Source organism: Vipera berus, assembly GCF_964194415.1.
Source record: "Vipera berus genome assembly, chromosome: 9".
Lineage (NCBI taxonomy): Eukaryota > Metazoa > Chordata > Lepidosauria > Squamata > Viperidae > Vipera > Vipera berus.
The window spans coordinates 23398607-23470337 of record NC_138212.1 but is presented as its reverse complement, the minus strand read 5'-3'; the positions used below and the strand labels follow the sequence as shown (position 1 = coordinate 23470337).

The 71731-nt window shown below is 44.0% G+C and overlaps 2 protein-coding genes across 9 annotated transcripts in view; one reads left to right on the top strand and one right to left on the bottom strand.

Annotated features, from left to right (window-relative positions):
• Positions 1–21053: 21053 nt before the first annotated feature.
• THRAP3 (thyroid hormone receptor associated protein 3) lies at positions 21054–58835 on the top strand. Of its 5 annotated transcripts, none has more exons than XM_081334743.1 (12): positions 21054–21235; positions 27286–27366; positions 36844–37003; positions 39860–40744; positions 44905–45654; positions 47494–47666; positions 49257–49362; positions 52239–52323; positions 54733–54914; positions 56529–56724; positions 57221–57373; positions 57569–58835. In XM_081334743.1, the coding sequence occupies exons 3-12, from the start codon at positions 36867–36869 to the stop codon at positions 57788–57790; spliced, it is 2889 nt and encodes a 962-aa protein (XP_081190869.1). In that variant the 5' UTR covers positions 21054–21235; positions 27286–27366; positions 36844–36866; the 3' UTR covers positions 57791–58835. The 5 variants fall into 5 exon arrangements, with proteins under 5 accessions (XP_081190869.1, XP_081190865.1, XP_081190867.1 ...); XM_081334739.1 differs by having other exon boundaries at positions 21064–21235; positions 57218–57373; XM_081334741.1 differs by having other exon boundaries at positions 21170–21235; positions 36802–37003; positions 57218–57373.
• Positions 58836–67249: 8414 nt separating this feature from the next.
• EVA1B (eva-1 homolog B) overlaps positions 67250–71731 on the bottom strand; it is a 13596-nt gene continuing 9114 nt past the window's right edge. For all 4 annotated transcript variants that reach the window (XM_081334745.1, XM_081334744.1, XM_081334747.1 and 1 more), the window contains one exon: positions 67250–68536. In XM_081334745.1, the coding sequence (XP_081190871.1) occupies positions 68103–68536 (434 nt within the window). In that variant the 3' untranslated portion in view covers positions 67250–68102. The remainder of the gene's footprint in view (positions 68537–71731) is intronic.

The window sequence follows — 71731 nt, the reverse complement described above, 5'->3', positions numbered from 1 at the left end:
AAAATAGCAATTTACTCAAGGCCAAGGAGATAACAAAGAAAGAAACATACTTCAAAATCTAACTAGTCTGTGGAAATACAAGCTTGCCTGAGTAGTTTCAGAAGAAAAGCCACAATTCAGTCTAAGACTTGGAGCACTACATCAAGTTTGTCAGCCAGTCCAATGGTCAGAGTTTCAAAGTTTACAAGTAAAAATCACAACACAGAACAGGAGATCAGAGGGTTGTTTCCAACATCGGCAATGGCACACAAACCTCCAATAATTCAGCATTTGTTCCTGACAAATGTCCCTCCCCACAGTTATTCCCTTGGAATGGTTCACAGCCACTGAGGAGCCCATGGACCTATGAGTCAGTATTCACCAGGCGTGGCAACAGGATCCATTTGTGGTGGCTTGTCGCAAGTTGGCTAGCAACAGGAGAAATGGGCCACTTCGGGGTCTTCAAGACATTGCACCTGATCTCTTGGATGTTCTGGTGGCAGGGGCTCCAGTATGATGTGTGTCATGCGTGCAATGTCAGCAAGCTAAATATGCCACCAGTGCACCCTCTGGTCTGTTACAGCCATTGCTCACACTGGAGAGACTGTGGGGGCAGTCTCGTTGGATATCATTAGGGATTTGCCCCACTGAAGGGTGCCACCATGATACTAGTGGTCGTGGACATGCACACAAAGATGGCCCATGTGCAGATCTCCCTACCACAGATGGCCCATCTGTTTATTGCCCATATGTTCTGGCTGAATGGTCTACCAGACTAGGTAGTGTCCGACCAGGGTGTGCAGTTCACGGTGTGCTTCTGGCAGACACTATTAACAGAACTGAAGGTCCAGGTGTGACTCTCTTTGGCCCATTACCTGGAAACTGATGGGGGCACGGAGAGAATGAACACCATCCTGGAACTTCCAATGTTTCAGCAACCAGCATCAGGACAATTGGGCAGAGGTGCTGGCGTTGGTGGAGTTCACCTATAATAACTCTAGTACTCCTCAACCAGAGTGTCCCCATTATTCACAAATAGAATAGAATAGAGCTGGAAGGGAAGTGGGAGGTTCCTGGGCCTACTCAGGCATCAGAACAAAGTCTCAATCAGTAGCTATTTTAAAGGGAATAAATCCAGTGCTACTGTGTACTGTATTGTATGCCACTTTGGTGAAAGTTAGTCTGTTGGTAATTAACATAGCATCTGAGGTATTGTTCTACCATTGCGTTCTCACATTCTGCTGATCCATTCGTACTTGGATGGAAAGCAGATGAAAGCCCCTGGGTGGACCCAATCAGTTTTACAAACTCCCTCCAGAATTTTGTAATGAATTGAACAACACCCCCCCCATGTCCAATATAATTCTTTTCAGGGCTCCATGGAGTCGATAGATGTGCTTCAAAAATAGCTTGGCTAGTTTTGGGGCAGACAGAATCCCCGAACAAGCAATGAAATGAGCTTGCTTTGAAAAAAAGGTCAATGACAGTCCAGATTACTGTGTTTCCCCCGCTGTTGGGCAATTCCACAATAAAATCCATGGCTATCTCTTCCCAGGGTTGGGAAGGATCTGCTACTTGCTGCAACAGACCAGGAGGTTTACCAGGGCTGGTTTTTTATTTATTTATTTGCAGTCACAGACCAAAGTACAAGTACAACAAAAGAAAAACATGGGGAAAGTAAAATCATAGACAATTGGACACCAGAAGCCTTGGTTGAAGGGAATTACAACGTTCTCCTCTAATAGTTACAGCTCTTAAAAGAAATTTAGAAACCTGAGAAGTGATGTATGAGGAGCCATCCCCTAAACCAAATTACGGTTTACCAGGGCATTTTTTCATAGCTGCACAGGTAGCCACGTTTTTTTACATAACTTTCAATGTGCTTTTTCTTTTTTAAAATGTTTTATTGATTTTTTAAAATTACAATCTTTAGTGCTTAGTAAACAACATGTTGTCTGGTTTCATATATTTAACATTAATTTCTTCAACATAAATCTGTTCAGTACTGCACAATCCAGTATTTTTTCCCTGATCCTCCTTTCTTCCCCATATTTTTTCCATTTTCCTCTCATTACACAGTTATAATTCTTAGTACTATTGATGTATACATAGTTACATATAAACATCTTCATCATATTTTACTTTGTTGTTGTTAGTTGCGAAGTCGTCTCCGACCCATCGCGACCCCATGGAGTACGTTCCTCCAGGCCTTCCTGCTCTCTACCATCTTCTGGAGTCCATTTAGGCTCACGCCTACTGCTTCAGTGACTCCATCCAGCCACCTCATTCTCTGTCGTCATATTTTATTAATATTATACAAATAACAATAATCAATTAATAAATCATAAAAATCCTATTTTTCATGCACTTGTTAAAGTTTGATTTTCCATCAATATTTGAAGTATCCTTGTCAGTTATAATTTTCTCAATATTAATTACACTTATATAGCTAAAGGTTTTATTCATACTAGTCCCCTTATTTTCATAAAAATGCTATTTTAATTCTAAATCATATTTTTCATTATAAAAATCTAGTCATATCTAAGGGTCATCCATTCTTTTAATCACATTCAACCAGGTATTTAAACAGATAATGCCCCCTCTAATAGGTCAAATCTTCTGTTTTTTAAATCTAACTCTTTCTTTCTTTGCCAAGCAGCTTTCCAAACCAAGCCAATTAAATCGACCAGGAATTTTCTATTTTTGTGAAAGCTGCTTGGCATAAGGGAAACAATTTAGGTATGGTATTATGTATTGGGCTTGTGGTACCACAACAGCCCCTCCACAGGCTGCTTGATAAAAAAGCCCCTTGGAAATGGACTAACTTACACAAAAAAAGTTTCCAGGATCTGAAAGCCCTTCTATCTGAAAAGTCCACTGTAACTCACTACATTTTTTATTTATTTTTTTTATTTTTAATTCCATTTATATCCCGCCCTTCTCCGAAGACTCAGGGCGGCTTACAAGTTTAGCAGTAGCCTTCATTCTATGTATATGCCTGCTTATTAGGGCTTTCACACACACCCCAAGCGGCATTATTACAAAGTCAGCTTAATTGCCCCCAACAATCTGGGTCCTCATTTTACCTACCTCGGAAGGATGGAAGGCTGAGTCAACCTTGAGCCTGGTGGGATGCGAACCTGTACTAATTGCAGGCAGCTGGTGTTACTTAAGGAGGCATTAGCCCACTGCTCCACCAAGGTATTTTGTAGACAAAAATACCATTTCACCTATAATAAATGGTGTGGGTTCACATAGTGTCTAAACCTGTACGTCTTGCATGTGATGCATCTCCCTATGGGGTGGGGGCAGTCTTAAGCCATATGGAGAAAAATGGGAAACAGCTTCCTATTGCGTTTTATTCTAGACTTTATCTTCTGCTGAGCGCAATTATGCACAGATTGATAAAGAAGCCTTGGCCATAGTGGCTGGAGTTAAGAAATTTCATGATTATTTATATGGCAGGGATTTCACTGTCTACACTGATCACAAACCTCTTTTGGCGTTGTTTACAACAGACAAACAAACTCCCCACATACTATCTCCAAGAATGCTGAGATGGTCTATATTTTTGTCTGCATACAATTTTAAGTTAATTCATAAACGAGGGAAGGAAATAGGCCATGCAGATGGCCTCAGCAGACTACCATTACCACTAAGGGATCCTGATCCAGCTCCTGCTGCTAAAATATTGTCCATTCAGAACTTACCTGAGTTTCCCCTCCACGCAGGGGATATTGCTGCTGAAACTGCCACAGATAAAATTCTGAGCAGAGTGTTGTCATGGGTATACACGGGTTGGTTGGAAAAAAGTCCAGGCTCTGAATTTCAAAGTTATTTTGTCAGGAGACATGAGTTGTCTGCACACAAGGGCTGCATTTTATGGGGCAACAGAGTCATTATCCCCACTTCATTGAGGGACAGAGTCTTACACTCTTTACATGAAGGCCATCCAGGCATTGTAAGAATGAAAGCCTTAGCTACAAGCTACCTTTGGTGGCCTGGCCTGGATAAGGCTGTAGAGGAGCAAGTTCATGGTTGCTATACATGCCAGTAATCTAGGCCTGAAATGCCTCAGGCCCCAGTTCACAGGTGGGAAGAAACGCATACCCCCTCTGGTCCAGGGTTCACATAGACTACGCTGGGCCTTTTCAAGGACAGCTTTTCCTGATAGCCACTCAAAATGGCTGGAAGTAGTTCCAGTTCCTAATATGACTACTGCTAGGACCATCCAGGTGCTGAGAAAACTCTTTGCAACACATGGGTTGCCTGACGTTTTAGTTTCTGATAATGGGGCTCAATTCACTGCTGCTGAGTTTCAGGCTTTTCTTAGAGCTAACCTCATCAGACATGCTACGTCTGCACCATTTCATCCTTCTTTAAATGGACAAGCCGAATGCATGGTGAGGACAACAAAGGAGGCACTCAAGCGTATTATCACAGGTGACTGGCATCATAGATTGGCAGATTTTTTGCTCTGACAGCATTCTACGCCCTGCACTGCTACAGGTAAAGATCCTGCTGAGCTACGTTGGGGAAGGCGTTTAATTACTAAACTGGACAGGTTGCATCCAGATAGAGTGGCATCAGAAGCCTCTAGACCAGACTTCCGGGTGGCAAGGCTCCGTCGATGGTGGCCGTTTCGGCCGTCAGCCCCTCTGTTTTCCGTTAGAGCCGCTAAAAACAGTGACGATCACCTGTTTGGCGGCTCGGAAACCCGATCCTTGGGAGAAGAGGGGGGGTGAGCGCTTAGGTAGGGGTAGAGCTCCCCTAGACCCCCGAAGACTGAGTTTGCTCCAGAGTCCGGGACGCCTCTGCCCCAAGGCTGCAACCATCCCTGCTATCGATAATTAATTGTGGATTACTTGGATGCAGGCAGAGCTGTGCAGGAGAATGCTGTAATAGCAAGCATTTAAACTTTAACTCTGAATACTTTGGGAGAAAAAGTTGCAAGCGGTGTGGAAAGTGAAAGTGCGTAATAGAAATTAACTGGGTGTTAAGATGGCTTCTAAATCAACTAAAGTTCCTAGAAGTGCTGGTGCTTCGCCAGTTCAGCATTCTTCATTACAGGCTTTGATGCCTCCTCCTGTGGCACCCGCACCCGCACCAGTTTTAACAATAAAAGATTTGCAAGATGCTTTACAAGATGCTTTAAAAACACAATCCCAACAAATAGCTGAACTTATTGAGGAGAAGAATACTGAAATAAGAGCAGACATTTTGGCTGCATTTCAAGGGCTCGCAGTTTGTATTGAGCGTTTGGATGATCGCATGGAAGAGCTCAGTCAAAACAATATGAGATTAGATGCTAAAATGTTGGATGCTGAAAATGTGATGGAAAAGACGATGATGTAGTTATGATACAATATAGGGACATGGAATTTGCTATGAGGATCAGAGGTTTGAAAGAAGATCCTAAGGAAGAATTGAAAGAATTACTGGCACAGGCCCTTGAACCGGTTTTGGAGCGTCCAGCAGAAGATATTATGGGGGATATAGACAAAATATTTCGTGTTAACTCTTGGATTGCAAGACAAAGTTTCAAGTTTCAAGTTTTATTTAATTTGTATACTGCCCTTCTCCTTGGTAGGGACTCAGGGCGGTTCACAGGGCATATATAAAAAAGACAATACAAAAATTAAAAAAGATTAAACCCATGCCCAGTTAAAAACAGTAATACAAATCTAAAACGACAAATTAAAACCCATAATCCCCCGTCAGGCCAGACCAGCCATTTCAAATAGGTGGGTCTTCAGGCCACGACGGAAAGTTCGGAGGTCTGATGCCGTCCGGAGCTCCACCGGCAGTTGGTTCCATAATACCGGAGCGCCCACAGAGAAGGCCCTCCCCCTGGGGGCCACCAGTCGGCATTCCTTGACTGGCGGCACCCTGAGGAGGCCCTCTCTGTGGGAACGCACAGGGCGGAGGGGAGTTGATGCCGGCAGCAGGTGGTCCCTGAGGTATCCCGGACCCATGCCATGTAGGGACTTAAAGATCGTAACCAAAACCTTGAACCTCACCCGAAGGCTGCTGCTTTATCATCAATTAGTGATTGGTTTAATTTAACACAAGGGAGATTATTAAATCTTGAGGGTCATGATTTGTTATTTGGTTGGCATGCATATTTATTGTATGATAAGAAGGTGGATAATGTTTTTAAGATACATATATTAAGGTATGCTCTGTAGCGAGTATGGAAAAAATATCGACATAAGTTAAATTATAAAATACCAATTTGGGCAATACCTAAACATGCAATAGAAAATATAAATGTTGGATTTAAACATGATGTGATTACATACAAAGAAATTTTAAGGATAGAAAGGAATGTATGGCAATTAAAGCCATATAATATTTTAAAAGAAGAAAAGATTGTACAAACTTGGTTTCAGTATGGGCAGTTACAAGCAAGATGGAAAGAAGATCAGAAAGTTGGTATTTCGATAACTGATGGAAATTTGGTAAAACAAATTAGAGATCAAGGTCAAGCACATATAAGAAGGATATATCTTGCATTGATAGAAATTGATTCAGAGACAGAACTTGTTAAAGATTGTATGATAAAGTGGGCCCAGAACTTTCAGGAGGTTATAACAATGGATACTTGGGAAAAGATTTGGGTGAGAAATGCAAAATTTACACAAGCCCAAAATTTAAGAGAGAATTTTTATAAAATGTTTTATAGATGGCATTTAGATCCCAAAAAATTAGCAAGTATGTATCCGAACTACCAGCCTAAATGTTGGAGGTGTGGTAGTGAAGATGCAACGTATTTTCATATATGGTGGACCTGTAAAAAGGTTAAAGCTTTTTGGATCAAAATTTGGTGGAATATGCAGAAGATATTTAAGAGAAGGATAAAGTTTTCTCTGCAATTGTTCTTACTGGGTATTATTACTGATACTACTGTTGTGGACATTAAATTGATGTTGAATTTAATTACGGCAGCAAGACTTTTAGTAGGGCAATATTGGAAGAAGGAAGGAAGGTAATCTAAAAATAGTTAACAAGCATTATATATGGACATTTGGAACATTAAGCTTGGACTTGGAATGTGAGAAAAATAGGAGATGGTTAAAGAGCCCTTTAAAAACCATGTTTGGTTGGAATCACCTCATGATTTTTCTCGCTTCTTCCAGGACAAGCCATATGTCTAAATGAATGTTGTTTTTACTAGTATCTGTGTATATATGTCTGTGTTGTTCTGTGTTATTACAAGACTTGGAAAAGGGTCAAAACCCCCTCTGATAACACCAAACAAAAGGCCTTATTTAAAAATGTATGGTTTGCCTGGAGAAAGTATGAAATGAAATTTTGGTATGTGAAATTGTTTATGCAAGCAGTCAGAATGGAAGTGAATGAGTTAATTTGCTGATATACAAATGTGTGTGTGTTAGCCCTCAAACACTACCCACCCCATCCCAGGCTGTGAAAGGAATAGTAAATTGCAGATTTTATTGTTGTAAAAGTAAATGCAAAATGCATTGAAAGACAGAAAAAAAATTCAGTGGTGAGATTTTTGTAAAATTTCTTTTATTTTTTTTCTCCTGTCTCTTTCTCCCCCCCCTCCCTGTTACTTTAAGAGTGAGAGAAAGAAAGACAGAAGGGGGGGTTGTTTTAACTGTTTTTTCCCCTCTGTTTAAATTTCTGGTCTGAGGAAGGGGGGTGGATGTGAAATTTAATGCCCACTCTTGCAGTTTCAACTTGCAATTTTTTGAATGAGGATACAGTAATTGTTGGACAATTTTTTGGGAAATCTTTGAGTTTTAGTTAGACCTATATATATATATATCATCACCCAAAAGAAATTACTATGAATTGTTTTGCTTACATTTGTAGCTGTTTTGGTCTACTTGATGGAAGTTTGTTTCCATCTGAATGGAATCTGGTTAAATTGGGATTTGACTAACTGTATATTAAAAGCAATACTAGAGTTTGATATAAAACTGTTTCAGTACTCAGAATATCTCATTAAGCTTGTTTATTTTTTTGTGGAGTTGGGTTTTTTTGTTTTGTTTTTTTGTTTTTATGCCTGTGTGCAGGAAACACTGATAGAAAATAATACCTAAGAGAATTGAAGGAATTGTAATTCAACCCTTGTTTAAAACGAATGGGTTGATAAAATGAGCTATGTTGTTTTGAATAAAGATTTGTATGCAAACAGACTCAAGGAGAGTTTGGTGAGCGCTCCCTTGCTGGCTCTTTACTAACCAATTCTTTTGTAAATACAGACAAAGGAATGGCTAGGAGAGAGGGATTTTACCCAGAAGTGGGGGGAAAGAGGCAGCCAGTGGCATTTTTGTTTACAGTTGACATTTGAGAAGTCTTGGTGTTAAGTGTGGGCCATCTTAAAATCAGAAAGCCAAAAGGAGGTTGTTGTGTACTGGGTTCTTGCTGGAAAGCAGGAGACAAGGCGAGAGAGTTCAGGCAGGAACTGAACTGAGAAACAAGGCTGCAATGCAGCTATTTATACTCTGGTCAATAGGTAGCGGCCAATAGGTTTAAAAGAACCTATTGCCGCCCTAGAGCCAACCAATGGTGGTCCTGGAGACGGTCTGTCTGAGGAGCCAGCAACCGTTACCCAACTCCTTGCTTAAGCATTCAAAACCCATGTGGTACAGTTTAAACAAACTAGGCCCAATACATTACACCCCTCCCCCCTAGAATGTACACACATTATAATAAACAATAGTAGAAAATAAAATACAGCAGTTTACAATATTTGCAATAGTATAAAACAATAGTAGGAAATAAGTACAGCACTGTGCAAATGTTTTCAATAGTACAGATACTTTTCCTGAACAGGAGACAAGTACAGAAGTCAGATAGCACTTGCAGTAGTACAATTACTTAAGGACAAAATCCTGCAAATAAGCTGCAGGCTTACGTGACCTTGTAGATCACCTGGGGGATCCAGGCAACTCCCAGCTTGCCCACCAGGCTGGGTAGACCAGGACCCATGAGTCCGTGAGAGTCATGCTGACTCGAGTCCCTCTGACTGGCCATTCCCAGTTGACCCAAGACAAAGTCCATCGTTGGAGCAGAATTAGCACAGTGACTGTCTTGGTCGGGTTGACTTGACCCGTCAGGGGACCCATGTTGCACTCCCAAGCTTTGCCCATCTACGACCACCTCCCCGTTGTTCTGACTGCTACAGTCCTCAGGGCATGTGAATTGCCCCGCTTGGCTGCCAGTTTCTGGCTCTGGGAATGGATCCATCATGAGGTCCTCACTTTGTGGCTGTTCTGGGAACCGCTTCTGCAACTGATCAATATGGTGGCGAACGACTTGCCCGCCATTCAGTGCCACCTCATATGAGAGGGGCCCCGAGACTTTAGCAATTTTACCTTGCACCCACAAGTTCCCATGCCCATAGTTCCGGGCCCACACCCCATCACCCACTTGCAACCCCCTCGGAGGCTTTGGGTGAGAGGCGTCTGCTGCCACCGGTCTGGGTGCAGCCTGTCCAGTTTACTGATGAGCCTTTTTCCCCAGCGAAGTTCTGCTGGGCTCTTGCCTGTTGCTGTGCAAGGCGTTGTGTGCTGGCAAAGCAAAAAATCAGCCAGCCTGTGGTGCCAATCCCCAGTCACTATGTGCTTGAGTGACTCCTTTGTAGTGCGCACCATCCGTTCGGCCTGCCCGTTACTCGAAGAGTGAAAGGGAGCCGATGTAGCATGCCTAATGAAGTTAGTCCTCAAGAAGACTTGAAACTCTGCCGCTGTGAACTAGGCCCCGTTATCAGACACTATGACGTCCAGCAGCCTGTGTGTTGCAAAAAGCTTTCTAAGCACCTGGATGGTCCTAGCAATAGTTATACTTGCGATTGGAATAACTTCCAGCCATTTAGAGTGGCTGTTGACCACTATCAAAAATAGCTGTCCCTGAAAGGGCCCAGTGAAGTTGATGTGAATCCTCAACCAAGGAGTGTGTGTCTCCTCCCATCTGTGAACAGGAGTGTGTGGCATTTCTGGCCTGGACTGTTGACACGTGTAACACCTGTGTACTTGAGCCTCAACAGCCTTATCTAACCCAGGCCACCATTAAGATAATGCAAGATATACGTGAAAGAGGTGGTCTCAAAATGCCCAACTTTAAATTATACTATGAAGCTGCTGCTTTGTCAGCGATAAGTGATTGGATTAATTTAACACAAGGAAGATTATTAAATCTTGAAGGTCATGATTTGTTATTTGGCTGGCATGCATATCTATTGTATGATAAGAAGGTGGATAATGTGTTTAAGGTGCATATTTTAAGACATGCTCTGTTGCGAGTTTGGAAAAAGTATAGACACAAGTTAAATTATAAGATACCTCTATGGGCAATACTGAAACACGCAATAGAAAATATAAATGTTGGGTTTAAACATGATGTGACTACATATAAGGAAATTTTAAGTTTGGAAAGGAATGTATGGCATTTGAAGCCGTATAACCTTTTACGAGGAGAAAAGATTGTTCAAACCTGGTTTCAGTATGGGCAATTACAGGCCAGGTGGAAAGAAGATCAGAAAATTGGTTTTTCAATGACTGATGAAAATTTGGTAAAGCAAATTAGAAATCAGGGTCAAGCACATATCAAACGGATATATCTTGCATTGATAGAAATTGATTCAGAGACAGAACTTGTTAAAGATTGCATGATAAAGTGGGCTCAGAATATTCAAGAAGTTATTACAATGGATACTTGGGAAAAGATTTGGGTGAGAAATGCAAAATTTACGCAAGCCCAAAATTTAAGAGAGAATTTTTATAAAATGTTTTATAGATGGCATTTAGATCCCAAAAAATTAGCAAGTATGTATCCGAACTACCAGCCTAAATGTTGGAGGTGTGGTAGTGAAGATGCAACGTATTTTCATATATGGTGGACCTGTAAAAAGGTTAAAGCTTTTTGGATCAAAATTTTGTGGAATATGCAGAAAATATTTAAGAGAAGGATAAAGTTTTCTCTGCAATTGTTCTTACTGGGTATTATTACTGATACTACTGTTGTGGACATTAAATTGATGTTGAATTTAATTACGGCAGCAAGACTTTTAGTAGGGCAATATTGGAAGAAGGAAGAACTGCCGACTATAGAAGAATGGACTTTAAAAGTTTCCAACCTGGTGGAAATGGCAAAGATTTCGGCGTATTTGAAGGACCATTCGCAACAGACATATATTGTGGAGTGGAAAAAATGGATTGATTACATCCAGAATAAATATGGGACTAAAAAGTTTCATTTAGCATTTGAATAAGTATTGATGTGATATTTATATTGCTTGTAGTCATTTTACAAGAGTTAAAGTGCGATAGACTTAATTACTCATTGTTGTTAGCATATGGTAGATTATGATTGTTTTTATTTTTATACCTTGTATTTAGCTCTGGGAAGTCGGGGAGGGAGGAAGGGGAGGGGGGGAGGGTTGGGTTGGGTTGGGAAGGGGGTGGGTGGGTTGGGAGGGGTTGTTTTGTTAAAGATAAAATGTATTGAAAAACTTTTCAATTAAAGACACTTTTAACAATTGGGCCAAACTAAGACCCTCAGATATAATCCTAATGGACTTCCAAAATGCTCACGTTAAAGTTAAGGGAGAAGCCACTTTGTTGGTAAAGTTTAAAGGGTTTTGGGGGCACCTGGATTTAATACTAGCAGGGGGCCAGAGAACAAGTCTCATTGGACTCAATTGGTTTGATGCCTTAGGTATTCAGATTACTGGCATAAACCGGGCACAAACTGCAGACCTCGCATCAGTATGCAAGGAATATGCGGATGTTTTTGATTCAACACTTGGAACATACACAGGCCTGCCTATCTCATTTAAGCTAGATCCCAACATAGTTCCAATCAGGGTTAAGCCTCGTAGGGTCCCCTTTGCCTTAAAACATAAAATCGATTCCAAAATCGATAAGCTTGTAGAACAGGGCGTGTTACAGCCTGTTGATGGTGGGGAGTGGGAAACTCCTATAGTCACTCCACTTAAAGTCAACGGGGAAATTCGCATTTGTGCTGACTATAAATGCACTCTAAATAAAGCCCTCAAGCAACATGCTTACCCGGTTCCAGTGGTCAACCATATTTTAGCCTCCTTGCAAGGGTGTACTATTTTTCCTAAACTTGATTTAGCACAGGCCTATCTGCAGTTGCTGGTTGATGAGGCAACCAGCGATCAAGACTCACAGGGGGGCTTTCAAACTAAAACGCTTACAATTTGAAGTCAGTATTGCACCGGGTATTTTTCATGGAATCATGGAGTACTCAAGGGTATTCAGGGCGTCTGCCCTTATTTTGATGATGTTCTTATTGTAGGGGAATCCCCAGAATTGTTGGCCAGTAGGCTCAGGGCTCTCATGCAGAGGCTTTGCGAAGCAGGCCTCAAATTAAAAAAGAACAAGTGTAGTATTGGGGTTTCTTCAACAGAATTCCTGGGTTTCCAAATTGATGCTAACGGCATTCACCCCGCTGATTCTAAAGTGAAGGCCATTAAAATGGCTCCTAGGCCCAAATCCAAAGGAGAGCTACAAGCATTCTTGGGTCTCCTAAACTACCACACATTTCTACCTCATAAGGCTGCAATAGCAGAGCCCCTCCACAGGCTTCTAGATAAGAAAGCTCCATGGAAATGGACTAACTTACATGAAAAAAGTTTCCAGGTCTTAAAAGCACTATTGTCAGAAAAGTCCACTGTAATTCACTACAGACTCTTTGTCTAAACCTGTATGTTTTGCATGTGATGCATCTCCCTATGGGGTGGGGGCAGTTTTAAGTCACATAGAAAAAAATGGAAAAAGAGGTTTCTATAGCATTTTACTCAAGGACTTTGTCCTCTGCTGAGTGCAACTATGCTCAGATTGACAAAGAGGCCCTGCATACAATTTTAAATTAATTGTATTAATTTAAATTAAATTAATTCACAAACCGGGCAAGGAAATGGGCCATGCGGATGGCCTCAGCAGAGTACCACTGCCACTGATGGATCCAGATCTGGCTCCAGCTGGTAGAATATTGTCCATTTTATTTGTTTGTTTGTTTGTTTATTAGATTTATATGCCGCCCTTCTCCCGAAGGACTCAGGGCGGTATACAGGGCAATTAAAATACAGCATACAAAAGTTAAAATAGATTAAATTAAATTAGCCCCAAACAAATAAATTAAATAAATTAAATAAATAAAAAATAAATTACAATTTTAGACCCTAATCCCTCAGTCCAGGCTGGCAAGCTCAAATAACCAGGTTTTCAGGTCACAGCGAAAAGAGCGAAGGTCAAGAGCCATCCGGAGCTCCACAGGCAGCTGATTCCAGAGGGCAGGCGCGCCCACAGAGAATGCTCTCCCCCTGGGGGCCGCCAGCCGGCACTCCCTGACCGACGGCACCCTGAGGAGACCCTCTCTGTGGGAGCGCATGGGGTGATGGGAAATAGACGCCGGCAGCAGGTGCTCCCGTAAATAATCCAGACCCATGCCATTTAGGGCTTTATAGGTCATCACCAGCACCTTGAATCTCACCCGGAAGACAACTGGAAGCCAATGCAGCTCGCGGAGAAGAGGCGTTACATGGGAGTATCGGGAGACCCCCATCACAACTCACGCGGCCGCATTCTGCACCAGCTGAAGCTTCCGAGTGGTCCTCAAGGGCAGCCTCATGTAGAGAGCACTGCAGTAGTCTATTCGAGAGGTCACAAGCACATGAGTGACTGTACGTAAGACATCCCGGTCCAGATAGGGCCACAACTGGCGCATCAGTCGAACCTGGGCAAAAGCCCCCCTGGCCACAGCTCCTATATGATCTTCCAAACTTAGCTGTGAGTCAAGGAGGACGCCCAAGTTGTGAGCCCTATCTACAGGGGGTAACACCTCAACCCCCCATAGTTAAAGATGGAATAGGCTGGATTGCCCAAGATGCCAGTACGTACAACCACTCAGTCTTGTCGGGATTAAGTCGAAGCCTGTTCCTCCCCATCCAGACCCAAACTGCCTCCAGGTAGCAGGACATCACGTCGAGGGCATCACTAGGTTGGTTTGGGGTGAATATAAAAAGCTGGGTATCATCAGCATACTGATGATACCCCACCCCAAAACCACGGATGATCTCACCCACCGGCTTCATATAGATATTGAACAGGAGGGGCGAGAGGACCGACCCCTGAGGAACTCCACAAATGAGAGACCTCGAGGCCGACCTCTGCCCCCTGCCAATACCAACTGCAAATGTCCCAGGAGGTAGGAGGAGAACCACTGTAAAACAGTGCCACCCACTCCCAACCCCCTGAGGCACCGCAGTAAGATACCATGGTCGATGGTATCAAAAGCCGCTGAAAGGTCTAATAGGACTAGGACAGAGGAAAAATCCCTGTCCCGAGCCCGCCAGAGATCATTCACCAGTGCGACCAATGCCGTCTCCGTGCTGTACCCGGGCCTAAAACCTGATTGGTACGGGTCCAGATAATCAGCTTCCTCCAGGAACAAAGGGAGCTGATGCGCCACCACGCTCTCAACAACCTTCGCAAGGAAGTGAAGGTTGGAGACCGGATGATAGTTGTTCAAAATAGCCGGGTCCAGGGCAGGCTTCTTGAGGAGGGGCCTCATCACCGCCTCCTTCAAGGCGGCAGAGAAGCTACCCTCTCTCAGCGAAGCAGTTATTACTGCCTGGAGCCAGCCTTGTGTCTAGCCATACACCAGCCAGGAGGGGCACGGGTCCCATAAACACATGGTGGAACTCAGCCTCGCCATGATCCTGTCCACCTCTTCCAGAGTCACAGGGTTGAATTCTTCCCAGATAACATTCCCAAGACCACTCGTCTCCCTCCCGTCAGACTCTGCCCAGTCGGAGTCCAGATCGGCCCGAATCTGAGCGATTTTGTCTGCCAGATGCTGGCTAAACTCCTCGGCATGACCCTGCAAGGGCTCCTCCCTCACCTCCTGATTAAGGAGGGAGCAAGTCACCCTAAACAGGGTGGCCGGGCGATTATCTGCGGACGCGATGAGGGCAGCGAAGTAATTAAACTTCGCTGCCTCCATCGCCGTGAGATAAGACCTCGTAGAGGTTCTTAGCCGCAATCGGTCAGATTCAGACCGGCTGGACCTCCAACAGCTCTCTAGGCCCCGTCTCCGACACTTCATCTCCCGGAGCTCCGTGGAAAACCATGGAGCCCACCGGGATCTGCGTCGGGTCAGGGGCTGCATGGGCACAACGCAGTCGAGTGCCTCCGTGGCTGCCCTCTCCCAGGCATCCACCAAGGCATCGGCCGGGCTGTGAGCGAAGGTGGCATGCACAGATCCAAGCGCCACCTGGAACCGTTCAGGTTCCATTAGGTGCCTGGGGCAGAACCACCTGGTCGGTTCCGCAGCCCAGCGATGAGGGGTGGCAAAGCAGAAGACCAGCTGCAGGAGATGATGATCGGTCCATGACAGGGGTATAATAGCTGGGAAACCCCCTCCCAGATCATCTAGCCACTGACCAGATAAAAAGACAAGGTCGAGTGTGTGACCCCCCCCATGAGTCGGGCCCTGAATTACTTGGGTCAGGTCCATGGCTGTCATGGAGGCCATGAACTCCCGAGCCAACTCTGACGAGCCTCCCAGGGACGGCAGGTTGAAGTCCCCCAGAACCATAAGTCTGGGGAACTCAACCGCCAATCCCGAGAGGATGTCGAGGAGCTCGGGCAGGGCTGCTGCTATGCGGCTGGGCAAAAGGTACGCCAGCAACAAACCCAACTGGGTCCCAGGGCCGCATCTCAGGAGGAGTGACTCACACCCAAATATCTGGACAACAGTGGCCTCCTGCAGACATAAGGTCTCCTTCACAACTACCGCCACACCCCTGCCCCTACCCTGAGCCCGAGGCTGATGAAGCACATGGAAACCTGGTGGCCAAAGTTCGGTCAGAGGGACACCTCCCTCTGGGCCCAACCAGGTCTCCGTAATGCAAGCCAGATCCGCACACTCCTCCTCAACCAAATCTCGAATGAGAGGAGCCTTGGTAACTACGGACCTGGCATTAAAGTACACCAGTCTGAGCTCAGGGGCCTGCTTGCCCCTGCTCCCAGAAACATGGGTCAAATCCGGAGGGTCGGAGCGCACCACCGCTTGAAGATAGCAGGGGCGCGCTCCCCAATGTTGATACGGCCCTCCGTACAGCCCCCTGCTGCCATTCCCAATCATCGTCAGGATCCGCAACCCCACCCCCCGCTCCGGAGACCTGGAGGCACCCAACCCAAGCCCCACCCCACCGTGACCTGTCCCGAGCCTGGACTGAACATCGGTTGGTGGAAGCCCCCCAAATTCCAACCCAGACCGTGATCCAACCCCCCTCCCTAACCCCTTAAAATATTTTGATAAAAAACAAACCAAGGGCTTCTTCCTAGATTTAAACCAGAGGCCACTGTCCATGCCCAACCATCCTTCAGGGTCCCAACAGTTGGGCCCGTCATCAAGAGGAGAAGTGAAAAGAAAAGCAGGTCACACCCAGGAAGGGCGCACAAATCTGTGCAAGTATAGTATAGGCGAGCCATGGATAATCCATGTGGTTCCAGCAAAAGGTAGACAGGTGGTAAATAAAGATGGAATAAATCAGAAGCAACATTGAGGTCCAACACCACCAGTCCAGCTCCACTCTCACTCGAGCTGAATACCTCCAAAACAGGTCGGCAACTGTCTTCTCACCACGGCCACAGGGCTGAACTGGGAAGTGGGATGGAGTCCAAACCCAGGGGAAAAAAGCATACCCTCGCAGATCTCTCACCTCCGAAGAGGGTAGCAGATGATAAATCCAAACCGCCCTCTCAGAGCGACTCATCACCCCGGGTCCTTCTGAGTCATTGGGGTCACAAGAGACAGGATGCACTAAGCAGCAAAAATATGTCCAACGAGCACAAAGGCCATTTGATGACACGGTTGGAGAGATGTCCCGGCTGCAAATAAAGTCCTTCTCCATATAGACGAAAGGGGCCAAGCGACAAGCGGGTATGACCCCAGGCAATGCCATGCTGACAGACCTGTGCCGGCACACCCCACCACGAAGGGGAGGGCCATGACAGCCACAACTCCAGGGCGCGGTTGGCGGGCCAATGCTAACCAAAAACAGGCCAGCACAACGCCCCCAGCCACGAACCTGGCAGGCAGCCAAATCGACTCAAGTCCCTCAAAGGCAGCAAATCTTGACCGGCGTAGGGGTCCCCCACCTGGGTATCCTCCTCGCCGGCCTCTGATAGCTGCCTTAGGACAGGCGGGGGAGATAGGTTGAGGTCCCCCGCCAATCTTCCACCAGGCGCCTGGCTGGCCTCTCAGGACGTGGGCGATGCGAAGATGGCACATGCCGCCCGACAGCCAGCAGCAAAGTCCATCGCGCACACGCGCTCCCGGCCACCGGGAGCAAGCCGCGCATTCCGACTCACCCCCTTTGCCGCAGTTCTTCAAGCCGCTCCAAGCCGCTCCAAGCTGCGGCTCTAACAGCCCCCAAAATAAGCTGATCGGGGTGTTTCAAGCCATGGCTCTTCAGGCCTCAGCCGTGGCCTCTCAACAGGCCGCCGCAGTTCCCAGGCCCCAGGCCTCATTACGCCGATGCAGAGGGCAGCGGCACCGCGAAAAAAACGGCTGTGAAGCCATCTATCTGTCTCAGCCCTAGCACAGAGGCCAAAAAACAAATGCCTCCGTGGGGCTCCGCAGACTGCAGCTAGAGCTGAAACTCCTCATGGAGCTCAGCTGAGCACGTCCGCCATCATGGACATGCGCAAAAAAAAATGTCCATTCAGGGAACATTGCTGCTGAAACTGCCACAGATAAAATACTTAGTAGAGTGTTCTCATGGGTATACACAGGCTGGTTAGATAAAAGTCCAGGCTCAGAATTTCAAAGCTATTTTATCAGGAGGCATGAGGCATATCAGGAGGCATAAAGGGTGCATTTTATGGGGAAACAGAGTCATAATTCCCACTTCCCTAAGAGACAGGGTCTTACACTCCTTACATGAGGCCATCCAGGCATTGTCAGAATGAAAGCTTTAGCTAGAAGCTACCTCTGGTGGCCTGGCCTTGATAAGGACATTGAGGCTCAAGTCCATGGTTGTTATATATGCCAGCAATCTAGGCCTGAAATGCCACAGGCATGAGGCATATCAGGAGGCATAAAGGGTGCATTTCATGGGGAAACAGAGTCATAATTCCCACTTCCCTAAGAGACAGGGTCTTACACTCCTTACATGAGGCCATCCAGGCATTGTCAGAATGAAAGCTTTAGCTAGAAGCTACCTCTGGTGGCCTGGCCTTGATAAGGACATTGAGGCTCAAGTCCATGGTTGTTATACATGCCAGCAATCTAGGCCTGAAATGCCACAGGCTCCAGTTCACAGGTGGGAGGAAATGCACACTCCCTGGTCCCGGGTTCACATAGACTACGCTGAGCCTTTTCAGGGACAGCTCTTCCTTATAGTAGTGGATAGCCACTCCAAATGGCTGGAAGTAATTCCAGTTCCTAACATGACTACTGCTAGGACCATCCAGGTGCTAGGAAAACTCTTTGCCACACATGGGTTGCCAGATGTCTTAGTTTCAGACAATGGGGCCCAATTCACTGCTGCTGAATTTCAGGCCTTCCTTAGAGCTAATCTCATCAGACATGCAGCATCTGCGCCTTTTCATCCATCTTCTAATGGTCAAGGTGAATGCATGTTGAGGACAATAAAGGAGGCACTCAAGCGCATTGTCACAGGTGACTGGCATCACAGATTGGCAGATTTTTTACTCTGCCAGCATTCTACACCCTGCATTGCCACAGGCAAAAGTCCTGCAGAACTATATTGGAGGAGGCGATTGATCACTAAACTGGACAGGTTGCATCCAGATAGAGTGGTAGCAGAAGCCTCTCGACCAAAACCCCTGAGGGGGCTGCACATGGGCGATTGGGTTTGGGCCAGGAACTATGGTCAAGGGAATCTGTGGGTTCCTGGTCAAATTACCAAGGCATCCGGACCCCTATCTTATGAAGTGGGGTTGGAGGGAGGGTGAGTTATCAGACTCAGGAAACGGTTTCCAGAATGGCCACTAAGCAAGGACTGCAACATAAGTTCCTCCCAAGGTCCTCAAACTTGTGGCCAAGCCAGCCCTCACATGGACTACCAGGACTTTTCCTTCGTAACTGAGGAGGAACTAGAGGGAGAACTGGGGAGCTCTGGAGTGCAACATGGACCCCCTGAAGGAGCAAGCCAACCGAACTTCAGCAACCGCTGTGTCTACTCTGCCAAACAGTCTGACTCTGGGGTGGGCCAACCTGGAGGGGCCAGACAGAGTGCATCGAATCCCCTTGACTCAGGAGCACAAAAGGACACAAGTCTACCCAGCCCACTGGGTAAGGTGGTAGACCACAAAGTGATTGGAACTCCGAGACGTTCCTCTAGGGCACACAAGCCTCCTTCATATCTTGCAGATTACGTTGTAAAATAAAGAGCTATATATTGTTGTAAATCCTGTTGCCACTACACTACAGAAACTAGTGCTATGATGTAACTGTTTTAAAGTACCATTTTGGTAGCCTATTCATTCAGACGTTGTTTAATAACATTGTAATCCACATTGTCTTTTTTAGTATTATTATCACTTTTACTTTAGTGTGTTTGGATATTGAGTCGTGACAATTGTTGAGACTAAAGGTAAAGGTAAAGGTTCCCCCGCACATGTGTGCTAGTCGTTTCCGACTCTAGGGGCCGGTGCTCATCTCCGTTTCAAAGCCGAAGAGCCAGCGCTTGTCCGAGGACATCTCCGTGGTCATGTGGCCGGCATGACTAGACGCCAAAGGCGCACGGAACGCTGTTACCTTCCCACCGTAGTGGTCCCTATTTTTCTACTTGCATTTTTACGTGCTTTCGAACTGCTAGGTGGGCAGAAGCTGGGACGAGTAACAGGCGCTCACTCTGCTACGCGGCACTCGGGATTCGACCCGCCAAACTGCCGACCTTCCGATCGACAAGCTCAGCGTCCTAACCCACTGAGCCACCGCGTCTAAGACTAATTGGTGTTATTATGATCTGATCTAAGATGGGAAGGGTGTTATGTACTGGGCTTTTTGAGGGAATACCACCTGGGTTGCTGGAGCAGCTAGGCTCTCCAGCAACCCAGACTACAAGTCTCCTGTGCTGCAATTGGCTATTTCCAGGCAGCAATGGTTGATTCAAACTTATTGGCTGCCGCCTAGGGGCTAGACTATATATTGTGGCTAGTTGCAGCCATTTCCCCCAATACAGTTCCAGCACGAAGTAAGCAATGAGTTACCCTGTACTCTGTTCTGTGTCTTCATTCCTGCGCCAAAGAACCCACTATTTAACAAGAACCATAACAATGGAGATAAGATTGTAAGGGATGGATAGAAATTGAAGTTTCTTAGTGGTGGCGTGTATTGTGAAAAAGTATAAAATGCCTACTTTGAAACTTGCTCAGGGCGCTCTTTGAACCCAATCCAATTTGGGAAGGGTGTAAGAGGCCGTGTTTGCAAACGCTTTTCTTTTTTTATATTCAATTTTTTTTTCAATAAATCTTTGTTAGCCAGACTTGTCTTCCAGTTGTGATTTATCAAATTTTGGGTTTTTAAATCTCACACTCTACATAGAATGTTTTGTATTTTATGTAACCATCCTAACACGGGTTCCTGGATTCTCACACCCGTTTCACGCACTATGTGAACGCAAATGACCACATGGGAGCACAGTACAATTTCCACCAGGTCACTATGCCCGTCTCAATAGGATTTATTTCTTTAGTCACTTCCCATAAAAGGCAAATTAATAGCAATCGCCCAATCGACAGAAGCGGCCTAGTCCAGGGACCATCAGCAACAGCCTAAGCCCGAAGAAAAAAGCCATGTTGGCGCGGGTGCATTCTCTCCCGAGGACCTATATGTACGACTCGCCTCCTGGGAGTTGTAGTTCTCAATCTCTCTTCGCCAATGCAGGTAGACAAACAGAAAGACTCGATATTCCATCACGCCAAAGGAGGGACGGGACGGGAAAAAGCGCAAGGGGCGGAGCTTGTCGAGTATAGGGCGTGAACCTCCGAAACAGAGGGCGAGCCAATATATAGACGCGGGTACCCTGGGAGTTGTAGTGCTCTCGGGGAAGACGCTCACGGAAGCCCGTGGATTCTGGCTCAAGAAAAACTACACTTCCCATCGGACGTAATAGCTTGCCTTTGTCCTGATGCGCGCGCAGAGCATCCGGGCCTACTGCAGCTGTGGAGTTGGATCGTGAGGCGACGAAAGGCAGGCGAGAGCGGACCGCGCCTCGGCGGTGAGTGAGAGGCCGCAGGCTCTTCTTTCTCATACCCCTAATCCTGGACTTCCCAAAGTGCGCGGGGACCGGGATTTGGCGTGGCCTTCCGCTGCGCGGCTGGAGGGCGTCAGGGAAGGCCTGGCGCATGGGGGAGGGGCTCTCGGGGAGCTCGTGGACCTTCCCTCTCCCCCCCCCCACCTGCCAGCGTAGGCCTTCCGTCGGCCCGGCGCCTCTCCCCCTCCCCTCCCGCGGGCGGAGAAGATACTCGGGCTGAGGCGCTGACGGGCGCGGACTCGCCAGGCCTGGTCGCTCCGTGGGAGGGCCTCCCAGGGCGGCGGGGGGGGGGCGAGCGAGGAAAGGAACCGGCAGCGTGAGTGCAACGTTTCCCGGCTGCGCGCGCGCCCCAAGCCGAGGGCCTCCCTCGCTTGTTCGGAGGGCCTCAGCTAAAATTCGGTTGGCAGCGCCAAAACCGGGCGGACGGTGGCTGCAGCCGAGCTCCTTCGGCTCCAGCTGGCGTGGCCTTCCTTGTGCTGGGCGTCCTAGCCTCGTAACGCGGTTCCTGAGGTCGCCCGCTGGTTAGCTCGACCTCCCCAGGCGGCCCCCACGCTGCGCGGGCGCGGCGGCCCCGGAATGCCTTTCGGTAGTCCCGCCCGGGCGCCCGTTTGGTCAGCCCGGCTCGTCTGTTGCGGGAGGCTATGGGAGAAGAGCGGTTTTATGGCATTTATTATTTATTTCACAGTAATTTAATGATGGTGAGAAGTTTCCTCTAGGAAATGCCCCGTAAAATTGATTCATCTAGTTAAGGTCCTTAACTAGTGGGATACCGAGTGGGATACTCGGAGTGCGCATTTTGAAATCTGGCCCGGGAAAGGCGGCCTAACTCTCGCTGGCTTCTGGCCGCCCTCGGACTGGAGTGGTGTGGCTGCCACGGGGGTTGCTCGTTTTCAAAATGGCTCCCAAGTGGGTTTCCTCGGTCTCGACACAAAGAAGCCTGGGGGGCAGCCACGGGGCTGACAGGCGTCCGAAGCGACGTCCGGGCACACGGCTGCCATTTCCGTGGAATAATCGGGCATCGGCCCTGATCGTGGGCTCGCCTGGCCTGGTTCAAGGGTGTCTGATTGGCTGTGGGTTTTCTTGTCTGCTGCAATGCTTAGAGCCCTGAACATTTGAAAGATTAGTGAAATGGGTATTACATGAAATGATGTGTGTGTGACAGTAGACAGTAGATTTTTTAATGGAGATTTGAGATTTGTGGCGGGTCATGAGATAGGGAAGTAGTGCACAGGAGTTTTACATTTTATGCAGTTTTACAACATTTGAGTAATTTATATGGAATTACAATGCATTGATGGCTAAGAAATTCTGTTTTAAATATAGACATTGCCCCATGCAAACACAAAAACAAAAATACTCCACTTGCATTGAGCATAAGCACGGAATGCAGGTAGTTCTCATTTAATGACTGTTCAAACTTACAAAAGCCCTGGAAAAAGTGACATGGCCACTTTTCATACTTATGACCTTTGCAGCATCCTCATGGTCATGTGATCAAAATTCAGGTGCTTGGCAACTGGCATGTATTTATAAGATGGCTAGAAATAGAATAGTAATGATATGCAAAATGTTACTTGCAGGAACTATTTTGTGCATGGAATAGCGGTTGGGTTCATATGTAGGCTGAAACTAGATTCTAGACAGAAAGGTTGGCAGGGGCAGAGCAGAAAAGAGCCAAGGATATTGGCGATTAAGAGAAGATAAGAAAACGGAAAGTAGAGCAGGTGGTCTGGTTGGATGTGCTACTCTTGAAGCCAATGGTGAACAGAGAGAAGGTATCGGGAAGTTGATGGGCCAGTTGGACATGCTGCACTTGACCAATTTGCTGTAGCTTGAATTTTGAGCTTCAAGCACAGCATATCCAAAGGGTTATTTTTCCTCATTCTTCCTAGTCCATATTTTATTTCCAACTAATTATATTGTATTGCGAATTTTTCACCCTAATTCAGTTTTTTCTGATCAGTTGAGTAATTTATAGAATTTTTTTTGCCACGGAAATCATTCTCAAAATTCTTCATTTGACATAACTTGAATTCAAATTTTGTTTTGATTTCCAGCTTTGGGCTATAAATTATTTTGCTTCTTGCTGTTCTGTATGATACTTTTTTCCCGTGTAGCACCTCTTCTCCGCGAGCTGCATTGGCTTCCGGTTGCCCTCCGAGTGAGATTCAAGGTGCTGGTGATGACCTATAAAGCCCTAAATGGCTTGGGTCTGGATTATCTGAAGGAGCACCTGCTGCTGGCATCAACTTCCCATCGTCCTGTGCGCTCCCACAGGGAGGGCCTTCTTAGGGTACCGCTGGTGAAGGATTGCCGGCGGGCAACACCCAGGGAGAGGGCCTTCTCTGTGGGTGCGCCTGCCCTTTGGAACCAACTTCCGATGGAACTTAGGACTGCCTCCGACCTCCGCTCATTCCACCGGGACCTGAAAACCTGGCTCTTTGAGCTATCTGGTCTGGACTGAGGGGTTTAATGTCGGGCCTAGACTGAAGGGTTTTAATTGGGTTTTAATGTTTTAACTTTTTAAACTTTGGGCTTTAAATTTAATTAATTGTTTTAAATTTTTTAACTTTTGTATGGTATGATTTTAATTGCCTTGTAAACCGCCCTGAGTCCTACGGGTATAGGGCGGTATATAAGTCAAAATAATAAATAAATAAAATGTCTGAATTCTGAAATGGGCAGTTTATAATTCCATAAAGGAATTATAAGATAGAAGTTTTGTGAGTTGCTCAGAACCAAGGAATCTGTCTGAAGAAAAACCGGATCACATTCTGTGTGGTAGTTAGATTCTACAAGCAATCCTCGGCTTACAATAATTTGTTTAATGACTATTCAAAGTTAAAGTGACTTATGAGCAGGTTTCACACTTATGACCGTTGCAGCATCCCCACAGTCATATGATCAAACTTTGGGTGCTTGGCCACCGGGATGTATTTATGATGATTGCAGCATCCCAGGTCATGTGGTTGCCATTTGTAACCTCAGTTAACTTCCAGCAAATACAGTTAATGGGGGAAGCCAGATTCGCTTAATGACCTCATGGTTCACTTAATGGATTTGCTTAAAAACCATGGCAGAAGTTGTAAAATGGGGCATAACTCATTTAACAACTCTCTTGCTTAACATTGGAAGTTTTGGGCTCAATTGTAGTTGTAGGTTGTGGACTTCCTGTGTTGTATTATTTTTATGCGATATAATGTCTTCTGGCTTGCTGACAACTATTAAAATGAAGGAGATTTGTTCCTCTCGAGCTAAGTGAATTTCTTCTGCATGGAGTTAATTGATGTAAGAAAAACTGCTATTTAAGATAATCAGAATGGAAATTGCTGCAGCAGATTCACTGGGCAGAAAGATTTCCATGTGGAAGAAGGTAGAACAGGTATGGGTTATTTGAGCTTGCTGCAGTGCTCTGTCTTATCGGAAGCTTCTGAATCACAAGCAAGCAGAATTATCCTTTTAATTTATTTAAAATGAGTAATTTTCAGCATTTGTAAGATTCCAGTCCAAGGAAACTTTGATCTGAATATTACAGGGTTATAATATCAATTTTAACAGTTTGCAGCTATAGGAAGTTTTGATTTAAATTTTATGCAGATACTTCTCTTTCTCAAACATTTTAATTTATAAATCAGTATAGTTTCAAATTGACTGTTTTAAAATGATGGCTAACAGTTTCATTATTGATGTAACAGGAAGAAGGATTATTTTTTGTTGTTGACCTGATTCCAGTTTTAGACGTTTTGGTCCACTGTGGTTCTGCATATGCCACTATTGAGTTTTTGCATCTTAAAAAATGGAATTAAAGAAGGTTACCTTTGAAAATAGAAATGATGAATCTGCAGAACATTGTTTATGTTATCATAAAGTGACTTGTGTAGACTTAAAACCGATATATCCAGTTGGGGACAGTTGTGAGGAAAAGCATGTTCTTTTCCTTTTGCTGTCAACTACAGCAGTTTTATTAAAATACAATTCTTTGGTTGAAGTGTAAAGGGAAACTTTGACCTAATGTAAGCCATGACATTTATGATGAACCCTCTATTAAAGGCAAAGAGGGATTGGGCAAGAGAGAAACACCCAAACACATCCTTAGTGACATTTGTTTTACTTTGGGCTGTTGGAAGAAACTGTTGTGCCAGAAAGGCAATAAAGGGAAGTAAGGGACTACTAAAGTTGAGGATTGTTGAAACTTTAAGGTTTAAAGCTTAAAAGAGCAATAGTAATTTTTCAACTTTGTGGGCAGTCCACTTTTCTTTTAAATAAATATACTGCTCAAAAAAATAAAGGGAACAGAAAATAAGACATCCTACTATTAAATACAGTACATTGTGTTGTTTAAGTGTTCCCTTTATTTTTTTGAGCAGTATACTTTTCATATAAATTTTTGTGCAACAGCTTTTCCTTTTCGTACAAGAGATTGGTGCTGTCTTGCTCCTCGCCCAAGGATAAACTCCTGAATCTAAATTCATTTGGATCTCACGCTAAGAAGGTGAAGAAATTTGCATGGATAACTTGTCTACTCATCGAAAAGTTTGTCCTTGCCAACAATTTGTAACTATATAAAGTAATTTTAATGTGTATTAATACTGTGATCATTTGAAAATTCAATTTCCTTTTTCTTTGATGAGCTATGATACTTTCTAGGAAGATTTTTAAAACACCGCAGGTCTGTCTTCTGCCTAATACCTGATTAGGAGTGATTTTAACGTGTACAGGTCTGGGTAAAGAAAGTAAAAAATTCAGTCATCAGTTGATTGAATCACTGTCAACTGCATGTTGTGAAGCAGGCTGCATGTTGTCTTAGCTCATTGTTGACAGGATGAGAAGATAAATGGTCCCCTTTCAGATGTGAGATAATTAAAATATTCCTTGAGGATGAGATGAACAGGTGGTGACTTTTTGTTTTCAAAAGCCCAAGCAGGCTACTGCACTGAGGAGGAGTGGTTGGCTTTTTGCCCATTTTGCTGGAGAGGCCCTTTGGGCTTCACTGTGCTGAACAAAAGGTGTTTTCTTTCTGATTAGGGGTAAAAACAACATAAAAGTCAACTTTGTATGTAGGTTTGATTTGCAACAATGACAATTGGAAGGCAAAGCAGATTGCTTCTATTGGCAGAATTCCAAGCCTGATCTGGAAATTCTGGCTCTGCTTGTTAAAAAACACCATGAAACTGATTACTTGTATTATAAAGTAATAATTAATACTACTAATATTAAAATTATAGAAGAATTTACATGGTATACCTAATTTGCATTATAAAAATTCAAAACTGTAGCCATTGTGTATTCAAAAAGTAAAGTTTGCTGTTGTGGCAAACTGCTGGATTAGTTTAGATCACAGGATTGACAGTTAATGTGTTTTACATGACAACTGGCCTGCATTTAAATCATGATGGCAATTGACAACATGTTTTCCTGGAAAGTTTGCATAACAGCTTCAGCAAAAGTCCTCAAATTGGATGTGGTCACATGATGACTGCCTTACAATTGGTGTGACCTACAATCGTAATTCTGGGCTCAATTATGGTCATAAGTTGGGTACAGTATATATTTCCATTTTTATTTCCTGTTCTGTTATGTCAAGATACAAAAGGCAAGTGGGATAATTCACTTTTCAGATTGCAAGGTGAACCTTCCAATGTAGGCCAGTTGGCTAAATGTTTTATATCAATAGTCCCCAACCTTTCAGGCTTGGCGGAGGCGGCAGTGGGGGGGGGGAACAGGAGATGGTTTCTCGCCCACCACTTTCACAGTCCAGTTTCCAATGGACTGCAGCCTGGCACTGGGCAATCGATAGGGGTTGGGGACCCTTTTTTATACATGCCATTCAAGTTCCTAATAGTATTCTGTGCTTGCATGAGGCACAGATGAACAATTCCTGTTAAGTGAACTCAGTGTTCGAGCTAGATAAATTTGTGCCTCAAGCCATCTTTCAAGCTATTTCTTTATATTCATTAAAGTATAACATTTACTGTGTGTGCAGTTGGAAATAAGCACTTACCCTTATTTTGCAGAATTGTTTGCTCTTTCAAGTGGAAGGAGACGTGCCAGTTGACCTTTGATTTCTGTTCAGCCAGAGTTAATTTCAAGGCAAGGTAAGTTTTCCAACAACTTGTCATTGTTAATACTGAAGAGGCTTTGAATGTTGCATACTTGTCATGCAAAATGGTTAAAAACATGTTTTAAAAGCTCATTGTTTTTTCTGTTATATATAGTAGTTCTTGGCTCAGTGACCGTTCAAAATGACTGCTGAAAATAATGGACTTATGACCCATGTCCAAACTTAAGTGCCCCAGTTGTCATGTGATCAAAATTTGGGCATGTGGCAGCCTGCCTCCACTTACAACTGCAGGGGTGCTGCAATTTCCCCCACCTCACCTCTCCCTCCCATGCTATTCTGGCCACCACATTTGGTGGTAGCTCTGGGCCTGGTGCTGAAATAAGAGTCCTGGGACTTTCAGCAGTCCCAGCCAGCTGCCACTGCCCTCCAGCCTCTACTTCAGCCCCAGCACTATCACTGCTTCTGAGAAATACATGCTTCACATTAGGGCCATCTACACCGGTACCATTCTCCAAAGCTGCAGTTGCCCTTCCTGCCCTGTGCTTCACAGGTTCTGTTGTGCCTCACTGACCTTCGCCATCCCACATTGTCTATTTTTTCTAATCATCAAATCCATAGATCGAAATTTCATTTGTTTTTCTGTTTCACACATAAAGTCTGAAAGGGGGTTCCAATCAGCATTAGAATTAATCAGTGTCTTTTCTTTCTTTATTTTATTTATTTTATTTATTTATTTTTGGGACTTATATGCCGCCCTAGGGACGCGGTGGCTCAGTGGGTTAGGACACTGAGCTTGTCGATCAGAAGGTCGGCAGTTTGGCGGGTCGAATCCCGAGTGCCGCGTAACAGAGTGAGCGCCTGTTACTCGTCCCAGCTTCTGCCCACCTAGCAGTTCGAAAGGACATAAAAATGCAAGTAGAAAAATAGGGACCACTCCGGTGGGAAGGTAACAGCGTTCCGTGCGCCTTTGGCGTCTAGTCATGCCGGCCACATGACCACGGAGACGTCCTCGGACAAACGCTGGCTCTTCGGCTATGAAACGGAGATGAGCACCGGCCCCTAGAGTCGGAAACGACTAGCACGCATGTGCGGGGGAACCTTTACCTTTACCTTTTATGCCGCCCTATCTCCCGAAGGACTCAGGGCGGCTAACAACAATAAAAAACAACAATACAAAAATTAAAAAAGAATTAAATAACAGCCCCAAAATAAATTAACTACACAGTTAAAAATTAAAACATATTTAAAAACCCATCATCAATCCAGGTCAGCCTGATGGAAGAAAAAAGTTTTGAGGTCGCGGCGAAAGGACCGGAGGTCCGGGGCCATCCGAAGCTCAAGGGGGAGTTGGTTCCAAAGGGCTGGTGCTCCCACAGAGAAGGCCCTCCCGCTGGGGGTCGCCAGCCGACATTGGCCGACGGCACCCTGAGGCCCTCTCTGTGTGAGCGCACTGGGCGATGGGAAGTCGTCCCCGGTAGCAGACGGTCCTGCAAATATCCCGGGCCTAAGCCATGTACCAGCACCTTAAATCTCGCCCGGAAGACAACTGGTAGCCAATGCAGCTCACGCAGGAGGGGTGTAATATGGGAGTATTGGGATGCTCCCATCACTACCCGCGCGGCCGCATTCTGCACCAGCTGAAGCCTCCGGGTGGTCTTCAAGGGCAGCCCCATGTAGAGAGCATTGCAGTAATCTATCCGAGAGGTAACGAGTGCATGAGTGACCGTATCTCGGTCCAGATAGGGGCGCAACTGGCGCACCAGGCGAACCTGGGCAAATGCCCCCCTGGCCACGACTCCAATATGATCTTCAAAACTGAGTCGTGAGTCCAGGAGGATGCCTAAATTGCGCGCCCTATCAACGGGAGGCAGCACCTCTCCTCCCATAACCAAAGATGGGACCTCTTGGACAAGTCGAGATGCTGGTACGTAAAGCCACTCAGTCTTGGCCGGGTTGAGCTGGAGCCTGTTCTTCCCCATCCAAATCCGTACCGCTTCCAGGCAACGGGACATCACATCGAGGGCATCACTGGCTTGGTTCGGGGTGGAGATAAAGAGCTGGGTATCATCGGCATATTGATGATACCTCACCCCAAGAGCACTTTAAAGAGCACTTTAATCAGAGCTGTCAATTTCACCATCTCGGCCAGCTCCATCAACCTCACCATCCACTCTTCTATTGTGGGAAATGTCAGATCCTTCCATCACTGTACATATAAAAGTCTCACTGCTGTTATATAGAAACAAAGTTCCATGAGTTTTTTGCAACTGTTTTAAAAAAGTTCATCAGAAGGAGTACCTTTGGTTTCAATTGTATATTGGTCTTCAAGAGCTTCTGAATTAAAGTATTTGAATCCATTTTTTCAGTTTTTTTGTATGTCCATCCAGCATGATAAAAAGTTCCCTCTTGTTCACATTTACAACATACATTCAAAGTACCTTTATATACTTTAGGCACTTTTTTCAGTAACAAGTACTACAGCATTTTATGAAAATTCTGTTTAATTCACACTGTGAATTTCAGTCCTTTCATCAACATATTCTCCCATTGTTCCCTTTGAATATCACAACCAAAATTTTTAGCCCATTTTATTATACATTCACATTCATCTTCTCTATCAAATTTTACTAAAAGTTTATACATGTACGAATTGGGGGATAGTGCAGTGCAAAGATGAAGCCATCCAACTTTCTCAGCAGTGCTTATGACTGCAAGGATGCTCCAATTCATTCCACCTATCTCTTCCCCACCCCTGGCTGTGCCCTTTTGGCTGCCTTGTTCAGTAGCAGTAAGCTGCAGCACCATGGCTGGAGCTGAAAGGTTAACGCTTCACAAGATAGGCTCAAGATTCAAAAGAATCTTGATAGACTTGAACAACCAAATGCAATTCAGGGAGGAGAAAAGTAAGATTTTACACTTAGCTAGGAAAAAACAGATACACGTATAGAATAGGTGGTATCTGGCTCAAGAACAGTAACTGTGAAAGGCATCTAGGAGTCCTAGTGGGCAACCACTTAAGTATGAGCCAGTAGTCTTAGTACAATACAATACAATTTACCATACCATACCATACCATACAATCTTAGGCTGCATCAACAGATTACATAAAGTGATAATACCACTTTATAAGACCACACTTGGAATAGTGCTTCCAGTTTTGGTCTCCACAATATAAAAAAGATGGTGAGACTCTGGAAAGAGTGCAGAGAAGAGCAACAAAGATGCTGGAGGTTAAAACATATGAAGACCGGTTGCAGAACTGGGTATGTCTAGTCTGGTGAAAAGAAGGAATGGAGCGACATGATAGCAATCTTCTGATATCTAAGGGGCTGCCACAAAGAAGAAAAGGGTCAACCTATTCTTCAAGGCACCTGAAAGCAAGACAAGAAATAATAGATGGAAATTTAACAAAGAGAGAATCAACCTAGATTTAAGGAGAAATTTCCTAACAGTGAGAACGCTAATCAGTGGAACAGCTTGCCTTCAGAAGTTGTGTGTGCTCTATCATTATTAGGAACCTAGGAAAGAATTCTCTGACTCTGGCCATTTTGAAATCTATTGAAAAGACCTGAACGGTCTTTCATTTTTTCAGTCCTGCTGCTTTATGCTTCATTCAGAAATGTGATTTGGAAGAAGGTGTGTGTGATTTAGGAAATGAGGCTTCCAGAGTACCACAAGAACAGGGTTCCTGCTGTTTTCCAGGCCCTGGGGCATACACACATACTCCTGCCCTGCTCCTTACCTGGGACTCTGCTTAACCTGTGATTCTCACTTAATCATGGCAACTGGGTATGCTGGGATTGTTGTCACAAGAGAATCGGTGACATGACAGTTCACTTAATGGCCATTTTGTTCAATTGTAGTTCAATTCCAGTCCCAATTGTGGTCATAAATTAAGAACTACCTGTGTAGATATATGTACAGATTAATTTATTGTATCTACTTATAGCTGCAATAAACTGATTTGATTTGAAAACTCACTAGGATCCTCAGTGTAGTTATAACACAATTTCACTTTTAAAAATGTATATTAAAATGCCTTCCTAATAGGCTGTAATAGTAATTCTTAATTCTGTCATTTTGAGTTTTAGTTTATTAATTAATAGTTTTAGTTTATTAATATTTCTATACCGCCCTTCTCCCGAAGGACTCAGGGCGGTGTACAGGGCAAGAGTAAAACATAAAGTTACAAAAATTAAAAAGTTATTAAATACATGCCCATAAAAAACAATAAATACATTAATAAAACCCCCAATAAAATGATAATAAAAACCCCAGCAATCCCACCCTCAGGCCAGGCCGGCTTGTTCGAACAGGTATGTTTTCAGATCGCGGCGAAAGGAGCGAAGATCCGGCACCGTCCGGAGCTCAACCGGTAACTGGTTCCATAGTTCCGGAGCGCCCACAGAGAAAGATCTCCCCCTGGGGGCCACCAGTCTACATTCTCTGACCGGTGGCACCCTGAGGAGTCCCTCTCTGTGGGAACGCACAGGGCGAAGGGAAGTTGACGCCGGCAGCAGGTGTTCCCTAAGGTACTCCGGCCCCCTGCCATGTAGGGCTTTAAATACCATAACTAGTACCTTGAATCTCACCCGGAAGACAACTGGCAGCCAATGCAGCTCACGGAGCAGAGGTGTGACATGGGAGTATCGGGAAACTCCCAACACAACTCTCGCGGCTGCATTCTGTGCCAGTTGGAGCTTCCGGGTGGTCCTCAAGGGCAGCCCCATGTAGAGAGCGTTGCAGTAGTCTAGTCGTGAGGTCACGAGCGCGTGAGTGACCGTGCATAGATCATCCCGGCTTAGATAGGGCCGCAACTGGCGCACCAGGCGAACCTGGGCGAAAGCCCCCCTAGTCACAGCTCCTATATGGTCTTCCAGGGTGAGCCGTGAATCTAGGAGGACTCCCAAGTTGCGAGCCCTATCTACGGGGGGTAATAATTCGCCCCCCATAACGAGAGGTGGAATGTCCGAATAAACCCGGGATGAAGGTATGCAAAGCCACTCGGTCTTGTCGGGGTTGAGTTGAAGTCTGTTCCTCCCCATCCAGACCCGAACCGCCTCCAGGCAACGGGACATCACGTCGAGGGCATCACTGGGGTGGTTTGGGGTCGAAAAGAAAAGCTGGGTATCATCAGCATACTGATGATACCCAACTCCAAAACCACGAATGATCTCACCCAGCGGTTTCATATAGATGTTGAACAGGAGAGGCGAGAGGACCGACCCCTGAGGAACTCCACAAATGAGAGACCTCGCGGTCGACCTCTGCCCTCCTGCCAACACCGACTGCGAGCGTCCCCGGAGATAGGAGGAGAACCACTGCAAAACCGTGCCTCCCACTCCCAACCCCCGGAGACGCCGCAGCAAGATACCATGGTCGATGGTATCGAAAGCCGCTGAGAGGTCTAATAGGACCAGAACAGAGGAATGCCCCCTGTCCCGAGCCCTCCAGAGATCATTCACCAGCGCGACCAATGCCGTCTCCGTGCTGTACCCGGGCCTGAAACCCGATTGGCACGGGTCTAGATAATCCGCTTCATCCAGGACCAGAGGGAGCTGATGTGCCACCACACTCTCAACAACCTTCGCAAGAAAGCGAAGGTTGGAGACAGGACGAAAGTTGTTCAATATAGCTGGGTCCAAGGCAGGCTTCTTGAGGAGAGGCCTCACCACCGCCTCTTTCAAGACGGCGGGGAAGCTACCCTCACTCAAAGAGGCCGATATAACTGCCTGGAACCAGCTACGTGTCCTCTCCCGGGCTGCATAAACCAGCCAGGAAGGGCACGGGTCCAATAAACATGTGGTGGTGCTCAGCCTCCCCATGATCCTGTCCACTTCCTCCGGAGTCACAGAATCAAACTCCTCCCAGGTGATATCGACAAGACCACCCGTGTCCTGCTCGACAGACTCTGCCCAGTCAGAGTCCAGGCCGGTCTGAATCCGAGCGATTTTGTCCGACAGATGCTGGTTAAACTCCTCGGCACGACCCTGCAAGGGATCCTCCCTCACCTCCTGATTCAGGAGGGAGCGAGTCACCCTAAACAGGGCGGCCGGGCGATTATCTGCGGACGCGATAAGGGCGGCGAAGTGGTTAGACCTCGCCTCCCTTATCGCAGCGAGATAAGACCTAGTATAGGTTCTTAGTCGCAATCGATCGGATTCGGATCGGCTGGATCTCCAACCGCTCTCTAGGCCCCGTCTCCGACGCTTCATCTCCCGGAGCTCCACGGAAAACCATGGGGCTCGACGGGATCTGCACCGGGTCAGGGGCCGCAGGGGTACAACTCGGTCAAGAGCCTCAGTGGCTGCCCTTTCCCAGGCTTCCACTCAGGTATCTGCCGAGCTGTGAGCAAGGGAGGCAGGTGGGGACCCCAGCGCCACCTGGAACCACTGGGGATCCATTAAGCGTCTGGGGCGGTACCATTTAATAGGTTCCACACACCCACGGCGGGGGGTGGCAAAACGGAAGACCAGCCGCAGGAGATGATGATCGGTCCATGACAGGGGCATAACAATTGGGGAGCCCCCACCAAGATCATCTAACCACCGTCCAGATAAAAAAAAAAACTAAGTCAAGGGTGTGGCCTCCCTCATGAGTCGGTCCCAAAATTACTTGCGTCAGGTCCATGGCCGTCATGGAAGCCATGAACTCCCGAGCCAACTCGGATGATCCTCCCAGAGATGGTAGATTGAAGTCCCCCAAAACTATAAGTTTCGGGAACTCAATCACCAACCCAGAGAGGACATCGAGAAGCTCAGGCAGGGCTGCTGCTGCGTGACTAGGCGAAAGGTACACCAGCAGCAAGCCCAACTGCGCACCAGGGCCGCATCTCAAAAAGAGAGACTCACACCCGACTATCTGGGGAACGGTGGCCTCCCGTGGACACAAGGTCTCCCTCATAACAACAGCCACTCCCCCACCCCTACCCTGAGCCCGAGGCCGGTGCAGCACCCGGAAACCTGGTGGGCAAAGATCAACCAGAGGAATGCCGCCCTCTGGGCCCAACCAAGTCTCCGTGATGCAAGCCAGGTCCGCCTGCTCACCCTCGACCAAGTCACGGACGAGAGGAGCTTTGTTAACGACCGACCTGGCATTCAAGTACACCAGCCGGAGCTCAGGAGGCTGCACATCCTCACTCCCGGGACCTCGGGGCGGAACCAGAGGGTCGGAGTGCCTCACCGCTTGTAAGCAGCGGAGAGGCCTTCCCTGAGATCGATACGGCCCTCTGTTCCTACACCCGCTGCCATTCCCTATCGTCGTGGGAATGGGTAGTCCCACGACTGGCCCTGGAGCCCCAGAAGCGACCGACCCCCGCTCCTCCCCCCCGCGATCCGCCTCGGCACTGGCCTGAACAGAGGTTGTTGGACTGCCCCCCTCGTCCAAACAACCAAAAGAAGAACCCTCCCTCCTCCCTAGCCCCCGAAAAAATTTCGACAGAAAACAAACCAGGGACCTCTTGTTAGGTTTACGTCGGAGGCCCGTACCCGTGCCCAGCCATCTCTCAGGATCCCAATAAATGGGCCCTTCCTCGAGATTGTACTCGGCTGGAAAGGCGGGTCGCCCCCAGGAAGGGGGAGCACCCCTGAGGGCGAGCAAGTCCGTAGAGGAGTACCTAAAACAAGGCATAAGAGCAGTCCAGATACAGGCAGTCCATAGTCAATTAATTAAGGAGGGTCCAAACAGAGAACAAATAGGTGTCCCGAGCTACCACCCAGCCACTGCCACTCAGCTGGGTGCCACCCCAGGACAGGCCAACCACCGTCCTCTCACGACAGTCGGAAAGCCTATTCCTGGGGGAATGGTCCGAAACACCCATCCTGGGTACAGCATGTCCCCTAGAGCTCTCACCTCTAGGGGCGGCAGATGTAAGTTCAAGCCACCCTCTCACGGTGGCTAGTACCCAGGGAACTCTGAATCCTTTGGGGACGATATGTGGATGACAATAAGCAACAGTCCGAAGGCAGAGATGTGATAGTGTCATAATCCATCGTATTACACCATCAAAGTCTGCACTACTAAATAGCCGAGTCATCCGTTGCTCTGCCTTTCCAGAAGATTGATCATGGCCAGTTCTGCAGTCATTGGGGCCTTCCAGATTATAATCAGCTAAGTCTAATTCTTTTAGGTCCAAAAATCCAATGGCACCGACCAAAGTCACAACTGGTGCCACGGAAAGCATAGATCTTTCAAGGGACCGCTGGGCTCCACTGGGATCCACCGGGGTTAACCGGCTAGCCCAGGAGCCTTCGAGGCCACCAACAGCAGTGAAGTTTTGTTTTCCAAGAGGTAAAGGTTCAATAATTGAGAGTTTACTGTTATTGCAGTATTCACTAAAATACTTTTAATTCATTTGTAATGGTTTACATAGGACCCAACTTGGCATAGAGGTTAAGACATCCGAATAGAAACCAGAAAACTGAATTTTAGTCCCGCCCTACCACAAAGACAGCTGGGTGACCTTGGGCCAGTCACTCTCAGCATTACAAACCATGCAATTGCAAACCATTTCTGAAATCTTCCCAAGAAAATTCCAGGCAGTTGCCAGGAGTCAAGAGTGACTCAAAGGTACCAAAAAAGAAAGTTTACAGAAGGTAAACTCATCCTAACAAATTATTTAGGAATTTAACGAAGATATTGGTACTTGAAACCAGTATCCTGTGACCAGCTGCTTCAAGACAGCTTGAGTTGAAGAGGCATTAGAGGCCCCCTGTCATTACCAACTTAACTCAAATGTGTTTTTTTCCTGGAACTCTTTTCTCCAGAAGGAGAAAATCCAGAAAGCATCCATGAATATCAACTAGCAGTCAGGAGACATGATGATAAAACTTTAATTTCCCAACATATGGGCAGATTTAACCATAATTTCAACTGGGAAACGTGACGATCCTAGACCAAGCCAAGTGTTTTTGTTGGAGGGTGTTATATAGATGATCTGTTTCCTTTTTCTGATGTCCAAGGTTGCTGCAGTGTGTTTGTGCTCATCTAAATAGAGTTCTTACACAAGAGAAGTAAGAACTAGACGAGCACACATTGGTATGAGATGATTTTAGCAAAGCCATTTTCCTGTAAATGTAATTCTTCAAATATATTGCAAGTTGATAAGACACTGTAACCAACATAGGAAATTCTGAAATACGTGGATAGATTCCTGGTTTATTTTGGCTACAGAAGAAATCCTTTGTGGCTGCTTGATTGTGATATGTATATAACTTGATTTGCTACCACCAATTTTCTTCAGAGTCAACATCTCTTCCTGAGCTCTAGTTCTTTGTTAAGTGTGGAAGAACAGGTTACAGTTTGTCTATTACAGTTTGTAATAAGGATTTGGGGAACTGACAAATGTTGCTAGACATAAAAAATAATGGGTTGACACTTCGTTAAGAGAATTCTTAAAGGTTGTGTGATCCTACTGTTGTCCTTTTCCATTTTCAGAAATTATTCACTAAATACATTTCCTTTATTACAGAGGGACAGCCATTGATGTTGGTTAAATTTTCTCTGTTGACAGATTAAAGTGAAAGGATTTATAAGATGTCAAAAACAAATAAATCAAAATCAGGTTCCCGTTCTTCTCGTTCAAGATCTGGGTCTCGGTCTCGGTCTCGGTCTTTCTCAAAGTCTCGGTCTCGGTCTAGATCAGTTTCACGATCAAGGAAACGAAGGCTCAGGTCAGTATTTTGGGGTTGTCTCTGGGGCTGTCAGATTTTTACCAAGAAATGCTTCACCTTCAGATCCTCATATGAAAAGAATGTCTACTGTATTACAACTGCATGTCATAAGTTGTATTTCAATAATTCTGTCAAAAGGAATCATTCATGAAAAGAAAGCTTCATTAAAACCTGTACTTTCCATGTTGGGAAAGGATTCTTTTGGGAGGTAGTTTTTGGCCACTGGCAAGTATTTGCTTTTCTTGTTGTTTTGTTCTTGAGGAATGCTATAAATTATAAGGAAACATTTCCTGTTCTGTCTCATTTGACAGATAAAATGAGATTGTGTTTTATTGTCACGCCCTTTTTCCAGTTCAAGAGCAAAGAGTAGCTGCAGTATGTGCAAATGTCTTAACTGATTACTCTTCAAAACCTTCAAGTTTTTACTTTTTAAGACCCTGCAAGCAGAAAAGAGTTTAATACAGATAGAAAGCTAGTGATTTCAATTTCCTGATCTGAATATTATGGTGTTGCTCGTAACTAAATTCCAAAAAGCAAGAGATAAAAAGGAATAGTTGTTCAGATAATCCCAGAGAGCTGCTTAGGGACATGCCTTGCCTGTTTATGTGATTGCTCTGCTTTTCAGAAACCACTTAGTCTCCAAACAGATTTCTTTTTCTTGACTTCCTGTTATATTTAATTAAATGTTTAAATAATTGAAAATATTCTGTGTTTTGTTAGGCTACAAACACAAATAATTGTCAGTAATTAAAAACACGTGGGAAAGGCAACTGTATCATGCAGTGAAACTGAAGGGCTTTCCTTTCAGAGGGCAAAATCACTAGGAACATCTGTCTAAGCCTGGGAATATGCAGCAATATTCAGAAAAGCAAATGGAAACAGATTCTGTGTGCAAAATGTCTCTGGAAGTGAAAACCTGTTGGACAAATTTTTGTTATGTGAATTATTTGATTAAAGAAGCAAAATAGAAAAAGCTGGCATATACAAATCATTTGGGAGAAATTTAGCAATCTCTCAGAGGTAGGATCCATTTCTGCAGATCATAATCCTTTGGCAGAGGAAAAAGCTGTAGCAGCTGTTTGCTTTCAGTGACTAGGTTGGGAAAATTGGCTGGATTGTATTTGTATCTCTCTCTGGAGAGTTTATATTTTCTTCAACTTGACAGTCTGTTTAGTCCATGGTATGAGTCAGTCATTTACCTCTCTTTTCATTTCCCCTAAGTTTGTGGAGTGATCTGAGCCCATGTGGTTTTAAATCTTAATGTTGATTATTTAGATCAAACAAAACCCTCTTTACTGTTTTGCAACTTGGGCTGCATTCCAAGTTACTGTGTCTTTTAAAATGATTTTTTGTGAACAGCCTCCAGGCAACTGGTCCTCAATAATTGTTAACCTAACCACTTGGGGACCGGCTCTTGTGTGGGCTGATTAGTTCTTTTAGAACTACCCTTAATTGGCTTGCTTTCACTGAGTGCACTAGGCTGTGTGTGTTTCTTCTTTCTTATGTTCCGGGAACTGTTTGCGAATGAGACAGTATCCCAGGTAAGTTGGTCTCTTTCTTATTTTTATCAGGGAGGAAAGTGTATTGTGTTGCTAGATAGCAGTGACTTCTAATGTTGACCTACATCCTTGTAGCTGCAAGGTATGTTAGGCTGAGTATATATATTCCAAAGTCAGGATCTGGGTTTTCCTAATCATAGTCTTGGCCTTTGACTTTCTAAGATGATATTACCTACACCTTTTTTTTTGCAAAATCAAACAGACTTGCTCAAAACTTTACACATGTCACAAAATACACCTCCAGCGTTATTTGATTTTCCTATATAATCTATCATCTTCCATAACTGTGGCTTAAAAGACAGAGGCTTTGTTTGGCTTTATAGTAGGTTTCACCTTTTTTTTTACTAGAGTGATATAATTCAAACTCTGTTCTGTTCATTTTTTATATGTGATTTTTCAGGTTTTAATTTACAGGTTTCATCCAATCCCTGCAGGTTTGTTCTCAACAGGAGTTTTAGAAGACTGATAGTCCTTTGAGGTAGGCTAGGTCAGGAAAGAGGCACCACAAAAATTACTGGAATTACCCTATAGGGTATAATAACAGAATCTTGAAACCCTGACAGAGTTACCCTCTGCCTTCTCAAGAGTGAATCAAGACAGGATTATCTTGAGATTCTTTCCCATCCCTTCCTCTTTCCTAGGGCCAAACTCCTTTATATAATCATTCTTTCTTTCTTTTTTAAAGTTATTTCCCTACTCCTAACAAAGATAAATGCATTGATTTTTAGAAGTGATAGCAGTATTCGAGAATTTGAGAGGCTACTACAAAGAAGAGGGAGTCATGTTATTCTCCAAAGCACCAGAGGACAGGACAAGAAACAATGGTTGGAAACTGATCAAAGAGAGAAGCAACCTGGAATTAAGGAGAAACTTCCTGACAGTGAGGACAATTAACCAGTGGAACAGCTTGCCTCCAGAAATCGTGGGCGCTTCATCACTGGAGATTTTTAAGAAGAGGCTAGACAGTCACTTGTCTGAGATAGTATAGGTTCTCCTGCTTGAGCAGGGGGCTGGACTAGAAGACCTCCAAAGGTCCCTTCCAGCTTCTATTCTATTCTATTTCTATTTGTATTTCTGTTCTCAGTATCCTTGTACCTTAGTAATGTTTTTGTAGGAAAATCAAAGCAACTGCAGTATCCAATTTTTTCTTCTTGCTGGTGAATTCTTAGTGTTAGCTTTTTAGTAAAGAGGATTATTTTGAGAAATTCTAGAAAGGCAATCTTTATCCTGTCAAGCAAGAAGGAATTAAGTTTTTTGAATTACATTGAAAAGTAAAAATACCTTTTTTCCCTCTCAGTTCTAGGTCCCGTTCAAGATCATATTCTCCATCTCATAACAGGGAGAGGAACCATCAACGAATATACCAGAACCGGGATTTTCGAGGTCATAACAGAGGTTATCGGAGACCCTATTACTTCCGTGGAAGGAATAGAGGATTCTACCCGTGGGGCCAATATAATCGAGGTGGTTATGGAAATTACAGGTCTAATTGGCAAAACTATCGCCAAACATACAGCCCTCGAAGGGGGCGTTCACGTTCTCGGTCACCAAAGAGGAGATCTCCCTCTCCAAGATCCCGAAGTCATTCTCGAAACTCTGACAAATCTTCATCTGATCGTTCAAGAAGGTCTTCATCATCTCGGTCATCTTCTAATCATAGCAGAGCTGAGTCCTCCAAACGTTGGTCGTTAAAGGAAAAGAAGTCTTCTAAGGAGGCTCGGGGGTCCCAAGGTGCTGGGGACAACCAAGGGGATGACTCCAAGGAACAGCCCTTCTCAGGAGGAACTGCCCAGGATGTCAAGTCTTCAGAGGGGTCAAAACCCTGGCAAGATGTGGGAACCTATGGCACCGGCACAGCCTCAAGGGCCTCTGCCCTGACAGAGTTGAGTCCCAAAGAGCGTAGCCCAGCGCTAAAGAGCCCTCTCCAATCAGTCGTAGTCAGGCGCCGATCGCCCAGGCCAAGCCCACTTCAGAAGCCCAGTCCGACTTCTTCCAATCCTTCCCAGCTGGGCTCAGCTCTTCAGAGCGGCACCTCCTTTCAGGCAGGCTCACATCAGTTTGAGCATGGTTTAGCCAGCCTGAGCCCAACCAGGAAGAGCCCAGTATGCAAAAGCCCCACAACAATCAGCTCCATTTATGGGGTATCTCAGAAGGAGGAAATAGGGGCAGCCTTTTCCAAGAGGTAAGTGGTCTTTATTCCTGGAATTGATTAATTGTTCCTATTTGGGTTGGAAGGTGGATGCATAATTTAGCTGCTAAAAATAATGTAGGTTAATGGAATGATTGCCTTTCTTCAATGTGGCTATAGAATAAATAAGTTGCTCTTGGGTATTTAACTGCTTGCATGGAATTGGATCAAGACTAAATTTGCTGCTATATGAGATTTAAATCATAATGAAGAGCACTTTATATTATTTTAATCTGTACCTAAACTAGGCTTAGTTTGAATCTCAATCCATTTCATGAAAAAGTAACTAAATTAAATTAGGAGAAATAAAAGGGGTATTTTGGGAAACTATTCCACATCTTGAATGCATATTTTACTTGGGTAGTTTTAAATACAGGTAACATTCAACTTAGAACCATTAGTTTAGTGGCTGTTCGAAATTACAATGGTAGTGATTTACAACAGATCCTCACATTTCTTATGACTGTTGCAGGACCCCACCATATGGTCACGTGATTGAAATTGGTAACTTGGCAACTGGCATGTATCTGCCAATGGTTGCAGAGTCCTGGGTGTGTGTGTGTAGGTCATGTGATCATTATTTGGGACCTTATGACTTGGCTTCTGACAAGCAAAATCAATGGGTGGAAAAGCCAGATTTATTTATTTTATTTTATTTTATTATTGGGACTTATATGCCGCCCTATCTCCCGAAGGACTCAGGGCAGCTAACAACAATAACATACAATAAATACAGAAGTTAAGATAAAATTAAAATTAAAGGCCTCTGTACAATAAATTAAAATTAAAATAAATTAAAAATTAGAGTTAAAAAATTAAAAACATAATTAAAATCCCTGTCAGTCCAGGTCAGCCAGGTGGAAAAGGAGTGTTTTGAGGCCGCAGCGAAAGGACTGGAGATCTTGGGCCATCCGAAGCTCATGGGGGAGCTGGTTCCACAGGGCTGGCGCTCCCACAGAGAAGGCCCTCCCCCTGGACATTGTCTAGCCGACGGTACCCTGAGGAGGCCTTCTCTGTGTGAGCGTACTGGGCGATGGGAATTCGTTCCCGGCAGTAGATGGTCCTGCAAGTATCCCGGGCCTAAGCCATGTTAAGATTTACTTAATAACTGCATGATTTGCAAACAACCATGTCAGAAGTTGTAAAATCGGGCAAGACTCGCCTAACAACAGAAATTCTGGTCCCAGTTGTGGTATAAGTCGAGGGCTACCTATAATATTAGTCGCATAACTAGCTGGAGATGTTTTTTGGTTATAAATTAATTGAATATCAGTAATGTTACATTTCAGATTCAAAGCCTTATTCAAAATTAATATTTACAAATATTTTAAAACAACGTTACATATATTTTAGAAATTGGGAGATAAATCTTCAGGTGGTTAGCGTTCTGATTTTACTGATATGTACAAATTATGTACATACAATATGGTCTGAAAAATGGCTGCCTGAAAAGTTAAATGCAGTTTTGATTTGGGATTGGATTCATTCCACAATTCACCTTTTCATGGATTTTCCAGGAATCTGAAACAGTCCAGCATGACTGAGCTTCGGTTTCTGTAGTTTCCCTTGTAAAACTGTGGTTTTAAATTTACCAATTCCCTGTTCTCTCCACATGAGTGGAGGTTTTATTACACCATGCTTAGCAAAAAGTCACCTTGAAATTGGAATTTGGTCTTTGCCTGAGTGGACTAACAAATTCTTGAGTTTGGAATGAGTTGGTACAATGGAAATTATGAACAGTAGAGCCAAGGAAACCTGAAATCCATGCCTTTTGTGAAACCCAACTAATTGAACTGGACCAATCACCTGTGCTTTAATGTTAGGTAGGCCTAGTAGAAGAAACCTCAGGTTTGTATTTTCTGTGTGGCCAACTGCCTTGGCGACACTAAAGCTTCTGTTTTAGATTAAATCTCAGTTTATGGCTTTATCCAATACAAATTATGGATTAGAGTGGCTAGTGGAAACCAAATTATAACTTGAGGTTTACTACCACTAATCCTAATGAAAGTTAACCACATTTTTTTCAGACTCTACAAAGCAAAGATTGGCTAGTTGAAAAGAGAAGCAAAAGCTTCTGAATTTGGGAGCAGTGTCAGAGGGAAGGTGCATGCTTAGCAAAAAGCAAGGCTTACCTGGGTTCAGTGTTATACATTTAACTTAAGGGTTATAATTCTGAATTTGAGAAACAAAATAAAGGTCTAGAAAACATCCCTATATCACCAAAGGGGTATTTATTTTAAATGTAAAAACATGGGTTTTTAGCACAAAAATGCATAAGTTTTAGCACTTTCTCAGTTGCTGTTATTTTTAGAATTGGACAGATTTTTAACCAGGAATAGAAGGCAGTTCATTAGGATTCTTGTTGAGCTTTCCTGGAGGATTTTAATGTGTATCAGAGTGAAAAAGCTTTGTGCTCCATAGTACAAAGTCCTGAAGAGAAATGGCATAAAACTCTGGGCAATGCAAATTTAGGAAGAATTAACCTGTCCATTTCCCCCTTTCATTATTGGGGATTGAATGGCAGGGGATAGTTGTCATTTAACTAATTATTGTATGAAGGTATTTTTCTCCTAAACATAATAACATAATTACTTACATAGATTTGATAATAGCAGTAGCACTTAGATATATGTACTGCTCCATAGTACTTTACAACACTGAGCTGTTCGCAAAGCAATGATTTATAAATTGTACAATGCAGCTGTGTTAATTAGGCCACTGCTGTCCAATGGGGAAAAATTTGTTCTTAGCAGGAAAAGTTAATTTTTAGACATTGCTGGAATATTATTAGAGCTCCATTAGGGGTTGCTTTCACAGCTATCATTTATTTGTTGCTATGTGGCAATACCAGATTTGATGATCTAAGGCAGAGTAAAATTTGAATAGGCTGATGGCTTATTATGTTCATAATAAGGGGTCTAACGAATATATTCCCTTAGTTTTCTGTGTTAAAGGTATATTTTAAAGTTAGATTTTCTTTTCTGAGAGTGTTCTAAAATGGCTTAAACTAAATAATCCAGGATACATGGATTCAAAAGAGTTGTTAAAAATTGCATAACCTAGGAATGTCTTTAGAGCAGGTGGGAGGGGATTGGTCACAATTTAAATAGAAATCTGTAGACATTATATTATTTTGGATATTTTTGTATTATAAACATTGTAGAAAATGATTTCCTCAGTTTTTAAAACAAGGGAAAGAACTGTATTGAATTTCTGAATGCACATTTTAACAGTGTTGCATCTTTAATTGTCCATTATTGCCAATAAGGTAGATTTAAGAACATTGTTAGAATCATAGTTCAGAAGCAGAACCTTTCTGGTATGCTTTCAGAAGCATTGGGCAAGATATTTGAAACAATGCTCTACAGTATTTATCATCCTCTGGAATCCATTCTTGGGCTTAATTTCTAGCAAGTGTCAATAGCTGTTCAAAAGTCAACTTGTACATCCAGTAAAAATTAAATAATGAAAGTGGCAGTTGTGATGAACATCCTTGGGCGGAAACATTACTTTCATGGTTTAAAAATAACAGCCACCTTATGGAAACATCCATATTAATACATGGATGTTAATTTTAGCTGATTTGGTAATCTTGCAGCTAGACCTGTTTTGAATTCCACCTCTGAACATTAAATTGTTTTTAGAGCTAGATGCAGTAAATCATCTGATCTGGTTAAACATTTCCATTCTTGATAAGTGTTCATTTCCTCCCAGCCAATTAAGTATTTTCCCCATTAACGTTTTTGCTTTTATTTGTGTTTTGAATTGTCTATAGCTTCCGTAGGAGACATGTCTTCAAATATTTGAAGTAGCTTTTGAGCCTTTTATTTCCATTGTGTGTTACTTAAAAGCACAGCAGTCCAAAGTGAAAATGTTGATGGGTTAATTCTTCAGAAACAGGTTTGTAAATGAATACACAGGTTAGGTAAGATCTTCTACATATTTTCTGCCTTCTAGCTGTGGCAAAAGATTCTAGAAAGATTGCCATTTTATCACTGTTGCTAAGGTATTTGTTCCCAGGTTCTGTGACCTGCTGATCAGGTGTTAAACAATGCAAAAGAAGCTAACTAAACATGAAACAGGGTCTTTTCCAGATGGCTTGATTAGATCTTATAGGAATAACTGCCTGAAATATTCCCTCTCTTTACTCATAGATACCTGGAAGACCAAAAAGCAGAGAATGGGAAGGACAAAGAGCAGAAACTGATGAATGTAGAAAAGGACAAAATGAAAGAGAAGGGAAGCTTTTCTGAGATGGGATTAGCAGATGGTAAAACAAAGTTAGATCCTTACACCTCTAAGGTCGATACAGAAAAGATGCATCGTGGGAATCAGTCCCCAAAGCGCTATAAAATTCGAGATGATTTTGAAAAGAAAATGGCTGAGTTCCACAAGGAGGCCCACTATGGCAAAGAGGAGGCAGAGGAGCCAGAAAAGAAAGTTAAGGGCAAAGGACGGAAGGAATCCAATTTGGATGAGGATGAGGATGAGGAGCCCAAGTTTGTGAAGACAGCGCCTGCTTCCAGCAGAAGCCAGGACGAGGATCGGCCAGGCAGATGGGAAGGCCTGGTTTATTTACCTGCAGCCAAGGAAAAGCAGAGGAAAGCAGAAGAGATGGCCGAGGAGTCCTACGCTGAGCCCTCCAAGAAAGACGAGAGGCAGGCGGCCAAAAGAGCAGAAGCTGGGCACCGAGGGTTTGTTCCAGAGAAGAATTTCCGCGTCACCACCTACAAAGCAGGCCAGGAAAAAATGGCGACCTCTCCCCCTCCCCGAAAGGCCCCAGAGAGCAGAGAGAAGCCGAGCATGCGGGGAGAGGGCCTGACCACTGGCAAATCCTCCTTTTCCATTACTCGTGAAACCCAGGTCAATCTTCGAATGGATTCTTTTGATGAGGATCTTGCTCGGTGAGGCATTCGACATGTCTGGCTTTCTAGAGGAAGGAAGGAAAAGAGAGGTTGGGGAAAATGAATGCCTACTCTATTCCCTCAATAGAAAAGATAAATCAGGAGCCATTTAAAAATAAGCCCAATTTTCTATTTGTAAGGCACTGTACTTGCTCTTGCTGCTAAAAATATGTGGGTGCCAATTGCTTTGTAAAGAGTAATATTAACTAAATATAATTTTAAGTTATCATTTAGTGTTAACTCAAAAAATGGGGGCTTTTCTAGCACACGGTCAAAAGTAAAATGTAGTCCTCAGCCCAGGAAAAGTTGTACGGACTTGAGTTACACTCTATTTAGAATGAAAACTGAAAAATATCCTTACTGAAGCAACATAAGAGTGGCTATTTTTATTTGATGCATTTAATTTATATAGCCATTCATCAACTTACAATAAAATACATAAAATATAAAAAACCCACATAGGAACTGGGTGTCATCCAAACAGTTATCAATGCAGCCAGAATCTTATTCTCTCAACTCCATTCTCTCAATCAGAATGGAGTTGGAAGGGACCTTGGAGGTCTTCTAGTCCAACCTCCTGTTCAAGCAGGAGACCCTATACCATTTCAGACAAGTGGCTGACCGGTCTCCTTAAAAATCTCCAGTGATGAAGCACCCACAACCCTCTGGAGGGAAGCTGTTCCACTGGTTAATTGTCCTCACTGTCAGGAAGTTTCTCCTTAATTCCAGGCTGCTTCTCTCCTTGATTAGTTTCCATCCATTGTTTCTTGTCCTGCCTTCTGGCGCTTTTGAAAACAAGTTGACTGCCGTCATGTGCTGCTAGTCCTTTTCTCTAGACTGGCCGTACCCAAATGCTGCAACCGTTCTTCATATGTTTTAGTCTCCAGGTTTTTAATCATCTTAGTTGCTCTTCTTTGCACTTTTTCCAAAGTCTCAACATCTTTTTGTAATGTGACCAAAACTGGATGCAGTATTCCAGATGTGGTTTTACTGAGGCTTTATAAAGCGGTACTAATACACTCACATACCCAGAGCTCCAGACTCGTGCACAAAACCAGTCTTGGTGTAATTATGGGTAAATTCTGCATGTATATAAAAAAGAAGCAATGCTTATTAGGTCTCTCCTGACCCTTCTCCCTAATTAATGCTATTTTTTTCCAGGTTAACTCAGATGTAGTTATGCAACTAGTGGTGTAGAAGTCCCATTCCTCTACCAGTGAAAATGAAGCCTCACTGATTAAGCATGGCCAAAAGCCCTTTATAAGCCCTTTATACGCCCTTTACATGATGCCCAGCATTTCTGTCTCAATGCTTACCAGCCTAAAAATCTGAAAAGTAGCATGCCACATTAGTTGAGTGGGGAGGGAGAAGAAAAAATACATAAATTTATATATTTTGTTGTAGGACGATTGAAATCAATTCTGACTCATCCAGCACCTTAGTGAACTGATACTATAGTTACACACACACACACACACACACACACACACAGGGTTCCTTTCTTCACATAATGATTGCTTAACTTGCTGTTTTATACTAAAGCAACATAGTGTTTGCTGCCCACTGAAACATTGCTTGTGGCTTGGTGGGCAGCATTTTGTCCCTAAGAGCTGTGAAATGAAAGCCTTTCCATTCCTCTCTTCTTGAAGAGAGGTGAGAAAAAGGCTATTAGTGTGGATCTAGATTTGGAGAAAATAATATCAGAAGAATAATTCTCTAAAGCAGGATATACCACTTTTAGGGTGCCACGTTTTACATCACTGTGATTTCCAGTCTGGAAGTGGCCTTCCGTGGTAGCTATAACCATTCATACATGATCTTTCGCATGTGTCTTTACAGCCCAAGTGGGATTTTGGCACAGGAACGCAAGTTATGTCGTGATTTGGTGCACAGCAATAAAAAGGAACAAGAGTTCCGTTCCATTTTCCATCACATCCAGTCAGCCCAGTCTCAGCGAAGTCCCTCAGAGCTCTTTGCCCAGCACATAGTGACCATTGTCCATCATGTGAAAGGTGAGTTCCCTGGGCTTTTAGGCCATCCTGCCACTGCTGCTTTCTCAGAAATCAATGCAGGCTTCTCTATGTTTCTTTTCAACAGAGGAAATGGGGAAATGCTTCCATGTGGAAGATGTAGTGAATTCAGCAACGAGTAGGAGATTGGATTGACAACTGCCTTGGGCAGTGGATTGGACTAGAGGACCACCAAGGTCCCTTCCAGCCGTATGATTTATTCGTACATTATTTTATAAAAAGTATTTTTGAAAGATTCTGGAACAATTTCTTCATTTTACCTCTTAGCTGATTTTGATTCAGTTCTAGTTAAACTTCTGTTTGGCTCTTCTAAGATGAATCGAACAGAAATAAATTAACCCAAATCATTTTATGTATTCCTGATTCTGGCAACTTATTTATGTTTTCATATATCAGTATTCTAGATAGAAATCACAGAGTAGTTTAGGGTATTGTAGACTCTGGGGAGGCTGTTTTGAAGAGAAGCTCCGCAGTTGGAGATTGCTGGCCCTGCATCCTAGTCTCTCGGATGAGGGAGCTTTATGCATCATCCTGAGAGGAGCACATGGAATGGTGCAGTTCTGTTTGAAAGAGATGGAAAATATCTGTCACTGAAGCTATAAAAAGCTTGTAAGTTTAAATCAGTATTTTGAATGGTACCCATAAACCTACAGGAAGCCAATGCAGCATCTGTAAAACCAGATCACCTGCCAGTTGTAGGCAGCCACCTTTTGTGCTAATTGAGTTTTCTCAATAGTCTTTAAAGTCAGCCCCATATAAAATTACTACTAGCTTTGAGCCAATAGGAAAGTGCAGCTGTTTGTATTCAAAGTGGGAACATGGAACATGAATCTGGACCTACAGGAAGCTCTGCCTTTTCCTGGACCCATGCAGTGGTTGCGTGGTACTGACAGATACAGGGAATGTGCCTACCCCAGAAACTAAACAGCTTCACATGTTACTGTGCAGGACCTTTGTGAACAATTGGTAAAAACATTGTCACAAGGAGAAGAAAAGTCCCCCCAAGTATCTTTACTGGTGACTGAGAACATGTGTAGCCCTGAAGATGCACCCTGCAGGATTCTGAAGCCTTGCTATTGGGTTGCAGCAACCTTATTAGGCAACACAACTAGACTGCCTGGAGAAAATAGTTACTGGACTATAGCCCATGGAGCCAAGAGAAAGAAACATTTCTCCACATATGACTAGTTCCTGTTCTTTCCACTTCTTTTTCTGCTTCCACCTAAGCAGTGAAAAAAATGGATTAAAATGTCTGAAACTCAGTTGTCTGGAATAAAAAGTCTAGAAGCAGGATAGTTAAGAAAGTGAAGAGGCATGGAACGCTCCTTATTTTTCAGGAGACTCCTGCTCCGTCTTACGCTTAGTAGCATCAGATGTGCCAGGAAAAGCTTCCAGTTAAAAGACTTTAATACGTCTAAACAATGAGGTGGATCCTCTCCTCTTTCTGTCTTTACCCCCTCTTCACTTCTCTACTGTTTGCTTCTTGAATCTGTTGCAGAGCCCACTTTTATCTTGTCCTAAAATCTATATACAATATTAACAATGTGGTGTTTCCTCATCGCAAATCAACAGAGCATCACTTTGGGTCTTCAGGAATGACGTTGAATGAGCGCTTTACAAAATACCTAAAGCGGGCAGAGCAGGAGTCGGCTAAGAACAAAAGCCCTGAAATCCACAGGTGAGTGGAACTTGGCATGAAAGCAGAGTAGGGTCAAGTGGGAGAACCGAGAGTCTTATGCTGAAGTGGAATTTTAGAATATGACAAACATAGGAAGAGATATTGCAGGGGCTTAAGGCTTGAATTAGAGCTGGACATAAATAGCCTTTTAAAAGATGCAGAACTGGTTGCAGGATTTCCCTGGATTTTTACAGAGAAAGGAAACTAATCAGGAGATCTTCGGTTTATTGGCAGCGTGGGAAACTGAGGAATCTGCAGGCGAGAGAGGACCATGTATACCAGGGGTGTCAAAGTGCCGGCCCACAGGCCAGACACGTCATCCGGAAGCCCCGCCCACCCCATTGCCAGCAATGGCAAAACCGTCATCTGACGTCGCGAGTTTGACATGTCTGGTGTATACAGTACTCCAGCAACCTCATAAATGAAAGAAGCCCAAGCGCAGCCTATGAAAAATGATCTGAAATTCTCTTCTTTTGAAATAATTTCTAAAACAAAATTTCATTCATCAAAAATATTAAGAAATGATAGAAAAATGCAGGAGAATTTCTATGCCTAGTATTTGATTTTAATTTACAGCTGAAAATCATGAAGGGGCACAGCCAAATCAGCCTGCTCAGTATTAGGCAGCTGATCAGAACCAAGCCCTGCTTGATTGAAAGGGGAGGGGGATTATACTTGTATGTGCAGTTGTATTTTTAGCTGACCTCCTCCTCCTCCTCCTCCCTGCTTCATTGAAGGGGGGGATTATACTTGTATGGGCAGATGTATTTTTAGCTGACCTCCTCCTCCTAGCCCCAACATTTCACAGGTTAAGACTTTACCAGATTCTGTGGAAAAATGTCAATAACTGGCCAAAAAAGGCAAGAGCCTTTTAAGCCTTTTAAGAGCCTTATTAGAGCCTTGGTGGAGCAGTGGGCTAATGCCTCCTTAAGTAACACCAGCTGCCTGCAATTAGTGCAGGTTCGAGTCCCACCAGGCTCAAGGTTGACTCAGCCTTCCATCCTTCCGAGGTAGGTAAAATGAGGACCCAGATTGTTGGGGGCAATAAGCTGTCTTTGTAATAATGCCGCTTGGGGGGGGGGCGAAAGCCCTAATAAGCAGGCATATACATAGAATGAAGGCTGCTGCTAAGCTTGTAAGCCGCCCTGAGTCTTCGGAGAAGGGCGGGATATAAATGGAATTAAAATAAATAAATAAAGAGTGCTGAAACTGGATTTAAGTTCCTGAACATTTAACAGGATGAATAGCATTCCCATAAATTGAGACATGTTTCCTCAGTGCTAAGGACCAAAAGCAAACGGAGATTTCAAGGAAGCCAAATTCTGTTAGATTGCTCCATGCTCTGTGTTTATGAGCTTTGCAGCATTGCAAGAGAATGCACAACATTAATCTCTCAACATAACCCTTGCAGGATTAGCAATGTTAGCTTCTCCAAGGCCACGAGGGGTCTCACAATCAGTGTCCCAAAAGGTGGCATACCATCCAGGGTTAGGTAGCATAATAAGAACTTATTTATTTGTTACAATCATTTGTATCCACCCGTTACAAAATGCCAGGCAGTTCAATGACAAACATCATAAGAGGTCATAAGGCTGAAGCTCATTCCAGCAAGACCCAGTGGCAACTGAAGTGTTGGGCTCAGTTATCGTAGGTCAAGGACTACCTGTAGTCTAGTGCACTTTACAGAGAGCCGTCCTTGAAGACTAGCTCAATTGGTCCAAAATGTGGCAGAAGCAGTTGTGGTCCCATTTGCTTTGTCCCTGTGGTGTTGGTCCTTCTCAAGCTGCCTTGATTGCCACTGGGCTTCCAGATACAGTTGTTGGTGCTAGTTGTCATCTGGAAGCCTTCTTGGTGTAGAGCTTGGCCCATCTGCAGGCTCCCCTATCTGCAGTTGTGCCTGCCTGTCCAATAAGTTTGGCCTGCATCACTTCCCATCCATCCAGTGAGGATGTCTGCTGGGGTGCAAATGGTGTGCTTTCTGTGTTGTTTTACCTGCCCTTTGGAACAGCCTGTATCTGACATCTGTCCAGCCCTGACCCTGCCTGATTCATTCCACAGAGAGTTTTTTCTTTTACAAATTCATAAAGCTACTAGTAAAGGAGAATATTTGTAGCTCAGGATTGAACACCTCACTCATAAAGCTATCCACCCGTACAATGAGTCCCAGTGGTGTATGGTAAGCACTGGGATAAGGTACAATTTTTAAAATACATGTTTAAAAGAAAACAGCCATTAAAAACAAACGTGCAGGATCCCACCACCCTCTCTATCCCAAGGCGGAAGAAAGAGCCAAATTTTCAGAACTCTTTTGAGCACAGCCAGAGTTGAGGCGCCTTGGAGGTGGTGACAGACAAAACAGCCTTCTTAGGTCTTATCAGGGGATGCTAGTAGGTTAGAGCCATATTTTGTGTAACCACCTCTGGATTGTGCTGCTTGGTAGTTTCTTCCCCTGGTGAAGAAGTCATTTTTATTCTCTTAGTTGTATTGTTTTGAACCATTGTACGCCATTTGGGAATATGTATCAGTGGGCAACTGTAGCAGTGGAAAAAGAAATAAGGACTCCCTCCCACGAAGACCCAACGTAGTGATCTTAATGAAAATGCAGTTAAAATCAAAGAAATACACAGTGAAAATCAAGTAATTAAAACTAGACAGCCTCCCAACTTCCTGGAGAGCTGTAATGGAGACAGGCAATTTCCTTAAAACTGCTGAGAGAGAGTCTGAGGACAGCAGCCTCAGCTTTTTAAGAGTGGGAAGGGTTTTTTTTTACCTCTGAGATGACTTTGCTCCCAGTCTTAAAATCCTCCAAAAGTTTATTCATAATCTGAACATCAAAAAAGACATTTCTTAATCATGGCTTGCCTTTCTGTGTTTAGGAGGATAGACATTTCTCCAAGTTCTTTTAGAAAGCATGGATTCTCACAAGAGGAGATCAAAAGTTCCAAAGAGGCCAGCTACAAGGTGAATCGATACTTTTAATTGGTGCTCATCTGTGTGCTTTGGGCATGAGCTTTGGGTTTTTTTTAAAAAGTGATTTTTTTTAATTTAACTTGCTCTCTACTTAAGTTTGTGTTTTTCTTTCAAGGATGGGCATAATTCTAAAAATGAACTACAAAGGGTTAATTTTTATTAAAAAAAAATGTATCAACAACCTTTGTGAAGTGGTTAGAAATATGGTAAATGACCACAAAATCAATTGAGGTTGAGCTTGAGACAAAAAGTGGATTTTTGGAAACAAGTGACCTTGATGATGGAAGAGACTTTTTGTGATATTTTGATGCTTGTAAGTATAACTAAATCACTTGTCTTACCCGTGATATTTTCCAACCATGTTTTCAAAAAGACATGCATGTCAGAAAGAGGAAATTAAGTCAAATTGTAAATAAGCCGAATCAAAGGACATTTTTTGCTAATGTGTCATTTCCTGTTGAATTCTATTAGTTTATTTTAAAATAATGTTGAAAAAGGAAGGTTTTTAAATATGCACAGTGAAATTTCAGTAGGCCCCTTATTTTAATATTACTATTTATAATTTTTAAACGAGTATTTCTAAGCATTGTCTCTTCACCTTCATGCAAGTTTGTTTAAAAGTATTTTAACAATGCTGTGAAACTGTTTACTTTCCTATCATGCCTGTGTTCTCTGTTTATCGAAACACTTGTTGCTTCTGAAAGACAATAGATAAGCTTCTGTGGTGAACGCAAAGTTGTGTTTGTGCATATGGACACATGAATAGGGACATTCTTCTGATTTGCAATCAAGAGCTTCTTAGCTCTGTGAGAAATGGAATGGATTGAATAATTGCTACATCTCCAGGTTTGGATGGTGATACTTGGTGACAAACCAGTTTCCCCTGTGGTAATAAAGTCCTCTTTGTCTTCTGAACTGCAAAGGGTTGTTCTTCACCTGTGGAATGCACAAGCACAAATAAAATTCTTCCAAGAACAAGTGCCAATTTCTGCTGTAATTGAGCTATCTTATGTTTTTATCAGGAAGGGTACTATAGATTTGTGTAAGTACTGCTTTAACAGAGAGCTGCTAATGCTTCTCATTGCAGTTAAGGGAACACTTCTTTGGCCTGTTTTTGTGTGGTCTTGCCTTGTGTAAGGCTGGAAGCTGCTGAATTGGGTCAAGGCCCTGCATGAATCAACTCCCACTAATAACCAACAAGACGAACAGCTACAAAATGATTTCTCAGATGAATAATTGCAGTGCTTCGTATGAAGGCTCAACTTTGCCATAAAATTTAGTTTTCTGACCAGTGTTTTCTCTGGTTCGTACTTATTCCTTTTTCCTTTTCTGCTCTGGAGAAAATCTTTCAATCTCCAAGGATATCTGAAATTTATCTGCAATTCCATTTATTATGCAGGTGCTAAAAATGTAATAATTCAGAAGCAGCAGTTAGTTGCAGTTATTTGTATATTTATTGTGCTTTTAAAGTTCAACATTCCAAAGAAGTCATATTTTCAATAGCAAATAGGTTTGGCAAGGAGCAAGAAGGAAGCAAGGAAAGGGAGGAGAGACATAGTCTGTTGCTGAGCAGTTGAAGCAGGACCTTGGGTTCCTATTGGCCGATGGGAGCATGGAGCTGTGGAAAAGGCCCAGGCATCAGAGTCTGCCTGGCCCCAAACCGCTTTCTCCTTCATTTGGTCTCCATCAACAAAAGTCCTTTCAGGCCTGTGTGTGTGTGTGTGTGCGCGTGCTTGATGTGAGTTTCATGTTTGCAGTGTGCAAATCTAAGCTTAAGTGATGATGCTTAGCAAGTCTTCAAAATGCCATAGGTGTTGGAGGGAGAGTGGACAAAAATGAGGACTTCTTGGGTTGCTCCTACATATAAATTCTTTCCTACATCGATCCAGGCTGAAAATTTTCTGCAAAGCTTCTGAGGCTGAATTACAGCTGGATGCTTCCTTTTCACGTTTTCTCTCAATATCCACAGCCAGGCTTCCCGTTCTTGGGGAAGGTATCCTTTTTTAGGAAGAGGGGGATTTCATAGTTTTTAAGTCAATTTCCTGCAGCATATGACAAGTATTTTTCCCCTGCCCCAAATAGAAGTGATGGCTTTTGGTTTTATTTAATGTTTGTGCCCTTGAGGTTGCACATAAGGGTCTTGGCTTTGGCTGAGTTTCTCTCTCACTTTACCTGGTTTAATAACTTAGCCAAGACTCTTTTGTACTCTGGCTGGGAGAGAAATGCATGCAGAAAGAGTGGGAGAGTTTCCATGTTTTCAGACAGTTTGTTTTTGAACAGCAACATAATGTGTACTATCCTTGGTGGTTCCTGTCGTAAATAAGATCAGCACTGCATCTGTGAAAAAACCTGCTAAAGGCTCAGTTTAAAGTCCTGTCCTTGCTGTGTTTCTTCTTCCAGACTGAGAGCAAATACAAAGATGATCCAGTTGACCTGCGCCTTGATATTGAAAGACGTAAAAAACATAAGGAGAAAGATAAGCGAGGAAAGTCAAGAGAATCTGTGGAGTCCAGGCCTTCCAGTCATTCAAGAGAACGATCAGCAGAGAAAACAGAGAGGCCTCACAAAGGCTCCAAAAAGAAGTACGTTAGAGGGGAGCGCATATCCCCATGTTATGCTTTCCTTTTTATTGAAATGGATCCATGTCCTGCAGAGCCCTCCCAGTATTAGTAATGAGGCCAGTCTTTCCCAGCCTGCATGTTCTCAAGATGTGTGGACCTGAATTTCTAGAATTTCTCAGTCAAGAGGAACATTGAACAATCTGATGCCCCTGTAGTGCAGGGCTGCTCTGTTGGATCCAGCTGCCACCTCACATGAACCAGGAGGGGCACACTTTGTTCTCTGGGGAGGCTGTTTTTTAGGAATGATTTTAATTACAAGTTTCAAGACACCAGAATGTAAAAAGTAACCTCAATATTTGTGATTTGGTTCTACTCCCCATTAAGGGGAAGATGAGGCTCTGTCAAGTTGCCAGGATTTATGAGATCTAACTCAGCACCATCTCTCTGCTCCAACTTGCTAACAGGCTGGAGCAGTTCACATATTGTTCCAAGAAGGGCCTGGAGAGATCAATCAGATTTGGCCTTGCGCAGACTTTTTTGCCTACTCAGACCCACAGACACCCCCCCCTGGAGGTACATTGACAGTGTTATCACTTTCTCTTGTCCCTGCTAAAATGGAAAGTGAATCGTTCCATTTTTGGACAGGGAGAATACAGAGTTAACAGGTTACCTCAGCACAATATATGTGCCTTTTTTTTTACTTTAACAGCTGCTTCACTGAAACCAGCTTTTCAGTCATACAGAAATTGAATTTAGCCTTTGAAGAGCTGCTTTCAAGAGAAACTAGGCTTGTGGGATTCTCTAGTGCAGGCATGTCAAACTCGCAATGTAATGTGACATCGCGCGACGTATCGTGACTTTTTCCCCATTGCTGGGCACGATTTCAGTATAATGCATCCGGCCCATGGGCCGGCAGTTTGACATGCCTGCTCTAATGGTACCTGGACTGTGCTAAAGCAGCAATACCCTGGTTTAAATTGAATATTCACTGAGATTCTAATGGCATACAAGTTTAATAAATTAGCAGCAATCAGTTCCTTCCATTTCTTAGCTATAAAAAGAAAATGTTGACATGGAAGAAGAGAGATACTCAGTCTTTTTGCTCAGGTTCCCCAAGATTGGGATTAAAGAAATGTCATTTTTGCTCTTAATCTGGCCCATTTGTTTATGGAGTACAGTTGGTAAAGGCATTTGCGCCTGTAAATTTATTCTAGCTGCTAAAGAAGGAGAAGGATTGACCGAGTGGCAATTTTGTTTTCAGGAATTGGATCTTTCCTTTGGGGAGAGAGTGGGACTGAGGCAGCTACTTACCCTTGTATCATTTGTTTTCTGTGGTTGCTAAGCTATGCCCTCTAGACCCTGAACTGGGCTGCATATGCGGCGGGCAAGTAAAGCTCCATTTGGGCAAGTGGTGGGTGCGTGTGCGAAAGCATTTCCCCTCTCCACCCCCTCCACCCCCCGCTGCCAGTACGCAGAGTTGGAAAGGTTAGAGGCCACTGTTCTAGACTTCAGTTTTCCACAGGACAAAGAGCAGTGCGGGCCCTGGCCCATTTTTAAGTATTTTCTCTCTAACAAGTAATTATTGAGTCTGTGATTCTGCTTTGAGCCAGCTCTTCTGTGCCTTTGGTGTCTCAGGAAGCACCGACGTGTCCGGGAGAGATCGAGGTCAAGCTCTTCGTCCTCACAGTCCTCACGCTCCTATAAAGCGGAGGAGTATCCTGAGGAAAATGAGGAACGGGAGGAGGCCCCTGCCCCTGGCTTTGACAAATCCCGCCTTGGCACCAAGGAGTTTGCCGGCCCGAGTGACCGGGGCAGAGCCCGAGGAACGTTTGTGAGTGTCCTTTAAGAGTACATTTCCTATGCCCTGTGAATTCCCTCCAAACATTATCACCAAATTTAACTACTTCTTTGGACAAAAGGAGAAAAACTATTAAATTCTGAGAATTATCTTATTAGCCGCCACTAATTAATTTTAATTACATTAATCTAGATTTTATCCTGTCCCTGCCTGCTTTCTAGTGCGCTTAGCCAAATGTGATCCTGGGCCCTAAAGGTGTGGTTTAAGATAATCTTCTGCTTTGACCTCTTTAAGCCCCTGCTTGAAAATAATATATCTAAATATTTCAAAACTGGTGGAGTATGAACACAGAGTGATTTTTTTTAAAGTTGAACCTAATCAAAAGAGTCTATGATCTCCAGTCAGGAAGTCCTTGAAGTCCTTTCCAGAGGCAAAGAAAACCTCCCATTTAGCTTTCCCTTTGCCAGCAAATTGACAGATGGGGCCTTCAGACTCATGCCTGCTCTGCCTCCTCCCTCCTCTTTAGCAGCAGTTCCGGGCCAGAGGCCGTGGCTGGGGAAGGGGTGCCTTTTCTGGCAACAGCAACACCAGCACCAGTGGCGCCAGCACTGACTTCCAGAAGCGAAACCGGGAGGAGGACTGGGACCCCGAGTATACACCCAAGAGCAAGAAGTACTACTTGGTGCGTGAGCTCCTCCATGCATAGATGGGACCGGGTGATCCTGAGCCCTTGGGCAGATTGCAATTGAGCCCCTCATCCAGAGCCAGGCTCCCACTTGTGTCAGAGGAAGAGGGGGAAGTGGGGCTGGGGCCGTGCGATGGGCTGTGGGGGTCTCAGTGGCCAGAGCTTACCAGCTGACTCCCTTTTCTCCTTCAGCACGATGACCGGGAGGGCGAAGGTGGCGAAAAGTGGGCAAGCCGGGGCCGAGGCCGAGGCCTCTTCCCCCGAGGTCGGGGACGGTTCCTGTATCGCAAGTCGAGCACCAGCCCCAAGTGGGCTCACGACAAGTTCAGTGGCGAAGAGGGCGAGATAGAGGACGACGAGAGTGGGCCAGAGAACAGAGAAGACAAGGATGTTCTCCCACCCGTGGCGGAGTAGGAGCCGCTGGTGACATGAGGACGGGGGTGGGTGGGGGTGTCTTTGATCCTGATTGGCTAGTTGAGTATTTTCCTGCTATTTGGTTTCTCATTGACCCTGGAGGATGATAGAGTTGTGCCCACTATTTTTGGCAATCATTTTTGTCTTTTTTAAACGTGGTGATAGAGATGAGTAATGTCTTGCTCTTTTCTTTTTCTTTTTCCTGTTTGTGGATTTTTTAAAAAATCCTTTATTTTAAGCATTTACATATATATTGACAATATGCCCTTAAATGGTTAATTTCAGAAAAGTCTTCATGGCTATATAATGAATATATACATATAATGAATAGAGGGGGGGGGAGTGAGTAAACATCTGAATAGAAACTATTGGGACCAAACTCTATAGCGTTTTTAATTTACAGGAATTTTTCTCCAACTGAATTTAGAACTATATCTTTTAAAAGTATTTTTTTCTTTTTCTGCTGAAATTTTAAAGATAGCATGGCACAGTGAGGAAATTCATTTTCCTTCTTCCATCAAATTACAGATCTCTTTTTGAATGATGTTAGCATCTTCATTTGTTCATCCAGACTCCTTTCATACTTCTTTTTCTTCCCAGTGTCAAATTGAACACGTTTTCAGGATCACAGTTTTGTAAGAAACTTCTGAATATACTAGATTAAAAAAGCCTGTAGCATGAATAAAACGAGAATTCTTCTTGTATGAATCTTTTTATAAAGCCTTTGAGCTACTTGTGTGGTGGCCATGGTCACTTGCTGACAATTGGCTTTTCGTTCTTTTCCGCTTTAAATCTGCAGTGCTTAAAAGATGCTTGGTAGACAGCCTTCTTACTCCCAAGCCCACAAGAGAGATTCTGATTGCTGTGTTAATTCCCCAGGACTCTGGCTTTGCCATGCTTCCTTTTGCCCCCCCCACTTTTCCCTCTGTGAGTTCATTTTTTGGGACGGGTGCAGTTCCTGCTTAGCAGAGCAAATTCTTAGCAAATTCTTGTTTTGCCTCCTTGTTAAAATAAAACTATGTTGAATTGAACTTTGTGCATACCATTTCATACTGGTTTTGTACTAATGCTTTTGTTTCATGGCTGCGAACCAGTCTTACACTGAGTAGGGTCAACATTACAGTTGTCAGCAAAAAGAAAGAGAAAGAAAATAAGTCCTCAGAAGTAGTAAGAAAGTCCCATATAAATTTAATAAATTCTGGATCACATCTTTTATTCAAGCTGAAAAGGGAAGTTCCACATGGATGAAGGTGGATGTGAGGTTCTTTGCTTCACTCGCTACTGGGTGGAGTAGCTCAGGGCCCCTACAGCTATTTGTTATGGCAGCTGTGTGGCCTCACTGCTGTCTTGAATGCTTGATAAGAGTGTTTGAATACTTGAATACAAAGAGCAGCAAAAGCTGGATCCTGAATGTCCAGTTGGTTTCAATAAAGAAGGTTGGACAGAGCCTGTGAGTGTATTCAGAATCCCCTCAGATTGGGTTGGAGGGAAACGCAAACAAGTTTCTAAAGGAAGAAGAAAAGTGCATTTTTCAGCCTAGGTAAAACTGCACAAGATTTGCTTTTGCTTTGTATAAATTGTTCTGCAACGTATTCAGATTCCACTCCTAACCCATTTAGCTGTTACTGTCCATGCCTACAGTTTTATAAATCTACAAAATTTTGTTAATTTACCAGAAATCATTCTTGTTATAAATAATAGCTCAGAATGATGTCAAATAGTACAAGCTTTAAACCTTTAGGTTCTTGGGGGGGGCTGGGGGGCTGTCCCAACTGTGCTGTATTCCCATTTTCCTAGATTCTAATCAAAGCAAGATTGACTTATATTATGCAGTATTATTCACATGTATCTCAATTTACTTTGCCCATTTTCATGGCTTCCACTTTGCAGAGAGGCAGCAATTTCAGCCACTTTTTAAAAATGTGTTTGATTTCTGTCTCAGGGTCTCGGAGTGTCTTCTGGGAGGATCTCCCCTCATTTTATTCCTACATCCATTCTGGAATGTGGGCTGGCCTGAGAGAGTCTGAAGGCACCCAGGGAGTTTCTTGGCTAGTGTGGAGGAACAGGGTGGACTTCCCTTGGTCTTTGCTATCTTGGTACACACACTGGCTCCACACTTCTCACTATAGCAAAATTTCCTCTACTGCATCTCTTTCTTTGCTTGCATTTATGAGAGGGGGAAGGGGCAGCAGGTCTGAAACCCAAGTGTTGAGCATCTCCTGCAGTGCTAAGGCTGAGTGGCCAAGAGCAGATTCATACCTGGTTTGTATAATGTGCAGACAATACATAAATGTCCTTATCTGGGAGTGGGCTACAACAATTGGGAAGTGATTTCTCATCACTTCCTTCTAGTTTTTTTTAGTATTTCTAGAACCTTGGCAGTTTGTGCTGGTCTCCTATGTATTAGATCCAACTCTTCACAAGAGTTTAGCATGTGTTTAGGGTGTGTTCGTGCAATACACCTTAGTTTGCCGTATTTGTGGTTCATTGAATGTATTGGCAAGCCAACACCAAGCAAATTACAGTTCAGCTTAGAAGATATTATGTATAAGCCAAGCCTATACATAAATCCTGAAAGACTCCAATTCAGAATGGACAGGGAGAAATTGTACAGGTTAGGCGAAGGTGTGTTGGGTTGCAGGGTCTTTCTGTGCTCCTTGGGTTTAACATGCATTTAACATACTAAGCATGACCCCCATCTGGAATCTTGGATGCTAATCAAGGAAGGAAGCAGCCTAGAACTAAGGAGAAATTTCCTGACAGAACAATTAATTAACAATCTGCTTGCCTCCAGAAAGTGTGGGTGCTCCATCAGTGGAGACTTTTAAGAAGAGACTGGGCAGCCAATTGAAGTGGTCTAGGGTTTCCTGCTTGAGCAGGGATTGGACTAGACCTCCAAAGTCCCTTCCAACTCTTATGTTCAGAGCAAATAATGGCTGCATGCATGATATTTGGGCAGAGCCGGGAACTCTGACCTCCTTTTGGGGTGTCTTTGTTCCCAGATGAAGTACAGGGCAGCAAAAGCTGTGTTTAAAATGTAGATAAAGCCCAATCCAGGGATGTGCAGATGTGGACGGCAGTGTGGAGCGTTCCTATATAAGACAAGATAATCTTTATTATCATTTTTTACTGTGGGAACACTGGCATACATTAAAAATGAAATTCTGTTGCCTGCTCTCAAAAGTGTACACATACACAACACACAAACATGCTGTATACAACATATACTGCTGTATACTACACCCTTACATACAGTGAGGGGAAAAATTATTTGATCCCCTGCTGATTTTGTACATTTGCCCACTGAGAAAGAAATGGTCAGTCTATAATGTTAATGGTAGGTTTATTTTAACAGTGAGAGACAGAATAACAACAAAAACCAGAAAAATGCATTTCAAAAACGTTATAAATTGATTTGCATTTTAATGAATGAAATAAGTATTTGATCCTTTTGCAAAACATGACTTAGTACTTGGTGGCAAAACCCTTGTTGGCAATCACAGAGGTCAGACGTTTTTCATAGTTGGCCACCAGGTTTGCACGCATCTCAGGAGAGATTTTGTCCCACTCCTCTTTGCAGATCCTCTCCATGTCATTAAGGTTTTGAGGCTGACATTTGGCAGCTCGAACCTTCAGCTCCCTCCACAGATTTTCTGTGGGGTTAAGGTCTGGAGACTGGCTAGGCCACTCCAGGACCTTAATGTGCTTCTTCATGAGCCACTCCTTTTTTGCCTTGGCCGTGTGTTTTGGGTCATTGCCATGCTGGAATACCCATCCACAACTCATTTTTAATGCCCTGGCTAAGGGAAGGAGGTTCTCACCCAAGATTTGACGGTACATGGCCCCGTCCATCGTCTCTTTGATGCGGTGAAGTTGTCCTTTCCCCTTAGCAGAAAAACACTGCCACCAAAGCATGTTTCCACCTCCATGTTTGACGGTGGGGATGGTGTTCTTGGGATCATAGGCAGCATTCCTCCTCCAAACACGGTGAGTTGAGTTGATGCCAAAGAGCTCGATTTTGACATGTTCACTCAGTTCTCTGATCATTTAGATGTTCATTGGCAAATTTCAGATGGGTCTGAACATGTGCTTTCTTGAGCAGGGAGACCTTGCTGACGCTTTAGGATTTCAGTCCTTCATGGTGTAGTGTGTTACCAATTGTTTTCTATGGTCCCAGCTGCCTTGAGATAATTGACAAGATCTGTGTAGTTCTGAGCTGATTCCTCACCATTCTCAGGATCATTGAAATTCCACGAGATGAGATCTTGCATGGAGCCCCAGACCAAGGGAGATTGACAGTTCTTCCATTTGCAAATAATTGCATCAACTGTTGTCACCTTCTCACCAAGCTGTTTGGCAATAGTCTTGTAGCCCATTCCAGCCTTGTGTAGGTCTATAATCTTATCCCTGACATCCTTGGACAGCTCTTTGGTCTTGGCCATTGTGGAGAGTTTGGAATCTGATTAATTGCTTCTGTGGACAGGTTCTTTTATACAGGTAACATGAACAGAAACTTCCTTTAAGAGAGTGCTCCTAATCTCTGTTACCTGTGTAAAAGACACCTGGGAGCCAAAAATTTGCTGATTGATAGGGGATCAAATACTTATTTCACATTAAAATACAAATCAATTTATAACTTTTGAAATGCCTTTGGGTTGTTGTGTTGTTATTCTGTCCATTAAAATTATAAACTGATCATTTTTTGTCAGTGGGCAAATGTACAAAATCAGCAGGGCACCAAATATTTTTTTCTCACTATAAATACATATAAATATTAATCACTGTCCATCTTGAATACACAACGAAAGGACAAAGGTTTAGAGTTCACAAGGTTAATACTGTACGGAACAAAACTGACTGAATCTGGATGTTCTGCTTTAAGTACCATGAAGCCCCCTCCCAGAGGGTAACAAGGAAAACAGGTCATGAAAAGGATGTCCCAGACAATCCTGTGGATCCTGCTCAAGCAGGATCCACATATATGTCATGACCTGGATAGAAGGGAATGAACTCAATAATCTTTTTCTGCCATCCTCACCGCTCTGCACTGCCTTCCTGTCTGAAGCAGTGATGTTTCCAAACCAATCTAATACAATGCTCTCTATCGTCGCTCTATAGAAAGTGGTAAGGACAAGAAGGAAGAAGTACTTTTTTCATGTGACAGAAAATCCAAGCGCTGCTGTGCGTGCTTCACCAGTGTCTTGAGTGACCAAGCCAGCCTACTTGTTAGCTGCACATCCAGAAATTGGGTGCTGCTAACCATCTCCATAGGATAGGTGAATCATTAATACACAGAGGAGTGTGGCTGTGCCTGTCTTTTCTGAAATTGACAATGATCTCTTTAGTTTTTCAAATGTTTAAAACTAGGCTGTACCAAACCCTCTACTTCCTTGCAGTAAGTACCCTTATTGTCATTTGAATAAGGCCCAGTATTGTATCATCCGTATACTTCACAATATGGTTAGTGACAAACCTTGCACAACAGTCATGAGTCAACAGCAACTGACAGGACAAAATCAGCCCTGAGGAGAACCTGTGCTCAAGAAAAAATGGTGTTAGAAATATTAGTCCCATACTGGGGCCTGTCAATAAGAAAATCAAGAATCCAGTTGCACAAAGGAGTATTAAAACCTAAAAGGCCCAGATCTAAAGTTGACAAACAGCATTCCTCTAAGTGTTCCAAGCTCAGATGGAGAACAAAAGAAATAGCATCCTCTGTAGAGCGATTTGGATGGTAAGCAACCTGGAGCAAATCAAATACTGGCGGGAGGCTGGATACAATAATGTCCTTCACCAGCCTCTCAAAAGGACATTATTGTATCCAGCCTCCCGCCAGCATTTGATTCACTTTAGTTTGCTTGGCCTGTGCTTCTGGCTTCCAACAGCAGGGGGCACCCTTGCAGTTCTTTTTCTCTTGTCTCCCAATCTGCTGTCTGGGGCTGTGGGCAAGGCTGGCGCTCCTTGGTTACTCCATCCCCTGTGGATGTGCGAGGCTCCCCAACTTGCCTGCCTCTCCAGCTGGGGTTTGTCCTTGAACTGGGGGCGACATCCATTCCAACTTTTCCTGTTTGTTCTACGCTGCAGATGGCGGAGCTCTGGTCCAGCCTGAGTCCTACATTAGTCTGACTTTTCTTGCTGGGAGGAGCCTGTCCTTTAGTAGCATTCTGTACATGGGCAGAGGCTGAGGGCAGGTGAATCTTGGCTGCTCCAGACCCTGAGATCAGTCACATGGTCACGATCCTGCTCCTGGGTATGTGTGTGTTTCAAGTGACAGCCATGAAATCCGTTTTTAACATCAAACATCACCATCTATTTGTTAGGTTTCTAGCCATTCAGCTGCAGGAGACTCCTGGCATTCCCTGCTCCCATTTCTCAAATAAGGCAGCACCCTTCTGTCATAAGCCATCACGGTTTGTTAAAAATACTTGGCTACCTGTCCTCCATACAACATGCAGATTGCCACACAAAGCCCAAGGCCAGAGATCCTTCTTTCTGTTCTGCTCACAAGCTCCAACAGGCTGGGGGGCTCCAAAGAGACAACTTGCAAGGTATGTAGAGTGAGAGGTGGCGTTGGTTTAAATTGGGAAGGGGTGTGCAAAGATTCCCTTGGGCAAAAATGTTCTGTTCCCTTTTAGTCCTCCACCTCTCAAATGAGACACCAAGATTTGGTCCATCTAGAGCATTGGCAGAAAGGCCTTTGGACTGTGCCAGCAGGTGGGGAGCCAGAAGTGGCCCACCCTGAGATGGAGCCCTGCTAAGATGTTAGTGCAGTGTGATTTGCTTTGGGCCCAGCATCGTGGGTACTTTGCAATCCAGAGTTTACGGTTCAAAAGGAACCATATGCATGAATTAGGCTACTAAACCAACCACTCATAGTCCTCTGGCTCATGGGCAAAGGAAATACAGATTACATTGCGAAGGATAAACACAAATATTTTTGGTTGGGGAGGGGAAATTAACTGCTTGGAACTGGACTGCAAGAGTTGAATACAGGTAGTCCTCCACTTATAACAGTTCATTTACTGACTGTTCAAACTTAATGGCACTGAAAAAAATGACATGACTTGCAACAGCACTGAAAAAAGTGACTGTTTTTCACTTATAACCGTTGCAGCATCCCCATGGTCATGTGATTTACATTCAGATGCTTGACAAGTGGTTCATATTTATGATCCCCTTTTGTGACCTTCTGACAAGCAAAGTCAATGGGAAAGCCAGATTTAACTTAGCAACTGCAGTGAATCACTTAACAAATGTGGCAAGAAAAGTTGTAAAACGGGGCTAAAGTCAACATATTTCTCATTTAGCAATATAAATTTTGGGCTCAATTGTGGTTGTAAATTGAGGACTACCTATACAAGAAATGATGTCAACTTTCTCTGTGCCAGAAGTTCATGTTAGATGCAACAGGACAGTTTCAATAAGCTTAAAGATGACCTGGGTGGGATCCATGGGAAGACGTCTTCCAGAGAAAGAGAAGAGGGCATAGGTGAGGACTTTGACAATCCAGTAATCAAATCTGCAGATGACCAAACATCAGAGAGGTTGTATCAACATTTATAAGAGGAGCATCGGGCCACAATCTTCAAGATCAATTTTAACAGATGAAAAGTCCTGCATTTGGGCAGGAAACATGAAGCTAGATGTCAGGGATACTTCAGTACTGGAATCCTGCAATGGGCAGGGATTGGACTACTAGACGATCTCCAAATCCTCTTGCAAGTCTTGTATTTACTGATTATGGGCCTTCAGCCTTGTGATCTTTCAAATCCCAGCTCAACCAAAACAACCAATGCCTCAGAGGAACCCCATTTAAGCCTTCATCCCTCACACCATTGTCTTATCATTTTGTAGGAATCACCCAGCCATGATCCTAAATCGGTTAAATCAAAGCAACCAAAGGAAAAGTCTAGGAGGAGTGCTTTACATCAATGTACCTGGAAAAGAATGTGGGATTGCAAGGGAGGGTCCCAAAAGGTTCTCCACAGACAGATTGGAGACAAGCAGTTTGTTTCCCTGAAGTGAAACACAAATCATTCTGAGTTGGCTGCGCATTAATTATTGTTGAAAGAAAAATCATCAGGGTCCAATCCAAGCCGGGAATAAACAAAATGGAGGCTGTTTAGAAAGAAGCTTCTTTATTGAGTTGCAGAACCAGACAGAAATGTGGCTTTGGGGCAGCTGACCTTCTTGGGCTTTTGGAGTTCTTTGGAGTTGTTCCTGTTCTTGTGGCATGAGCTTTGACCTGAGATTCAGTGTGCCCTGTTGGTATTCTGATGGTAGTGGGTTAATCCAATTATGTCCTAGAGGTCAAGTCCTGCTTCCCTGGGGCAGTGGCTGATAGCCTTATGTCCTGTGTTGGATTGTTGGGTGAGGAGTTGCTGATTCTAATTCTATCACTCTACTATTTTTAGCTATCAACTCTTGCTTCCAAGGGTTTTTGAAAGATCCTGTCTTGAATGGGTTTCTGCAGGTAGCATTTGCACATGAATGGGGGCCTCAGTCTTTCTGAATGGGATTATCAAATCTACAGACTTGGCCTGGTAAGTCTCTGGCTGGGGGAGAGGGAGAAGTTTCTGCCTTTTAATATTCCCCCAAATATTTCGTTCTCGGGGTGTGTGTGGCAAAACTGAAGATTTATAGGTAGGGAAAGACTGGGCTGCCTTCCTGCCCCCCTCAAAGAGATTTGTCCAGCACTCCAAACAGTCTCCTGAAGTGTTTTTGCAGGAAACTGCGTTGCAGGAAAACATCTGGCAAACATCTGGTTCAAGTTACAACAGGACTGAGCGGAAAGGCTATTTTTATCACTCCTCTCTGGGGGAGAGGAGGGGGGCAGCAGGAGGAAAGGGAATGTATGGAGTTTCTTTATCCTAGGAGCAATGACACTTCACACAGCCCTGCCACCACCACCACCTCAGCAACAGGGCCTCAGTTCTCCAGAGGCCAGGATCTGCCTTGTCTCGGATGACAAAATTAACTGCTTTCCCTAATTCCAAAATTAATTTCAGAATTTTTTTACAGCTACTTGTTTGCTTGAACTGCATACATGCAAGGGAGTGCGTGTGCACACACACACTCACACACACAGGTCTGGTCCAATCACAATCCTCTGTAGCTATAGGACAAAGGCTTCTATTCCCTACTGGAAAAGGAGGGAAGGAGGAGCAACATCTGCCACCACCACCCCCCATCTTCAAGCTGAAGACCAGGGAAACTCTGGAAGGTTATGAGAGGGGAAAACCAAGTGTGGGAACAGCTCACTTCTCTCGCATGAACCAAGAAAGCCGTGTAAGAGGTAGTCCATGCATTCCCCACCCACACACCCAGTGAGAGCCTGGACCCTGGGACTGAAGAACCAAAACTTCTCAGGAAAGTATCAGCTTCCTCCATGGGGGGGAGGGGGGAGGCTGGTCTGGCATTTGATTCAAATGAGGTTGTACTTAGAAAACCCTTGGAAGGAATCTATCCCAATGTTTCCAAGTGATACAAACTGGTGATTCCACCAGGCACTGGGACAATCAGCCTAAAGGAGCAAGCATTGAACACCACAAGAACTGCACTGGAATAATTCTGTTTTATAAAAGATAAGGCAGTTTTACACACTAAATTGAGTATTTGCTACCAATCAGTTAACTGCTGCATTCAGTGAGGAAGTAACAGAACAAAAAACCTGGGCACCATCTCTGCCGGCCCCAGCTTCAATCCATGAGGGGCCACTTGGTGGACACATCAGACTCCCCTATCCCCCTCTGCTGAACCCCTTTTTAGACAACAAGAAATTTCACAGCAAATTCCACCATGTTGTAGCCAAAGATACAGTACTTCAGATAAGGAATTGTGTGTGCGGGGGTGGATTTCCTATGGCTTGGCAAGTTGGGAGAAGATCCTGCCCACCAGCTAGGGAAAGAAAGAGTGGCTGCAGAGCACATACCTGGGCAAGCAGGTCAGCTAAGATTGGGATGGGCTGTTCATATTGAACCCAGCTTCTTCAGCTGTTGGAGGTTTTGACCCCTGAAGGTCTTGTATCCTTCCACAAAGCAGGCCCAAAATCCATTAGGGGATGCTGTGAGACCTTTTCAGAACCTCTGACAGATGCCCTTCCTCCCCACCCCCAGAGGTTCAGAGAAGCTGGTACCTGTGCCCTGCCACAGTCCTGCCCAATTGATCCTTGAGGTTCCCACTGGCTATGTGTGATGCTCAATCACATACATGGGGAAGACCTCTCCCCTCCCACCCACCATTACTCTTGGTTCAAGGTCTGTGACTGCCTCAAGGAGTGCCTACTCAGCTTAGGCATGAAAGAAGAGGTTGCTCAATAGTAGTGGACTCTGCCAATGGTCCCAGTCCCAGTTCCTAGAATGTCTGGTTGCCCATTACGCCAAATTTCTCTGAGGACCCTCTCACGCTCCTCCAGACGCTGGGCACGTTCTAGTTCCTCAGCTGAAGCAAAGACACTGATTGTGAGGGTTTCATCTGGGGTGCTGGGGGATACCAGGGGCACCTCTGTCATGGCTAAGGTGGGGACAGAAAGTGCATGGTTGGTTATATCTTCTTCCTCTTCCTCTTCCTCCTCCTCCTCCTCTTCTTCCTCCTCCTCGCCCTCACTCAAGTCCTGCAGGCTCTTTCGGTGCTTGGGGGTGGTGGCTTGAGGGTGCCATGAGATGTGAATGACCAGCAGGCAGAGCGTCAGCACCAGACCAAAGCAGACACCCAGCACGAAGTAGAGGCCCACACTCTCCAGGTTATCTAGTCAAGACAAAGATGATCAGGTCAGAAATGGTGAGTTGGGAGGAGGAGGAGGAGATGGAGTGGGGGGCTCACTGGGCAAATCCTTCCCAGTTTGTACTCTCCAGGAATGGGCTACTCAGGCACCACAGGAGTTAAATCCAACATTCTGGGGCACAGATACAGGAAGCTGCTCCTGTCTAATCTCCTCCTAGGGGGATGTCATTTACTTTTTTTTCTGCTCTTCAGACTGCAAGGAGGGAATAGCAATCTACCCAGAAAACAATAGACTAGATATTGTTAGATGATAGATAGATAGACTAAAGGGATTGAACTTGACTATCTCCACCATTTCTCCCTCCTGGAGAACAATGAGACAACAAATAAAACCACCAATGCTTAAAACAATAAGAGGTAAGTTCATTTTAAAAATCAGAAAAGCAAAGCAACAGGTACAATAATCTTTGCACTTGAAGCAGCTGTAGCCCATACATTGGTGAAAAAGTGAAACTTTCCAGTAGTCCTCACTTACTGACCATTCATTTACTGGGCAAAGTGACAATGCTGAAAAAAAATAACTTTACTGCCCACTTATGATCTTTGCAGAGTCCCTGTCATGTGATTGCCATTATAGTCTATGTGTTGAACTGTGCCTGTGTGTTTTTTTCTTTCCCCCTTATGGAGCAGAAAGATAGGAGAGGAAGTGCAAGAGAGTAAGCTATTCTACACATTGATAGCAAAGTGATCATTTTCTCTCCAAATTCTTTTCTTTGTGTGAAAGAGAAACAAGCAACTGATTTCTGTAGGCAATATCTCTGCAGAGACTGGGGGAGATGGATTTCAAGAGAGTAACTTGTTTGTGTAATAATAATAATAATAATAATAATAATAATAATAATAATAATAATAATAATAATAATAATAATAATAATAATAATAATAATAATAATAATAATAATAATAATAATAATAATAATAATAATAATAATAATATGTTGGAAGGGACTTGGAGGTCATCTAGTCCAACCCCCTGCTCAGGCAGGAAAACTTATACCATTTCAGGCAAATGGCTGTCCAGTCTCTTCTTAAAAACCTCCAGTGTTGGAGCATTCACCACCTCTGGAGGCAGGTTGTTCCACTGGTTAATTGTTCTAACTGTCAGGAAGTTTCTCCTTAGTTCTAGGTTGCTTCTCTCCTTGACTAGTTTCCATCCGTTGCTTCTTGTCCTGCTTTCAGGTGCTTTGGAGAATAGCTTGACTCCCTCTTCTATGTGGCAGCCCCTGAGATATTGGAACACTGCTATCATATCACCCCTCACCCTTCTCTTCATTAAACTACACATACCCAATTCCAGCAACCGTTCCCTATATGTTTTAGCCTCCAGCCCCCTAATCATCTTGGTTGCTCTTCTCTGTACCCTTTCTAGAGTCTCGACATCTTTTTTACATCGTGGTGACCAAAACTGGATGCAGTATTCCAGGTGTGGCCTTACCAAAGCATTGTAAAGTGGTATTAGTACTTCACTTGATCTTGATTCTATCCCTCTGTTAATGCAGCCTAACACTGTGTTGGCTTTTTTGGCAGCTGCAGCACACTGCTGGCTCATATTGAAGTGATTGTCTACTAAGACTCCGAGATCCCTCTCACAATTACTACTATACCACCTATACTATACCTCTGCATTTGAATTTTCCTGCCTAAATGTAGATTTTTTCACCATTGAATTTCATTTTGTTAGATAGTGCCCAGTCTGTCCAGATCCTTCTGTATCTTAAGCCTATGTTCTGGAGTATTGGCTATTCCTGCCAGCTTGGTGTCGTCTGCAAATTTGATGAGTTCCCCATCTATCCCCTCATCCAAATCATTAATGAAGATATTGAAGTATATTGTAGTATGTCCACAACTCCCAACTTGTAACTTTTGGATGGTCTTCAAAGAGTGCATTGCAGTAATCCAAGCAGGGAGTGACCATTGAGCAATCTGTGCAAAGCCCACCTGGGCAAGGCTGCCACCTACTTCTTGAGCAGGAGTCATAATTCTAGGAGGACCTCCCAACTCAATCCAGGGGAGTGTCACCCCATCCAGAGTAAAAAATGACATCTCACCAGAGCCGGGGGAAGGGGTGAAAGAACCAGAGGGGCAATTTAGTTGCAGATGATCCAAAAAGATCTTGATAGACTTGAACAATGGGCTCTATCCTACAAAATGAATTTTAATGTGGAAAAAAGCAAAGTTTTACATTTAGGCAGGAAAAATCAAAGGTATAAGTACAGATTAGGTGAGATCTGGCTAAAACCAGTAACTGTGAGAGGGACCTTGGAGGGACCTTGGACCTAGGAAGTGGACAATCACTTGACCATGAGCCAGCAATGTGCAGCAGCAGAAGCCAAAAAAGGAAATACAATCCTAAGCAGAGGCATAGAATCAAGATCACACAAAGTATTCGTACTGCTTTATAGTGAGGCCACACCTGGAATACTGGAGCCAATTTTGGTCACCATATCACAAAAAAGATGCTGAGAATTTTGAAAAAAATAATCAGAGAAGAGCAACTAAGATGACCCAAGGCCTGGAGACTAAAACATATGAAGAACAGCTGCAGGACTTGGGTCTGGCTAGTCTGAAGAAAAGAAGAAATAGGAGAGACATGATAGCAGTATTCCAGTATCTGAAGGCCTGCCACAAGGCAGAGAGAGCCAGGTTGTTCACCAAAGCACCAGAGGGAAGGACGAGAAACAATGGTTGGAAACTGACCAAAGAGAGAAGCAACCTGGAATTAAGGAGAAACTTCCTGACAGTGAGGACAATTAACCAGTGGAACAGCTTGTCATCAGAAATCGTGGGCGCTCCATCACTGGAGGTTTTTAATTAGAGGCTAGACATCCACCTGTCTGAGACAATATAGGTTCCTATTCTATTCTATTCTATTCTATTATTCTATTCTATTCTATTCTATTCTATTCTATTCTATTCTATTCTATTCTATTCTATTCTATTCTATTCTATTCTATTCTATTCTATTCACAATTTCTCCCCATCCAGACCATTGCTGCCTCCAGGTTTTCAGTTAACACTGCAACAGCATCACCTGCCTGGAGAGAAGTGGATGTATAACCCCATGCCATTGGATGACCTCCCTAGTGGTTTAGATATTAAAGAGGGGAGCTGAAAGACTCAAGCCCTGAGGCATCCTATGTTGCAAGGGTCTGGCACTTG

Coding starts and splice junctions, on each gene's coding strand:
- THRAP3 (XM_081334739.1), top strand. CDS start 36,867: ATGTCAAAAACAAATAAATCAAAATCAGGTTCCCGTTCTTCTCGTTCA. Junction 54,915..56,528: donor CACAAAGGCTCCAAAAAGAA/GTACGTTAGAGG, acceptor TTGGTGTCTCAG/GAAGCACCGACGTGTCCGGG. Junction 56,725..57,217: donor GCAGAGCCCGAGGAACGTTT/GTGAGTGTCCTT, acceptor CCTCCTCTTTAG/CAGCAGTTCCGGGCCAGAGG.